Here is a 72,089-nt window from a genome sequence, read left to right as displayed (position 1 = left end):
TCACAGAAGCAACAAATTATCAACGTACCCCTAACCTGAAACACTTCAGCACGGGTCTACTACGAAAGGCTGAATCACGAAAGGCTAAAAACTACAACAGGCTGAAAAAACCGAAAGGCTGAAAATCACTAGGCTGAAAATTCAAAAAGGTTTCTTATTTTCGATTTCATTATCATGAACTATTTGTGTTGATTATCAGACTGTCGCCAACGTCTGTATATTTTCATGCGATGATTACCGCCAAAAATTTTCTGGTCTATGAGATATTTCAATAGCCCAATATCTGCATTTTAATATAAGTTTATATTAAAAACTCGATTGTCCGAGGTGAATGCTGTCCTTACTCCCTACCGCTCGTTCGAATGTAAACTAGGGGATCACTCCTATGTTTAGAATAGACCTAGGAAATCCAACAGATCAGTTGTTTTAGTGCACGTGGCCGCCGCTTCCGACGGCGGGTCGGCGGCCGGCTCGCGCTGCGGGAGCAGTGTCGGCCTTGGGGCCGCCACAGTCCCTTGCTCTCGATTTTGCGGCAGAGCCGCATCAGGTATAACACCTATGAATATGAGAATACGAATACCCATGGGTATGGGCAAGTGGTAGATTGTCTAGGAGTGGTGAGGTTTGGAGACTAGGCCGTTGATTACAAAATTTTCAGCCTTTTGTGCATTCAGCCTTTTGTATATGATACATACTTTTCAGCCTTTCAAGTTTCAGCCTTCCGTTACTAACCCCTTCAGCACAAAACGCATGAAGAATGTGTGACTGACGATAAAAGATTTGAACACAAGAGAAAATCTCGATGTTATAATTTACATCTTTTGACAATCTTTCACTCGATTGAGTTTTCTTCACCGTCAAATCTGATGTCTTCCGTCTGCAGTAAAATTCCTTTATTATACAAAGAACAATCAGTTCTTCAGTTTTAGAACAGATTGGACTACGCATAAATTTTTAAATGCTATCAAATCTACCATTCTGTTGCGATTTTTCTAATTCTTCAAATGCTTTATTTACAGTTTCTCAATAAATTAATCATTGGCTCTCAATTTATTCACCTACTAGATTTTGACATCTTTCGGAACAGAAAAAAGTGAACACAACAACGGTGGATTAGTAATAATTTGCAAAAGCTTGTGTGTACTTTTTCAAAGCAGTATAACATAAAGGCTGTATTTCTAATCAATTCAACGATATGATTACCTCCCGATAGTATAGAGTCCTGTTGTGATGTGGCATTCGATTAAACTAGCGCGAAATCCCGGTTGCAAACGATGAACCTGCGCGTTTTTTTATACTAATTTACGCTCTCTACTTCTAATAGCTACTGGTAATATTTGTTTGCGTTTAGTACACGGCTGGAAGCAGCCAGTGGTGCAATTAAATTGCACATGGCACTCACACACACATACGCAGCCGTCCCCCAATCATCATCATCATCCGGCCAGCGTGGTCGCAATTTCGTATCAGAACGATTACGGCTTGCGGAAGCCCAACAGATAGCGCGAGACATGCTCGTACGTAACGAACGTAACCATCGTCGCCGGCATCACGCGCAACAAGTTCGGACCGAGTCCTTTATAGAAGCCACGCCAGGACTCATATCTGAGAGAAGGAAAGAAAGAAAAAAGAAAGAAAACCAACGATTACTTTTGGTAGTTTGTCTATTTTTTTTTGTTTTTTTTTTGTTATATTTTCGAATCGTTTTTTATTGCTTCGCTTAAAAAAAATATAATTAGTCTTTAACTGCTTCCCGGTTGAATCGCTAACTCTGGAATAAAAGAGGGGTCTTGCTTTGTTGTACTACGAGTAAAAAGAACTGGCTAACCGAACGTGGTGCTATCATAACTTTGCTCTAGATTTAGTTACTTCTTTCCTTTTGTTTTGTTTTTCAGGCGTGAAGGAAAATGAATGAGAAACTATTTTTGGGTATTTTTCGATACTTTTTTCCCTTTTTTGATGAAAATGGCTTATAAGAAAAAAAAAATAGACTAACTAAATGAAGAGTATTCGATTAGGAAAAGAAGAAAGGAGAATACATGATGTGCGATATTCTACTATACGTTCTATCAATCAAAAAAAAAATGTGAATGATACTTTCGTGCCTTATTCGATTACTAATAATAATAGTAATAGTAATAGCGATGATGTTTTAAGTAATTCGATGATCCTGCGCCTGTGTTGACAATGCAACATTTTTTGTTTGGGTTTTAAGTAAAATGATTTCGCTTGCAAAACACTTAGTTACTTAAACGCTAACTAGAGAATTTTTTTTGTTTATAAGAATAGGAAAGACGGAAACATATCGAGAATTGGTATTACACACGATCTTAAGTTTTAATCAGTGGGACAGCCAGAAGAGATTTTGTTTTTTTTCGTTTTGCTTCACCACCAAGCCTCTCTCTCTTTTATCGACAAGGTTGTTTCTGTCCTCATCCGGCTTCAGCTGACCAGCATCTAGTCTAGTGCTTGTTGAACTGCTCGTAGATCAACATGACCAGGCAGATGTTGGGCGTGACGTGGATCAGGTACGGCCAGAGCCCCTTGTAAAACCCGGACAAACGTTCGTACCTCCAAGTCAGCTTGATGCAGTCCCAGGTGCCCTTGTAGCGATGGTTGTGGTCCTGCAGCCGTGCCCGTATCACCTGGTACGGATAGGTCGTGGCGGCCGCGATCAGCTTCGAGACGGCGGCGAACGTCAAATACTCTACGGTAGTCTGCAATGGGAGAGAATTGCGTTTTTACTCGTTTTATACTAAACTTGTTTTAAAATCTACAATGGTCACACATGCTTTAAACGATAGCTTTCATAGTTGACTCTATAGAAGCGCATCCGTTCTTGGGATTTTTTTTTTCAATCTGATGTAGAGTCGCTAAATATTAGACAAATAAGTATAGAACTTGGAGGCATTCCTCTAAGCACGATTAATAATTTTATCAAATTATAGAATCCATACTAACAAGAAACAACTGCATCATTTAGTGCATCACATTACTAAGGTTGTTATTAATAAAGTATAAGAGAAGTTGTGTTGTGATTGATTTAACCCTCTAGTGCCCAAGTTAATTTCTAGACGGGCTTCGGTAAAATCAATATGAATCATTATAAACAGTATTTATTGAAGCTTTCTAGAAGTTTGACTGAAGCCCGCCAAATGGCGGTCTTGGGCACTAGAGGGTTAATCACGCTAATAAATATGGTTAGAAATAGAAACGTAGAGTAAAGGATGAGAGCAAAGAAAAAAATTTTCGGAATTTTTGAATCCGCAGCTGAGTTTACTTTGTGTTCATGAGAAATATATCTCTCTCATCACTCTTCTTTCAACGTTCAAGTTATGAAGAATACAAACAATTCTTGTTTTTATTCTTCATAACTAATCATACTGTAGGATTGCAATTCGAGTCGAGAATCGGCAAACTAAGAGAAGATCCAAGCTTCAAACGGAGTATGTAGAGTCAGATACAATTTAAAAAATATTCATCGCTTTCCATTTTCCTCTCACCAACAATCGTATAGCGAATTTCTTTATTCCACTGTGTGCGAGCAAAACTGCCGAGGAACAATAAAACGTCATCGCCATTTAAGACGCAAGTAAGAAAGAGATGCCAGATAATTGTTTACGAACTTAGCACGTGCGGTGGTGGGTTGAAACTGACAAATTTTACAGTGCGCTTCGGGCAGCACGGCAGGTCAAAACTGGGTCAAAATCGAGCGAATAAAGAAGGGTTTTGACAGCAGTTAGTGCGCTTCCAGGTCAAAACGAGGTGAGCTGGTGGAATAAAGAAATTCGCTATAAGAATTGCATTTAAATTCATTTCAAGTACCGACGGTTGCTAGTCTTAACTGCCCCGTGTAAGATTTTGATTTTTAGTTGATGGTTGCAGGTGTTATAGTTGGACATATTTGACTGTCTTACTCTCAGAAAATTTTTCTTCAAACTCAGAATTGGTTGAGCTCGGTAATCTTAAGTGATCGCGCTTCAAAGTGTCCGTAAACCATTCCACTCGACCATTTAATTGCATATGGTGTTGTGAACGAACGACTCAAAATCGGAAACTTCCATTGTCCGTCACTGTTACCATTGGTATTCAGAAACAGGCATAACATTCTCGAAGGATTGTAGTTGATCTTGTTGGAGATCTCGTCTGCAGCTTTTCTGGACATTTCGTCGGTCACCGTCAAGTTTGCCTAGCCTTTTGAGATGATATTTGCTCGGACAGTTACTTACTTATGCGTCCTAAGCATCCATAGTGATGCATACGGCCGCTTTGAAAGATTTTCATCCTGGGCGGCTGCTCGCTTTAGGCTTGACGCAGAGGAGCGTGCAGCCAGATCGTCGAGCTTACTCTGTATGTCAGAGCACCGTTGTGCTAAGAATGCAACATCGTCTGTCGAATCGAAGTCACCAGAGCAGCCCACGGTTCAGAACGCGGTCAACTGCGCATACCATGATCTCGTCGACAACGATGGGGAACAGTAGTGGTGATAATATACACCCTTGCCTTACACCGGCGACTACTCGAATAGGGTCGGACAGGACTCTGTTACGCTTTCATACCCTCGTACTGCGCTTTGATAAGGTTGACGATTTTTGCGTAGGTCAGTCGGTCAAAAGTTTTTTCGTAGTCAATGAATACCATGTATAGGGACTCTTGGAATATGTCCACACGGGATCGTCCGGAACGGAATCCTGCCTGTTGCCGTCGGAGTCGCGGTAATTTTTTCCTGTATCCGATCTAGGATAATTTTGCACAGGACTTTGAGAACAATGCACGGTAGCATGATACCTCGTCAATTGTCGCATGCAGTCTTGCGGATAGCATGGGGTCAGCTATGTGTATCTCATTCATCTCGGTTGCGTCTTACACAGGTGTCCTAGGATTCATCCTAGCTCCTCCCAGCAGTTGTGAAATTTTTAGAGGATACAGATATCGCCGGTTGCTGCAGCTCTCACCTCTTCATTAACTAGGAAGACCGTCCACGTTCGCTTGTCCCGTCTACAAGAGTGTTGACGTGCTCCGTTCTTGGCTCCTTTCTCCGCTCCTCTATCTTCTGCCAGGCTTAATCAGTGATCCATTATTTCCTCTGGATGCGCAGCTGATGCAGCATCTTCTCGCTAGTCTCGATAAAGGCGTTCTTGATGGTCGGAATATTCCCTGCTCTGATCTCCAGTTCATTAACAACCGATCGCTTCGCAGCTGGATCTTCTAGTCGACGTGTGTTATTATCGCCGTCCGAGCCTCCCCTCCCGGGGTTAAATCCGCACGATGCGAAAGTGATTTCACCATGATGATCAGACACGGTGACGGCGCTACGTTTATTCCGGACATCAAGAAGGGGGTTCTCTCCAGTTTCGGGTAATGCAGATATGGTCGATCTGATGCTGTTTGTGTTGCTCGGACGGTGGACTTTACAAAAAGATTCTGAATCGATAGAGCTAGTGGATGACCCTTGTCAGGAGTCCGAATAAATTGACCTATTTTTTTTTGCCAGCTGTCAGAGGAGCCAGCTGAGTGAGAGGATACATGCCCACATTAATTCAATGTGTCAAAAAGAAGGCTTCAAGTGCCACCTGACTATCGTATTCTATTATAGTGTACATTTCCGCTTGGAATAGTGTTGACCAATGTCCAGTGAACAATTTAATGATAACTGGACCTATGACCCGCTTTCACGGAATTATTCATTTTTGAATAAAAGCTACGTGAGCCTTTACGAGTTCTAAGCCCACTTTGATGATTCGGTCACTATTATTTTGCAGGAAATTGGTTCAAAGTTTGGTTTCATTTCTACCTAATCCTCGTTGCTTAACATTGTTCATTTATTTATTTTATTTATGGAGGATTCCAAATTTTTCCCCTCCTGCCGAGATTTGCCAGCGCCATATTCCATAATGAGCATGGACCCAACAAAAGGTTACGTGGTCGTTGCGAAGGATTTCGAGACGTGTATCCACCGATGGTTGTGCGTGCCACTTTGTAAGGCTGCAAGGACGCTAGCAAAATCGGTGAATATTTTTGTTCGGGGGTTTGATGGAGCCATTTTCACTCCCGAATAGAGCGCTGCTGCTTCCTGTGAAAAACTAAAGCTGATCTACAACTCCTATCCCAATTGTGTTTGTTGTGTAAGACCGATTGGTGTATATTTGTATATAATTGTTATGATGTTAATGTACGTGTTCCCGGAAAATGCTCTGTGCAATGTTTAAATTTTCACCGGCTTTACAAAGTTTTTTGATCCCCCAGTCGATGTTTGGTCCCATCGTCGGCGGGTGATGCGATAGAGCAGGCATTGTGTAGCAAGGTTTTCGCCTGTCTCATCATAAAAGATTTTTTTTTTGGCTAGTGCGAGTGTAGCATTTGAATCGTTAGCTGTTCTTTGGATAAAGTATACAAGTTTTTTAATCGCTGTTGCGGTTTTACTCTTAAAAGGTAGAATTTCGGCTACAACACAGGCTGACGGTGTTGGTGAGCTTGGTAACAGTCCAGCTGCGCTGCGGGTGATATCGTTGTATACTGGGCTTAGATGTCGTACCAATGTTTGTACAGCCATATTCGATTATATGCTTTTGATAGGTTTAATTCTGCTATGTTCACGTGTTCTCCCCTTTCACGTGCTGCATCCAATGTTTCTGCTAGAGATCCAAAGTATATTCTCACCCTTTTACTTATTTACGAAAAGCATGCTGTCGATGGTCGATGGTCAACGGTTGACTATTTGTTCGAGAATTTTCGCGGCACAGCTGTTTAAGCTTATGGGTCGATATTCACTGGGTTGTCTTGTTTTGGGTCCGGGTATTGGGATGATTATGCTGGTGTTTCAATCACGTGAAAGGGCGCTGCTAGTCATGTGATTGTATGATTTGAGAAGCGCAGTTCTATTTCGCAGCGGGAGATGTTTCATCATTGGGTAGCCTATGTTGTCGGGTCCAGACGAGGTTACTTTAGCGCCGTCGAGTGCGTGCAGTAGTTCTTCCATAGTGAATGGTTTATTGTGATCCTTGATGTTATCAGGTGGGTCATTTGGAAATCTGGTTGGTTCAGCTTCTGTTCGTGCTTTTTTAATTTGAAATGCATCACTATACTTTGCTGATAAAGTCTCGAAGTATTTTCCAATCTCGTTGGATACTGTTACGGTGTCGTCTGTCATAGTGTTTTCTGCTTTCAGCGTGTTCTACGTTTTCTAGAGAAAGCGTTGACTTTTCGCCACATTTCATGTGCAGAGTTTAGACTATCTGTGCTGTCGATGAACTCCTCTTGTTTTGGCTTCTGTAGAAGTTTTACGACACTTGTTGCGTTCATCTTTGAATGCAGTTTTAGCACATCCTGCATCAATCTTCACTGGAAGGATTTTTTCTCCGGTTTGTCGCTTGATTTGGGGATGCTTTCATCTACTGCTGTGACGATTGACTGTATCAACTCTCCGGCACTCTATTAAGTATCCCTTTCGAGTTTTTCAAGGCATAAGCTCTCAAAGGATTCCCAATTCACATCTTGATATAACCACATACATAAGACATACGTAACACTCAGGACGATAGTGTTGATATGTCACCCTTTGTGGCAGAACAATAAAAACCACAATAAAAATTCTGAATAAATATTAGTAAATAATTAATTCATCACAAAACATCCCTCCTATTAAAAAAAACACTCAGGACGAAATCTTGTAAAAAAGTTGGTACAAAATGAACTACTCGAATAGTACCACACTCTGAATAAAATCACTGTTTGAGTTGTTTTTGAAGGTAGTGTACCTGCGCAGTCCTGCATTCGTCTCATTCCTATTCGAAAAATGCTGCATTGATTTTGTAAATAACTTTTTGACAGTTCCTTATGGCATTTTCTGTGGGGCTCGATGAAGCCGAGAAAAAGAAAATTCATTTTGTTCATTATTGGTCGAGCAGTTTGACAGGACGAGGTACGGAGTACTATGGGGCAACGTGTACCAGAAAAAAAACGCCAGTGTTACGTATGCCTTATGTATGTGATGATATTGAGAAACATCTTTCTTCTTGCATCCTCTCTGGTTAAAATCCCCCATTATGTAGAGTTTCAGTATGGTTCAATTGGTAGATAAGATCGTATGAATTGCTCTCAAGTTGGTCAATTCCGTGGTGATGTATGGCAATTATGTAAATAGACACGATTGTTGCCTGAAAGCATCCTTCTAATTTAGCAGCTATTCCAAGGAAAAGCGTTTTGAGATCGATGTGTGTGTAGGGGATAACCGTTCGAATACCGAGGCCGACAAATTGGTATATGTTGCGGCCCGATTTTGGCTTTTACTCATATCTTTCAGATAACCAGTTGTTTGGGTTGTGTCTGGTTCGCAGATGTGTTTCTTGAATTGCTAAGGCTATTGGATCGTTTCTTCCTATTAGCAGAGTGTGAGATCATACGCCTCCGGATCTCTCGGCTGGTATCATTGTCCTCCGTAACCAACAGGCAGAAGAGACCATCACCCTGTGGAAGCCCCCTGCGGGATTCAAATGGATCCGACAATTCACCCTAAATCCGCACACAGCACTGCGTCCCATCCACCGTAGCCTTCATCAGTCTAATCAGCTTCCCCGGAAAGCCGTTTTCGTCCATGACCTTCCATAGCTCTTTTCGGTTGATAGTGTCATACGCGGCTTTATAGCCGATGAATAGATGGTGTGTGGTGGTTCTGTATTCACGGCAATTCTGAAGCATCTGCCTTATCGTAAAGATTTGGTCCGTCGTAGACCGTCCTTCCACGAAGCCGGCCTAATAACTTCCCACAAATGTGTTGGCTAGGGGTGAGAGGCGGCGGAAAATAATTTGGGACGGCACTTTGTAGGCGGCATTCAGGACGGTGATGGCACGATAGTTCCCACAGTCCTATTTGTCGCCTTTTTATAGATAGGGCAGATAACCCCAACCTTCCACTCCTCTGGTAGCTGTTCTGTATCCCAAATTCTTGCAATCAACCGGTGCAAACAGGTGACAAGTTTCTCCGGGGCAAATGTTCATTCCTCTTCTGGGCAGTGGTGGGCACCATTCCGCTAATTCGCTAATTCGCTAATTAGCGACGCTAAAATTCAGTTAGCGATTTAGCGATTTCGCTAGTTTTCGAGCTGGTTAGCGAAACTGTTAGCGTCGCTAAAATTTTGGCCTTCGAAACGCTTATCGCTAATTCGCTAAATTTTGTAGAGAAGCGACAATAGAAATATTTAGAAAAACTGAATTGCTGATGGCGTACGTAAATTGATTCGAAAGATTAACATACTTCACTGCGAAAGTTACTTTTGTCAATTTTTTGACGTTGACTAACGTCTATATCGAAGTTAGGCCCCTGAATTTGAAAATCTAGTAATTCAACCAGGGAAAACCAGAGAAAAGTGGTCAGGTTTTGAGCGCTTATTTTGCAGTCATCTATAATCAGGTTTTCGAGGTTTTGGCATCAATCGATCAGAAATTCTTTTACGGTTAAATTTATGTAACAAAAACAAACTATTGTTTGAGATACACTATTGAAAAATTGGTAATTAATATCGATTGTCTAAATCATACCGCGCAGCCAATCACTACCTCTCTTCCCAAGCACAGTCGACACTAACGGATACAATCGTTTTGACTTTGTTGTTATTGTTGTTGTCACTTTCTGTTTCCGATGTTTATGCTGCTGCTAGCGGAAAAAACCTTGCAAATATGCATCTTTTTGTTGGTGTTAATTTTACGACAGCGGCCGGCGCCCCATCATTCTGATTCCAAAACCGCACCAGTGACATGCGGACGCTAGGTGATAGCAGCTGAAAGGAGGAAATACAAAATAGTACCGGTCATCTCGTGCCGGTTTCACCCGTAATGCTGGTGGCTTTAGTAGTAAATGGCTACTGCAAAACACTTAAATGGCTGGAATTCTGGACGGACTAACCAGGAAACTATAATCGGCAACTGGCACCTTTTGGTGCCTCGAAATTTTGGTACAGAAGCGGCTAATTGAATTTTCTGTTTTACCAAATGCTGCTGCTAGCGGAAAAAACCTTGCAAAAATGCATGTTTGTGTTGGTGTTAATATTACGACAGCGGCCGGCGCAGCTTTCAAGAAACATTTGTCTCTACCATTCCATCATCTATGTAGCCCCTCCCTTTTTCTAATTATCTGACGAAGCCTTGGTATAAAACGTATCGTTCGAACATTTCACCCCATCAGTTTCATTATTAAACCGTACCGGGTACATACGGACGCTCGGTGTTAGCAGCTAAAAGGAGGAAAAACAAAATAGTACCGGTCATCTCGTGCCGGTTTGACCCGTGATGCTGGTGGCTACTGCAAAATACTAAAATGGCTGGAATTCTGGACGGAAACCAGTAAACAAGAAATCGGCAACTGGCACCTTTTGGTGCCTAGCAGTTTTATAATAGAAGCGGTTAGTTGAATTTTATGTTTTACAATTGCTGTTGCTAGCGGAAAAAACTTTGCAAAAATGCATGTTTATGTTGATGTTAATTTCACGACAGCGCTAGGTGTTAGCAGCTGAAAGGAGGAAAGACAAAATAGTACCGGTCATCTCGTGCCGGTTTCACCCGTTATGCTGGTGGCTGTTATTAATAAATGGCTACTGCAAAATACTAAAATGGCTGGAATTCTGGACGAGAAAAATCGGAAACTGGTACCTTTTGGAGCCTCGAAATTTTGTTACAGAAGTTTTGTAAAAGAAGCGTTGCAATTCCCTCTACTATTTGCTTCAATGGAATATTTTTTTTTTTTAAGAATACGGTAGTCAACGTCATGCGGTCGTGTCTTGAATACCACCCTCCTACTTTTTTTTACCCTAGAATGGAGATCCAGTTATCGTACAACCCACAGGAGCATTTTAAAGAACAAGCACAAGGTCTAGATAAAATTTTCGGCACACCAAGAACTCTGGTAAATTGCAATGCGCTTGAAATTATGACAACTTTGGTTCTACTTTTTCGATTCAGATAATAATTGAATTTTTATGAAAACATTCCTAAGAGTATCTATTTTCAATGCAAGCTAAATAGCTTTTGTTATTTTTGTTTTTACAAAATCAAATATGAATACCGTTTCGTGAACCTCTTATTGTAAATACTTAGCTTTAAAAAGAAATTGTTTTCGTTTGTTTGACCAAAAAAGATCAAAGTGGTCCAAATCTTACAAAGCACGAGCAATAAATATAGCGATATGACTATTTACATATTAAGAAGTTAGCGATTAGCGATTAGCGAAAGTTCCGCTAATGTGGGTTTAGCGTTTAGCGTTTAGCGATTATCGAGCTAAATTTTCCGGTTAGCGGCTTAGCGATTAGCGTCGCTAAACTTTCGGTTAGCGGTGCCCACCACTGCTTCTGGGGTTTTTTCATGAGTGCCAGAGCAATTGATGCATTCACAGTTAAAGCACAGAAGCGGGTTGGAGTAATATGGTCTTGTTGTCGAGTGAATCACTCCAATTTTAACGTGTTTAGAGTATGTTGTTTTTCCGAAGGTCAGAAATGGGGTTGTCGAGTTTACCATTCGTTCGTTCTTCTTTCTTTCGGTTCCTTGAGGTTTTCCAATATCATTTCTTCGTCTACATCTAACAGCTCGTAGCAGGACATGGCACATTTAGATATATTGAGTATTGGGTGTTTATTGATAGCAATTTCGGCTCCATCAATTAGGTTTGACATTACACTGGGGTCTTTTTTTACGCGATTGATTGAATCGCTTTTTAGGGGTGAGATTAGATGTACTTATACTGAACTTATTTGATACCGCGTACAAATAGTCTTACAAATCACATAAAAATAATCCGTGATATTGTAAAAAAATCGCGTTGACTAAAACGCATAGAAATAAACCGCGTAAAAAAGACCCTAGTGTACCAGTAATTTTCTAGCTTGTTCCGGGTTTCGAGTGCGGAGTACATAACATGACATATTTACTTCGCTGGATTCATTTTCGATTTTTCCATCGATGGTTTTTCAACTGAGTCTCCTATAATGAAAGCGTTAAGTAATCTTCTTTGATCGGTAGCCTCTAGTTGCAATATAGTTAGCTGACCTAATACATTGCTGATGTCCATAAACTCCAGTATCAGTCGACGTGATGTTGTTAGGCTGCTTCCATCGATGGAGGTTATATCTCACAATCCTCACCTGTTGCTTGCTATTGAATGTATATATCACTGACGTAGGTTTATCGTGCCTATTGATGACTACACGAACCTAGTACTTGTTGATAGCGAACGAGAGGGGTTTGTGTAACAAAGAGGCACAGGCAGTATACGGAAATATTTACTTATAAGTGTGATCGCGATAAGATGTACGATCCAACTGTGCTTAAAGGTCCGAATGCACACACGGCGAAATGACGTAATAGCGCCCTCCGTTAGGACGCCTTCTGACTAGAACCTTCCAGCTTCGCCTTCTAGCAAATCAACAAACCTTCCTCCAACAAACATAAATAAACATAAATTGGAAGCCATGATTCTTGTAGTCTTCTACTTTATGTTTATTTATGTGCACACGGCGATGCACAAGCCGGCGCGATCTCGCGTTACGTGCAGACGAGTGGAAGGTGGTAGATGCCAGAAGGTACACAAGAAAGTACTTTTTTCGTTAGGAAGACGTTGTCACGCCGTGTGTGTATTCGGGCATTAAGGACTCTACTCGAACCGATACCCGCAGGTATCCTAGCAAGCAAGCTACGGAACTTTAAGATGAAGGTCGAAATTATCCAAGAGGTGCGGTGGCCTTTAAAGTATCCCGTTAGATCTTTTCTTTTAGATTAACCGAACGCACACTTTTTTGCCATTAGAAACACAACGTCTATACATTGTACACATGAAGAGAGAGAAAAAACCTCACCAGAACATAAATTTTGTCTAGAAAAACACTGCAGCATAAATCAAAAAGACGAGAAAACTTTGACGTTCTCACATGTTCGTTTCCAGTAGCAGCTTACTGCGAACATTTTGAGTTTTAAAGTTTGAATCCATGGTATCGAAACACGAAAAAAAAAAATTCAAGACAAAAAGGTTGACAAAATGAGATACCTACATTGGATGAGAAGATTGATTTTTGAAAATTTTGTATCAACTATTTAGTGAAACGTACAAACGATCATTCATTGCTTTGATGAACCTGCCTCATTCTGGAATATGTACTTAGCTGTTGATGAAAACAATCGCAACTTTTCTTCAGTCCACATGCCATCTATGATAGAGAATGTCCTTTCCGCACGAAGTGTACTCCAGTAGCTTTTCAAGGCTGCTTAGAAACTTGTCTCCTATTTCTAGTTTTATTTGAAAGTTCTCAAGTATTAGGAAAAGGGTGGTAGAAACAAAAAAAAATGACGGGCAAAACAAACAGTACTGTCTTATTCAAAACAGTACATTTCACCAGCCTAAAGATGTCCGTTAAATTGATACTGTTGAACAAGTTTTAGAATGGGGAGAAAGCCACATTTATCTTCTTTCTTTCCAATATGTTTAAATTGATTGCATAAGATAGTTTAAACGCGAATGATCCCAAACAAGGACGCATCGTTAAGTGTACGAGGTAATTAACCCCACGATATGGAAATTCGAGTGGCGCTCGAATTTCATTTCGAAATGCGCTTTGAAAAATTATGCATGCTAACTCACGATTTTGCTATAATTATTTTCTGTCTAGACAATAAATATTGCACAAAACCGAACTAAGAAAAGGGCAAACATCAACTTCGACCCACCCCTAAACTTACCAGTTTGGCATCGATGGGTCGCTTCCGATGCTGGTTGTACTTGTTTTTCATTTCTTCGTACGTCATGAATTGCAGCGCTCCGTGCGACACACCGAGCATTCCCGGCACAAAACCCTATAAATAGAACGGAAAACGGACGGATGCAATTGAAAATAAAATTAAAAATATTCAAACGAAACTTACACTATACAATCCCCGGACACCCTCGGTACGGTAGATCTTCTTCAGTCCATCCACCATGCCGGCGTAGACGGCGGCGTTGTTCACTTTCTGACCCGGCTCGGACAGCTGCAAGCAGAGTCGCGTTTTCACCACCCAGATCGGATTGGTCATTACCAGGGTCAGCACACCGGCCTCGGCCGCTGCCAGCATGTGCAGAGACGGACCCAACGGTTGAGCGCTATTGCCATCCTGGATGTATGTTTTAATGGTGTTGTAGCTAAGCAGGAAAAGAGGAAAGGTGGTTTTACTTTTTATCACAAAATCCGAGGAAGGATATAGGTACTTACAACAAAAAGTAAAATCCCCACGCGCTGCCAGATCCCCAAACATTTGGCGTGACACCTTTGTACAGCCCTTTGAAGCCTTCCTGGCGGAAAATTGTTAAGAATGCACCCGTCAAACCACGGTACTGGGGCACAGCTGCTGTACGACCATCGTTCACTGTGAAAAAATGAAGAGATAATCTGTTTATTTTTTTTTATTTATTTAGTCTACAGCAACAGTCAAGTGTTTTACGCGCTATCGCTGTAAAGTTGACCGTCAATGATAATAACCAATGATAAATTAAGGTCTATAGACACATAGCGATAAGATAAAGATTAAAATGAAAAATTTGGCAATATTTTATCGGTAGCCAGTTTAAATCAGATCGTGTGGATTGAACGCGAAAAAGAGGCTCGAAGAGACGGCCTAATGCAAACTGAAAGTGCTAATTGGGTTGGGTTGAGTAAATATTTACACTAAACGTTATCTAGGTTAGTATTGTTCTCTCAGCAACAAAACCGAAGTTGGGTGGTAAACAAGTATTTCTTTTGCGAATTATCTTTCACAACGGTTGTTTTTACCAAAATCAATGCACCCCACTGCCGTCTTCTTGTCGGCCAAATTCGACAGGTCACCTTCAATGTCATGCGCGCACTTTACACTTTTTTGCGGTATGATCCTGCACTGACAGAATGACCAAGCAGCAGCAGCACGTGGCAGACGATGAAACAGACGCTCTTCTAGCGTGACCGTTGTTTTAATGGCCATGACAGTGCTGCGCTGCCCCCGCGCAGACATTTGTTCATTTTCAACGAATTATAAAATCGCTTTAAATAACCACCCAGATGCGGTCGGAAAATTCCCTGCCTTTCAAAGTGTGTCGTAGCAGTGTCACATTCTTTTGAATTGTACAACAGCTGATCACAATGAAACCAGTACAGTCCGGATTTGTGATGAGGAAACCTCTGCTCAGCGGAGCGGAATCATAACTTGATAGCTTTTTTTGTAGTCGTTTGGCAGTCGGCCAATTTCACCTGGATTGAATTTGCTTGTTGCCAAAGTGGATGCGATTTGCAATTCTATTCTTTGATCTTTGTCCTTTGATAGTTTTACGATCGTGGCCAATGTGGAAGTGGGCCCGTCATTTAACTTTTGAAAACTGACTAATGATTCCGCCACTTGAATGCGAGTGCTTGGGACAAAAAGGTTTACTTTAGTCTGAGTGAATAAAGGGAAAGTTTGTTTCGTCTTGAAAACAGAGATGGGAAAAATGGCATCGCGAAACAATCAATTTCAGAAATGTTACGAAACAGTTCCTAATGCCAGCTTATAAATCGTGCTATCACCATGTCAAACCGTGATTGTTTCTGGTGATTTCAAGCATTGAATGCTACAGCAATATGCCACAGCTTCATTTAGGTCTTCATTGTTTTCCGGAACAATCAGCAGATTGTCTATGGAGAACTTGCATGCAAGTAAGAATGATTGAAAGCATCGTGTTGAATCAAAGAACACATCTATCAGATCAGACAAGGGAGAAATCTTTAATCGTAAGATTCATATTGAAACTACCCCCTGCATATTTAATCTTAAGTTTCTTTATTTACCGAAGCGAGCCTCCAGAATATTGAAATTTCTGCTAATCAGGGCCGGCATTACCTAGCGCGATGCCCGGTCATTCAGTTGCGAAGCTTGATTACATTTACGTTATATACTTGAGTCGGCGAGAGACTTTGCCCGACCGCACTAATAAACCAACCCAAATGCCGGCCTTTGCCGCTGATTATATTATTTCAGTTTTAAATCCGGCCCAAGTGCATTATTTGTACACGTCCCCAAGCGAAGTCGGACCTGTTTGCCTTGCCACATGACCTGATCTGCGCGATTAAAAAGCCACGCAGAAATCAGCGATTTTCATAGCATTACCTCATGACACAGATTACGGTTATATTTTGAATAAAATTCCCGCTATTATCTTAATCCATAATTTTGCAAACAAACAACCAACTGCAAACCTAGCTACTAACTGCGCACGCAATTTGTATTTCCCGCGATCCCATGAAAACAAACTTCCAACGTCAAACGACACGGCGTTGATATTTTGTATGCAGAATGGAACATTCTTGCCTCCAGAGGCCTGGAGTGAACAAACTAAACAGACGATAACGGGGGCAAGTTTACGAACAACAATCCGAAACACAATGTATTCCCAACCTGATTGCGGCTTATCATCTGCGTCGTACAGGTTGACCTATCATCTAACCTGGCGATTTACACTTACCTGCGAATCGTATCTTGATCAGATCCAGTGGATGCAGTAACAACGTCGACGTCACACCACCAGAAACTCCAGCCACCAGGTGTTCGTATTTAACGTGCTTCATCCAGTTGAATTTGCCACCGGATGGCGGACTTTTGTGACCCTTCAGAGCCGTTGCCATATCTTGTTCCGGTTGGGGTGTTACTCTGTTTTTACCGTTATTATCTGCTGGTTCCGTTTTGCTTCAATTCGAGATCCCAACCCTGCTAGAGGGTTGCGGATTTGCTAGGATTCCGGAAAGTTTTTCAGTTCTCACGCTACAGCTTATTTGTAGCTAAAGGTTTTTCCTGCTGGAAGTGCAACTTTCAACTGACTGCCCAGCACTGGAGTTAAAACCTTCGTCCGTGTGTACTTACTATTACTACTATTATTAGAATATTTTTTTAAACATAAAACGGTGCGCGTTGTGTGCGGTTCCGATTCAAACTCGGTTCGAGGAATATTCAGAGAAAGGATACTTTAGGCTTGGATATATACATTATATACAGAGGACGAACGCAAGAGAACGCGACTTCAACTCCACGGTCCACGGACGAACAGCGGTTCATAGGTTGACGACGAGCACTTCTTGTTCGGAAACTGCTGGACACTTTTCAGCAGCCATTCAGCGACTGATAAGAGCATAGAAGCATGACGTAAACGCAGTCTTTTTGCAGTTAAGCTCGAAAGCAGATATTTTCTCTTCTGCAGTCAATAGCGATTCACACATCTTGCGGAGCACACTTGAGCACGGGTTACAATTTTGCACAGTATCAGTAGGAAAACTCGGACACGGAAGTCAGCTCGACTTTGTTCTCGAAACTTTAGGGAGAAATTTTGTCGCTGTCAAACTGTGCTGCACTGGCGTTTAATTTTTTCTAGCACTTTCAAGGTTGGTTATCGATTTTTGCGAATGCTCACTTTCCTTTATGCTCGGGGTTACAGCCTAGCAACATGGACGATTTCTGAGGTGATGATAGGTAATGTGATGATGATGTGGTTGTACGATGTGAAACTATTTTCCACTGCGGTGCAGCCGTCCTACGGGTTATGCAGAAAGCACTAAACTGGAATACGATGATACAGCAAACGGATTTTAACTGTCACGAACACCAGCGAACCGCACCAAACCAGAGCTAGACTTGAAAGCAGGGTTGCCAATGTTCCAGTTTAAACTGGATTCCTCCAGTTTTTTTTTTTCAAATGATTCAGTCAAACAGTTTATTCCCAAAATCTTCCAGTTTTTCAGATATTTGCCAGTTTTATCCAGTTTTTTATTCACTGAAGCTCCGATTGATTTTCGAAAATATTTTTAAAACGTAAATATTGTAGATTGATAAATTATTTTGACAATTCTTAACAGCATTCTCAGTATGCTATTTTCTCGCACGAAACACGGTCAAATTAAAGACTGCATGACATGGTTGAGATAAAACCAAACAATTAGATTTTACCAGACCATGAAAAAAAAATCTGTTTATTTTCTGTTGCGTAGTAGTTGAAAAATTATTAGAAGAATCAGATACCAAAAGATAGCAAAGTCAGAAATAATTGAAAGTTAAACTTCACTGATGTAACGGAAGAAAATGTTGCTCTATTTTGTTAATTTTGAGATAGATTGATTGCGTAATTTTAAATTGCGCTGCTGTTAGAGGAAATTTTTCAGTCCATAATTTTAACAAAATGTTAGCCAGAAACAAAACAGTACTGATTAAAATGAGTAATTTTTTGCAAAGAGTTATCTCTTTAGTTGCTTCATAAAAAATGTCATTGGATTCAGTCCCCATAACAGAAAGCACACTCACAATCATTTTTTTGCTTTTTTTTTTCAATTTATTTGGAATCCAGTTTTTTTACAGTTTTTTCTTCAGCCGTTTTCCAGTTAAATCGAAAATTTTATTGGCAACTCTGCTTGAAAGTGAAGCAACTCGGCTAAGCAAAACGGACGAAACGGACGGAACACGATGGAGAGCGAGGATGGAAAATCTTATGAAACTTTATAGCTCACAAGCTCACTACGAATGACAGCTGATCGCATTCTCTGACAACCCTGACAATGCACTGTGTGAGAGAGAAAGAGAGAAAAGAAAACGAACAGCAAAATTTGTTTATAGCAATGGGGGGACCTATTTGCTATAAAAGAAACCAAATGATAGAAGGGTTGCCGGAAAAACTTTGCTATATGTGTAAGAAGATGCAGCATGATATTATGAACACTTGGTTTATATCAATGTAACTCATTTTTATTCTTTTATTTTACATGGTGGCTGGTATCAATTTTGTCAGTACAGTAAGGTTTTTTTTTACGCGGGGGATACATACCTAATTCGAAAACCCGCGTAAAAAACCGCGCTAATTCAAAAATCAGCGTAAAAAATACCGCGTTAATTAAAAAATCCGCGTAAAAAACCACGTTAATTTAAAAATCCGCGTTAAGTAGTCCAGCAAGAAGGGCCGAGAAACCCGAGATGCTCTAGAACCAGTATTTAAAATTGTCCTCTTTGACTGTTATTCCGGATCTATCGGAAGGCGGAGGGCATTTTTACTAGATAAATACTTAAACGTTTCTGGTTTCAAACGTACGTTGAATTGAAAATTCGCGAAAATTGTTTTGAATTAGCGCGGTATCGCGTAAAAAACCACGTTAATTCAAAAATCCGCGTAAAAAACCGCGTTAATTCAAAAATCCGCGTAAAAAAACCTCGTAAAAAAACTGCGTAAAAAAACCTGACTGTATACATGATTATAGATTAATCTGAAGCTAACTCTCGCATATAATTATGGTAGCTCATATAAATGTAATGGTATATTAGCTGTCTTGCCCCGTGAGACCAAATATTCGTCGTGGGTTACGTAGTATTATTAAATTCATGTAGGCAGTGCGTCTTGAACTGTCCTACAGATCAGACGTTTTTTCGGTTGCTTGTGGACTGGTCTTTGACTGCCTATAGCTTCAAAGTTTGTGTTTTGTCAGTGTGTCTTTTAAAGACTACCTGAAAGTTATTTCCCATCAGTCTTTCTCAAGACTACCTACTTTTGAATTTAACATTTGTTTTAACTTTTTTCGTATCACCTGAAATGGCTGGACGGAAAAAGAAACCTCGCATCGCTGCGGGGAGGAAAAGAGAGGCATCTCTTTCTGACACATCGAGTGTCTGTAGTGACAATCCTTTTGATATTTTGCCTGAGCAAGAAGCTGGTGAAATGGAAGTTACCAATAATGAAACTATACAAAATATAAAATCTTTAAAAAAGGAGAAAGTTCCACCTATTGTGGTAACTATTTCTTCTGAATTTAATATATTCAAAAAGGAACTTTCAACGTTTGTTTCTGACGTTAAAGTTACCTATCAAATTGGCCGTAGAGGTGAATGCCGCTTATTAGCCGACTCAGTAAAGGGTCGTGATCGTCTTGTTCAGTATTTAACTGACAAGATGTACAATTTTTTTACATATGACACCAAGAACGCCAAGCCGTTCAAGGTTGTCTTGAAAGGTCTCACCAACGATCAAACCGTTGATGAGATAAAACTTACTTTAACAGAATTACTTGGCATAGCCCCTACCCAAGTAATTCTAATAAAACAAAAATCACGAGGCGATAACAGTCAGAGAACTGGAATTTCCCTTGTTAATTATTTAATTCATTTTAACCGCAATGAGGTTAACAACTTAAAATTTTTTGAAAAAGCACATGCTTTGTATAATGTGCGTGTAAAGTGGGAAATTTATAGGAAGTATGGCGGAGGTGAAAAGCATATCACCCAATGCCGTACTTGCCAACGTTATGGCCATGGTTCCAAATTCTGTAACATGGACCAAAAATGTCTTAATTGTGGAGACTCTTCTCACAAAAAGGACACATGTCCTGTGAAAGAGAGTAAAAATTTTCGCTGTGCGAATTGTAACGGCAACCATATGTCAAATTTTTATCAATGCCCAGTCCGTTTAGCAATTGTTAAGGCAAGGCAAGGTAAACAAAATTCAATTTCTCAATTAAAACTAACTTCAAAACAAAATTCTCCAAGCGTACCAGTGACGCATAGTTTACCTACTCCTTTGCATACCCGTTTAACATATGCACAGGTTACAGGTAGTTCGAATATTATACCGCCTAGTGTTGGTAGTTCGAAAATGACCGTTAATATGGGTAAGCAAAACACGCTAGAAAATAATTGTACACCTATTACTCCAGCTAATATTGCTGCCGAAAATATTACGGCAGGTAAACTATCTTTTTTGCAACAGGCAATGTTCGATCTTATGAACGCCATGTTGCAGGCAAAATCAATGTTTGAAGCCATTCAAATAGGCACAAATTTTACTATTAAAATTGTTTCTAATTTAAAATTAAGCAATGATTTCAAATAAAACAATTAAAATATTAAATTGGAATGCTCGCTCATTGAAGGCCAATGAGAATGAGCTTTTTAATTTTTTAACAGTAAATAATGTGCATATTGCAATTATTACTGAAACATTTTTGAAACCTAACATAAAATTAAAATATGATCCCAATTACGTGGTTCATAGATATGATAGGATTCAGGGTTCCGGCGGTGGAGTTGCAATTGTTATTCATCGCCGAATCAAACATCGTGCTCTTCCCCATCTTGAGACGAAAGTTATTGAAACTTTGGGAATTGAAGTTCAAACTGAGCTTGGGATTTTATTCATTGCCGCAGCATATTTACCTTTTCAATGCACACGCGAGCTCAAAAATTATTTTAAAAGTGATTTACAAAAACTCACCAGAAATCGTTCGAAATTTTTTATAATCGGCGATTTTAACGCTAAACATCGTTCATGGAATAATTCTCGAAGTAATTCCAATGGCAAAATTCTATTCAATGATTGTTCTTCAGGATACTATTCTATTTTGTCTCCAAATAGTCCTACATGCTTTTCTTCTGTAAGAAACCCTTCAACAATTGATTTGGTGCTAACAGATCAAAGTCGCGTATGTAGTGATTTGATCACACATGCTGACTTTGATTCTGACCATCTTCCAATAACTTTTTCTTTATCACATGAATCAGTTTTAAACCCTATGAGCTCTGTTTTTAATTATAACAAGGCTAATTGGGAAAGATACAAAACTCATATGGAGAGAAATTTCAATAATGAGCTTGATTTGCAAAACGCAGTGAATATTGATTCCGCTTTGGAAGCATTAAAATGTGCAATTGTTGATGCCAGGAATTATTCTGTTCCAAAGGCTCAAGTGAAATTTGATTCATCAATAATTGACGAAAATCTTCAACTTCTAATTCGTTTGAAAAATGTCCGCAGACGTCAATATCAACGTTCTCGTGACCCTGTTTTTAAAACTATTTATAAAGATTTACAGAAAGAGATTAAACATAGATTTACTCTTCTGAGAAATCAAAATTTTGAGACTAAAGTTGAAAAATTGAAACCATATTCAAAACCATTTTGGAAGCTGTCGAAGATTCTTAAGAAACCTTCAAAGCCTATTCCAGTTTTAAAAGATGGTGAACGTTTTCTTGTATCCAATGAACAAAAGGCTCAAAGACTTGCTCAGCAGTTTGAGAGTGTTCATAACTCAAATTTGAATTTTGTGAGTCCAATTGAAAATGAAGTCACACGTCAATTTGATTTAATTTCTTCCCAAAATTTTTACCTGCAGAAATAATTGAAACTAACTTGAATGAGATTAAATCAATTATTAAAAATTTCAAAAATATGAAAGCACCTGGTGACGATGGAATCTTTAATATACTAATCAAACATCTCCCTGAGAGCACAATGGAATTTTTAGTGAAAATTTTCAATTGCTGCTTCAAAATTGCATATTTTCCCAAATTATGGAAAAATGCAAAAATTACTCCCATTTTAAAACCGGATAAGAACCCAGCTGAAGTTTCAAGTTATCGACCAATCAGTTTGCTTTCTTCAATAAGTAAACTGTTTGAGAGAATTATTCTTAACAGAATGATGTCACACATCAACGAAAATTCAATTTTTGCAAATGAACAGTTTGGATTTCGCCATGGGCATTCCACAACTCATCAATTGCTCAGAGTTACTAATATGATACGAGCTAACAAATCTGAAGGTTATCCCACTGGAGCTGCTCTTTTAGACATAGAAAAAGCATTCGACAGCGTTTGGCATAAAGGTTTGATTGCGAAATTGCAAACTTTTAATTTTCCAATTTTCCTAATCAAAATTTTAAAAAATTATCTTACTGATCGAACTCTGCAGGTTGTCTATCAGAATTCAAAATCTGATAGATTTCCTGTCAGAGCAGGTGTACCTCAAGGTTCAGTCTTGGGTCCAGTCCTGTACAACATATTCACTTCAGATCTTCCTGATTTGCCTCCACGATGCACAAAGTCATTGTTCTGCGATGCCACAAGCATTTCCGTAAAAGGAAAAAGTCTTCGTGTCATATGCAGTCGATTGCAGAAAAGTTTAGATATTTTTTCTTCCTACTTGCAAAAGTGGAAAATCTCTCCCAATGCTTCTAAAACTCAAATGATAATTTTTCCGCGTAAGCCTAGGGCTTCTTTCCTCAAGCCAAACAATAATCACGTTGTCAAGATGAATGGGGTTATTTTAAGTTGGTCCGACAAGGTTAAGTACTTGGCACTAATTTATGATAAAAAACTTATTTTCAAAGAGCACATTGAGAGTATACAAGCCAAGTGCATCAAATATACGAGATGTTTATATCCTCTCATTAACAGGAATTCTAAACTTTGTTTAAAGAACAAACTTTTGATTTACAAACAAATTTTTAGACCAGCAATGCTTTATGCTGTACCGATCTGGTCAAGTTGCTGTTCAACAAGGAAGAAAACGCTCCAAAGGATTCAGAATAAAATTCTGAAAATGATTTTGAAGCGTCCTCCTTGGTTTGGTACACTCGAATTACATAGACTTACTGGTGTTGAACCATTAGAAGCTTTGTCAAATAAAATTATTAACAATTTTCGACAAAAATCGTTGCAATCCTCAATTGCTACGATAAGCTCTCTTTATAGCCAATAAGTTAGCAATTAAGTTAGTTGTAAGTTTACTTCCCCTTTTCTGACAAGTAGGTTTGAATTCCTACGAATGATAAGTCCTAATTGCGAAAGCAAACAAATCCTAACAATTAAAATTACAAATTTCTAACAGTGTTGAGAAGTCACCATTTGTGATTGGACACACATACTCATTATTTACTAATATTTATCATAAATACTTAAGCTACTAACAAATCCCCCCTTAAAAAAAAAAAAAATTATGTAGGCCGCAGGTAGGTTATACTAGCAATACTCAGAGGGAGAGATATGCGAAGAGAGGGTTGTGAGCCAAACGAACATGTCAAAATTCGAGCCAAACGAACAAGAAAGGTAACACATTAAAAGGTATTGCAATAAGGTTCAATAAAGAATATATTTATTTTTACACGTTTTTCATGTTCTATTGCTAAAACATGAATTGAGAATGCTCCAAAGTTGCTTCATCACAGTGATTTTTAACTGGTGGTTCACAAACCCTTTGTATGGTCTACAGAATAATGATGAAAGTATATAAAATTAGACATAAACATAAAATTTAACACCTTAAAGGTTTTTGTGATGCACTTTATTATTCCCCAGGACTTCCACCGTCACCATCAGCTATACGAGCCGAATTAAAAAGTTAGTCAACATTGCGCTTTGAGAAGAGATCTGGCACCTCTGATAAGTGAAACCTAGTTGCCAAATCAGCGGTTTTTTTCATCGCTTATCTCTCCCTCTGAGGATCTCTAGGTTATACTAACTTTACTTTTAAATACTGGCACTGAAATTAGCTATAGGTATATTTTAATCTGAAGATTTAACAGTAATTATATAACGAGCTGCAACAAAAAAAATCCACAGTTAGTGCTTACCAACACAGTTATTATTATTTTACATAATACCACCGACAAACAGACGGTTCCAACTTGTGCGACACCTACTGGACATATTCCGATAAACTTTCAGCCTTTCTGCTGTTTTGGAAGCACGGCGCACGACAACTGTCATCTGAGTTCGAAGGGAACAATCACATCAGCACCACTACCGCTGCGGCGGGAATATTCCGCATAACTGAAACTCATTTGAATTCACCATTATTTTGTCCCACGAAAGTAAATTTCGTGGTACGTCTGTTTGTCTGTGATAATAATTACTCAATGACATACCTAAGGCAGAATTAAACCAGAGGCACAAATGTTTTCCTACGTTAGAATTTTCCTTCAATTAACACTTTCGAAGGCCGCTGGAAGTTTTGACACAGGGATTAGTACTATACAAACTGCAAAAATTTAATTTCGCTTGGAACACTAAACAAATTCAAGCTAATGAACTCGAAAGTTGTGTATTGCTTCCGTTTCGTTCAAATTATGTCTTTTTGCTTGCGAAAAGTTAACGTTTTTCCATTTGTTTAATTTGGACAGATAAAAATAATCACCAAAAATTCATGTTGAGTCGGATATTTTTGAAACATTTAAGGAACAACAACACAACACAGATATGTTTTTGCATTTCTAAGCTAAAAGCCCACGTCTTTGACTTGACGACACTTGCGCCATCTTTTTCACACACTTTCATCCACTTTTTCCTCAAATTATAGTCGTTTCTGACGATCTTTCCTGTTTCCGGGGCTTGCTTTTGTTAATCGCCCAGAATTTTCCTATTTGGGGAAGTTCTGGCAAGTTCGGTGGATTTGCCTCCTTTGGCATAAAAACAACATTGTTGACTTCGAACCACTCTATCACCGACTCGTGGGGCCAGAGAAAGGGCAACAAGCGCATCTGGAGACGTTTTTATTTTTATATTTGGCCGTAGATTGCATTTCTTTCCATGTACTAGGTACGCAACTAGCCAAGAAACATTTTTTGGCTAAGCTCTTTTATAACTAATCTTATTCAGCTGACGACTGAACATAGGTCGAATAATTTTTTTTTAGGGTGTTCAATCAGCTTCTAACCAGTCGGTTTTGGAGAACTAAATCAGCTACTTGGTACATTCGACTTCCTAAATAGCCGATCAAGGGTTTAATAAGAAATAACTCAGCCATTTGAACAACTTTTATACATACTGATCGATTCTGTAGAAGCGATTAATGATTCTTTGTACAGCTTGTAGAAAAACTCTTTTACAGCCAACAGTAGCTTATAGCCTAAATAAGTGCCTATATGACGATTTCGTAGTTAAAATTGTACATTCTGTCTCTCTGAAAAAGTGCTTTTTTAGTTTTATTACAGCTACGATAAATATAATTCAAAATTTATATTCGTCTTAAGGTGGTAGTGTGTAGAAGCCACCACGTGGTCGGCTACGAATTTTCAGTGCCACTATACTCGGGAATAGTTAATGCTTTATCTACAAAAACACTTTCTTATGTTTTCTAACAAACATGATGATATGTTTTCACAAGTGACGTATCAGCTATTACTGCATTTGAAAATTCGAAGTCGACCACGTGGTGGCTCGAAGTCGGCCATTTATGGGTTCAACACGCTTCCACCTTAATTAAACAATTTGTTTATTGTTTAGGCGATTTGAACACATTTTTGCACTTGTGTGTGTGTATTTTTTATCAATTATTTTTATATTATTGTTAGTGAAAATCATCTTTTTAGTATCCAATTACTTTACTGCGAATCTCGAACTCATGCTCATGAGGTTGCTGGTAGAACGCGTTGACGATTCGTCTATCTTGACATTCATGCATACGTATCGATTTAACCCGTACATCTATTTCCAGTTTATTTCATTAACAGTTTTACATTGGCTGTATATATACTGAATTGAAGCTGAACAAGCGCTTCAGCATTTGTATCATATAGGTACCTGGTTCATAATATAACCACGAACAAATCCGAATTTGTATACCATACTTTTCCGGCTTACTCCTTATGTAAATAAAGAAAGAGCAACGCCCTTTGACGACATTTTGAGCCTTTCGGCTCGAGTTGTTCCATCGCCAAACCAGATAAAAGAGAGCAATTCCTTGAACCGATTTTTGGTCATAGCATTAATAAAATGCGTGTTACTCGTTTGGAGTCTCAACTAGAAGAGAACATTTATTCTTGAGGTAACTACAATCTGTTCGATCAGCACTCATTTATCTGAGGCTGTATCTTATGCTCTTGATCGATCGGCTCTATTAGGCCGTGTCACTACAGTTCTTATCCCTTATATTTTTTTTTTAAATTCTGATAATATAAGGGTTTTTAAATATCTATATAAATATCTCAATTTAAATAGGGTTCGAATGCTAATTACACTAGCTAAATCAATTCTAATATAAGTTATTTTTAATGTTTTTTTTTTTTTTTGTATATACACTTATTCGATAGCCTGTGGTCGTAGGATTAATTTATCATTTGAAATTGATTTGTTTTTCTATTCTTGCTCGTTTTAATCTTTCTGAACGCCTGACAATTGGGCTAATGATTTTTCTTTTACAACCTCCAGCTGTGTATCCATCTAGCAATGAATCTCTTGGTAACCGCTCTTCTGACACCGAGGCTCCTCGGAATTCGCTTTTGTTTTTCTCGTCATCAGCAACCACCCGCTTTTCTTGAGCAGCTCCAGATGCACGGGAAATTACGTTTGGCCTATGAGTTATCGTCATGGTTCTCAGCTGATTGCGATGAGCGCTTAGTACCGCGCTTCCAATGATGATCTGGAAAATGTTTTTGGATATTCTTTTAATATATTTTGCATCTATCCATCTCTCAATCGTACTCGGTCTATGGTTTTTATATTAAAGCTTATCACCTGCCACCAAATTATCAAAAGGATCTAAAATTTTACATTTACTCGCGATGAAGTTCTTATTATCAAGGGAAGGTTCAGTTTGATGCGCTGTATAATTGCTTTTTGGATTTAATAAATCTAAAAGCGTTTTAGGTTTGTATTTAAATACCTTTTCAACCGGCAAACTACCGTCGATTGTAAGACATGAATTTCTGTAGTTGATTAAAAAGTAATGAATTTGAGACTCTATGTCCAAGCTTTTTATATCAGGATCCAATAGAAATTTTTTTAAAACATCTTTTATCAGTCGTACCATTCTTTCTGCTTGGCCATTGCTTGCTGGATTATAAGGTGGACTTTTTAATACAATGATACCTTGTCGCTCCATAAACTTTGTAAAGGAAAGGGAATTAAATGGGGGACCTCCATCGGTTACTATTACGTCTGGTAGGCCAAATGTGGCAAAGAAACCTATGAACTGTTTTATAACCTTCTCTGAATCAGTTCCAGTCTTCATTATTTTAACTTCGAGCCATTTACTATGGCTATCTATTATAAGTAAAAATATACGTTGCTGAAAATAAAAAAAATCAGCGTGTATCCGACTAAAAGAACGTGTAGTTGGTATCCACGCTGATGTTTGCTTAGGTTTATGCTGAACAGTCATTTTATTACATATGCCACAGTTTCTAACGTGATCTTCTATCTCAGCGCTTATCCCTATCCAAAATACGCAACGTCGTGCTAACTGTTTCATTTTTATAATACCTGAGTGGTTCAAATGCAACAACTTAAGAATTCCCCTGCGCATTGAAACTGGTATTACCACTCTACCCTGGAAAATTAAGCAGCCCTGACATATTTCCAAATCTTGATGGTTGGCGTACATATCTGTGAAACATTTATCCAGTTTTTCCGGCCATCCGTTCGTCATGTACGCGATAATTTCTTGTAAAAACATATCATTTGTAGTTTCTCGAGCAACTAATGAAAAATCAAGTGGAAATTCTTGAGAAAATTTAATGCTTTTTAGTACATGACTATCATATTCTTCTGGAACCTGATTTCTTGTTGGAAATCTGGAGCAGAAGTCTGCATTGCCCATCATTTTTGATGGACGATACAAAATTTCGAAATCATAGATTGCCAGATCTAGAATATATCTTTGTAGACGTGTAACAAAAATTGCATGTCTACCTGATTTACCAAAAATACCCACCAAAGGTTTGTGGTCCGTATAGACAGTAAATTTGTGTCCATATAAATATTTGTGGAATTTTTTTATCGTGCACACAAGAGCCAGCGCTTCCACATGCAATATTGGGTATTTCTTCTGGGCGTCATTCAACGAGAATGATGTAAAACTGACCGGTTTTTCATAGCCATCAATGATGTGTGCTAGAACACCTCCTAACCCATATGTGCAAGCATCTGATACCACTACAATCGGTTTTTGTGGGTTATAAAAACCCTAGAAGATTCCCATTCAAAAGCGCCTGTTTACTAGCTTGGAAAGCCAAATCACATTTTTCATACCAAATATATCGTACATTTTTGCGCAAAAGATTATACAAAACACTGAGCCGAGCTGACAAATGTGGAATAAATTTCCCATAGAAATTAATTAAGCCCAAAAAAGCCTTCAGTTCGGATGTATTTTTTGGAGCTAATGCATCTTGAATTGTAATGATTTTATCTTTACAAGGTAATAAACCTTTCTCAGTGATGATGTGTCCCAAAAATGGCAGTGAGGTTACAAAAAATCGACACTTCTCCCAATTAACCTTGATGCAAATATATTAAATACCAATATAGTTCACTTACGTGAAATTATGAAGACAAATTGAAAATGACAGAAGCGTTAGTCACCTTTTCGACCGCTAGGTGCGCCACTTCTGATTTTGTTCTACACGACATGCGAAATAGAGCAACTTTTGACAATAATATTACCCTAATGGGTACACTGAAAAAAAAAATCATTTTATTGTGAAGTGGACGCGGCCGAATATTTTATAATAATAAAGTTCGCCTATGTATAAGGCAATCCATGGGTGGTGTTCCACGGTTTGTACGTTTGTCGACCTCCGACAATATTTTGAGTTGTAAAATGGCGACTTCCGGTGACTGGGAAACTGCCGAAAATGACCAAATACCACCTAATATGTTTTTTTTTTAACTAGAATGACGCTCAGAGGCCAGAAATTGTCTCTGAATACCATTTTGAAATCCAAGATGGCGACTTCCGGTTTCTGAGAAACAGCGAGATATGACCAAATACCATCCAATATGGGTATTTCCGAAATCGTGATGATGCACTGAAACCACAAATCGACCTCAGACAACATTTTGAGTAGTAAAATGGCGACTTTTGGTGACTGGAAAACTGCCGAAAATGACCCAAAAACAACCAAATATGGGTGTTTCTTTAACCAGAATGATGCTCAGAGGCCAGAAATTGTCTCCAAATGTCATTTTGAAATCCAATATGGCGACTTCCGGTTCCTAAACAACAGTGGCAAAAGACCAAATAACACTCATTATGGGTGTTTCCGGGATTGTTATGATGCACTGAAGCTACAAATCGACCTCAGATAACATAATGAATTGTAAAATTACGACTTCCGGTAAATGGGAAACTGCTGAAAATAACCAAATAACACCCAATATGGGTATTTCTTCAACCGGCCGATTTCCATCCAATATGAGATGTTTCGATACCAGAATGATACACAGGAGCTAGAATCGACAACAGACAACATTTTGAATTCTAAGATGGTGACTTCCGGTTTCTGTAGAACAGCCGAAAATGACTAAATAACACCTATTATTGGTGTTTCTTAAACCAGAATGACGCTCAGAGGCCAGAAATTGTCTCCAAAAAAAATAGCCTAAAGGGACCAAATACCACCCAATATGAGTGTTTCTTCAACCAGAATGATGCATGGAGCTAAAAATTGACCTCAGACACCATTTTGAATTGTAAGATGGCAACTTCTGGGAAAGAGCCGAATACTACTGCATATGAATATTTCCGTAATCGAAATAATGTATAGAAGCCAAGCATTGACCCTGGACACCATAATGAATTCGAAGACGACCACTTTCAGTTTCTGGAAAACAACGAAAATAACTGAATACCACCTAACATGAGTGTTTTCGGAATAGAGGTGATGTACTAAAGGCAAAAGTCGAGGATGTTGTCATTCCGATAAAACCAATAATTTCAAACGATCTAAACAAATCGCAACTAATCAATGAATTTGGAATGTTGAAAATTATTGAATTAAACACAAAAATAGGCGGGATGAAGTTTGTCGGGTCAGCTAGTAAATACATAAATATGCTGGTTAAAGCAAAGCTGCAAGTGATGAATACGAAGATTAGAACTCGAGAGCAAAAAATTCGGAGGGATAAAAAAAAAAACAAAAAATACTTTCAAAACGGAGAAAACTAAACATTAAATAATAGTTTTTGCATAACAGTTGTTATCACTAATTATGTTTGTTTTGTTGAATATCTTTTATATATAATATAATAAAGCTTTTAAACCAATTACAACATGATATGTATCCATACTTAAATTGTTAAATTGATAGAACATTCAAGTGTTATCTAAGCTAAAAGTTGCACAACAACCATATACGACTATTGACAACCATTGTGCGGTTTCTCCTTTTATCTTTTTCACGAGGTAATTGAAATATTCATTTAATTGTACACTTCGTGGCCTGATTATTGAGCTTGAGCTTGACGGCCGCACATTTTGTAGTTGCTTCCCGTGATGGATCTGAGCTAGTGAAGTTACACAGGGAACCACGTATATAGCAACTTGGGATTAGTTAACCATTTACACGTCGTGGCCTGATTATTTGAATATTTCTTCTTCGTGCCTCGATAAGCTACATCTATTATATCATCAATATTTAACTCCCGGAATGGCGTTAGTTTTACATACAAACAATATACGCACGAAATCTGCAACATATTTTTTTCTGTGAAAGTATGAAATTGAGTCAACTAAATCTAAAATTGAGTAAATTCAGTTTCGTGTGTGAGAATGTCACACGCTCACAGAAATTCAACAACAATGCACAGTGATACAGTAAGGCAATGTAGGCGGACACGAGTTTTTGGATGTGATTTTGTGGTTTTAGAGTAAATTTTTTTTCTAAGAGCTTGTTTCTTATATTAAGTCTATTTTTTATGTGCAAATGAAAATTAGGGTGCTCCTGAACTCGACTAAATGAAAAAACTTACTTTTTATTTGCATAAATAAATGTATACATTCATCGGCACAGTTGTAGATCAACTAATTTTAAGCAACTTTCGGTATTTCTTCACAATATTTATACAATATTTGTTCTATCAAATGATACCAAAAAATATTATTTATGTTTGCCCTAAACGGAGACATCAATATATCAAAAGGGCCTAAAATAGAAATAGTGAAAACTCTTCATCTGTACAATATATCGACAATGTTTTTTCGTCAAAATTGGCGTATTTTTGATTAAAGTTACCGAAGAAAACTTTGTTTTTAAATTTGAATTGAAAAAATAGAGCGAAAAGACTGTTTTTGGAAACCAAATTTCATGTCTACAAAAAAGTTTTTTTACAAAGTTACTTAGAATTAGTTGGTCTACAAGTTTGCCAAAGAATGTTTTATTTCGTTGATTTTAGGACCACCCTAATTTTCATTCGCACATGAATAGAGGACTATGTATAAAAAACAACTTTTTACAAAAACTATGGCTTTAAACCGCAAACCAAAATCGCAACGAAAGCCTATGTCCGCCTAAATTGCCTTAGTGTACCACTGTGCAATGAGTTTAGTTACCTTTTTCACCACAAGAGGGGGTGTTCCCTGTCTGTCTTCACGGGAATATATGGGAAATTCGAGAGTGAACTATATTGTTATTTTAAGATATTTGCTTGATGTTAACATCTGATAACCGCTTTAAAACTTTTAAAAGTTTTGATTTGCATTCTCTCTTATCTTTGCCAGATATTAGCACGTCGTCTAAGTAGCAGATTGGGCCAATTTACTAAAAACGATGAAAAAAAAATTTTTTTAAATATATAAATAAATTAAATAAAACATAATTTAAATTTAAAATTGAATTTAAGAAATAAATTGGTCTCACAATAAAACGAAAATTATTAAAATCAATCTTAAATAAGGTTGATAAAATGTCGATGGAAAAATCTCTCGGTAATCAAACCGAACGAGATATATTTTCCAAAAATGCAATCTGCTAAGTTCCTACAAGTGAATCTCCACCACGCTAAAGGCGCATCGGCAGTCCTTAGTAGGAGATTCAAAAAGGATGAGCTAGACATGGTTCTTATTCAAGAACCATGGTGCAATAAAGGTAATATATTAGGGATTTAAATGAATTCTGGCAAACTGTATTACGACGATTCACAGAGTTCGCCAAGAGCTGCAGTTCTAGTGAATAAAGCAGTAAAATGCTATCCTGTTACAGAATTTGTAAAACGAGCTATTGTAGCGGTCATGGTTCAGGTGCCAACCACCAGGGGGAATACTGAGGTAATTGTTGCTTCGGCTTATTTTCCAGGTGAAATAAATGAGGCGCCTCCTCCTGAGATTGCTTCGTTTGTCAAATTTTGCAGAGACAATAATAGGGCATTCATCATAGGCTGTGATGCCAACGCTCACCATACAGTTTGGGGGAGCAAGGGCGTTAATGGTCGTGGTGAGTGCCTATTGGAGTTTCTCTCGTCGAATAATATAGATATTTGCAATAAAGGTAACAAACCAACATTTACAAACGCTAGCAGAGGTGAAGTTTTGGATCTGACGCTATGCAGTCCAGCAATTTCTGTGAAAATTGCTAACTGGCATGTATCGGATGAAACCTCACTATCTGATCACAAGCACATTTTGTTTGAATGGATTGGTGGGAAACCATCATCTGTTACTTACAGAGATCCTAAAAAAACAGACTGGGATCAATATGCACAATATTTGCGAAAAGATTCACCTTTACATTGTAGCAGAATTGAAACAGTTTCAGAACTGGAATCTATGACAATTCAGCTAAATGAAATGGTGATAAATGCATACAATAAAAGTTGTCCCGCCAAACAATCGTCCTCAAGTAGGGACGTGCCATGGTGGAACAAGAAGCTTGAAAGTCTTCGAAAAAATAGTCGGAAACTTTTTAATAAAGCAAAACGTACTTCAGACTGGGCTCAATATAGAAGAGCCTTAACTGAATATAGCAATGAAATCCGGAAATCTAAAAGGAGGTCTTGGGTTCAAATGTGTGAATCTATAGAAAAAACTCCAGTTGTTTCTAGATTACAAAAGACTCTTGCCAAAGATCATACCGTTGAGTTTGGCAATCTAAAGCGTCACGACGGAATCTATACTAGTGGTCCTCGTGATACCTTAAATCTAATGATGCAAACGCATTTTCCCGGTTCTATTGAAAATACGGATTCAGCCATCTCTGATTTAGTTGAAATTTGTTCTACGCAGACTAGCTCTTGGTCTGCTAGAACGGAAAATACTGTATCAGATGTGGCGGATGAAATTTTTACGAGAACCAGGGTGGAAAGTGCTATGAGATCCTTTGAGCCTTTTAAGTCTGCAAGTGTAGATGGAATATTTTCAGCATTGCTTCAAAAAGGTGAAGCAATACTAATTCCTTCTCTCATTGAGAAGGTTCATATTCCATCAAAATGGAGGGTAGTAAGAGTAATCTTTATACCTAAAACTGGGAAGCGTGATAAGACGCATCCTAAATCATTCAGACCCATTAGTCTTTCTTCGGTTTTGTTGAAGACAATGGAAAAAGTGCTGAATGATTTCATTCATACATCTTACATGCAAACAAAACCACTTTCAAAGTTCCAGTTTGCCTATCAAACTGGAAAATCCACTATAACAGCGCTTCATACGCTGGCCATGAAAATTGAAAAGTCACTTTCAGCTAAAGAAATTGCTCTGTGCTCTTTCTTGGATATTGAAGGTGCTTTTGATAATGCGTCCTATTCTTCAATGTCTAGTGCAATGAAGAACAAAGGATTTCATACGAGCATTGTTAACTGGACTTATACCATGCTTGCAAAAAGAGAAATCACTTCTGAGTTGGGAGGTTCGTCTATTACGGTAAGGGCAACGAAAGGATGTCCGCAAGGAGGTGTTCTTTCGCCACTTATGTGGTCTTTGGTGGTGGACGATCTTCTCAAAAGCTTAGAAGCAAAAGGTTTCGAAGTTGTGGGCTTTGCAGATGACATAGTCATCTTGGTAAGAGGAAAGTTCGACAACATAGTTTCGGAAAGAATGCAGGAGGCTCTGGAGTATACCCAGTCTTGGTGTATAAAGGAGGGTCTCAGCATTAATCCGACAAAAGCTGTAATCGTACCTTTCACTAGAAAGAGGAAATTCAATCTAAAAACTCTCAAGCTTGGAGGAGTAGAAATTCCATTCAGTGAACAGGTTAAATACTTAGGAGTTATCCTTGATGCCAAGCTAAACTGGAATGCGCACCTTGACTATGCAATCAACAGGGCGGTCAGTGCATTATGGTTGTGCTCCAAAACCGTTGGGAGAAAGTGGGGCTTGAGACCGAAAATGGTGATGTGGATATTCACATCTATTATACGTCCAAAACTGACCTACGCTGCGTTAGTGGGTTGGCCAAAAACCAAAGAGTCCACCGCTAGAACAAAGCTAGATAAAGTTCAACGACTTGTGTGCATTGCTATAACAGGAGCAATGAAAAGCACCCCGTCAAAAGCTCTTGATGCAATTCTTCATCTGCTGCCGTTGTACGAATACGTGCAACTAGAAGCAGAAAAGAGTGCCTTGAAGCTAAAAAGAACAAAAACTATATTGTCAGGTGATCTTGTGGGTCACCTGACAATACTGGACATTTTCAAAAGAGGGCCAGTGATGAGTATGAATGGAGACTGGATGGCACCTCAGGATATCCATGATATTCCCTACAAGGTATGCGAAACGTTGCGTGCAGACTGGGAAGTCGGAGTTCCTGATGTCCGTCCCGGTTCAACGATATTTTTCACAGATGGCTCAAAAATAGGTACCAAAACTGGTGCAGGAATCTTTGGCCCTGGAATTAATATTTCAGTAGCAATGGGACACTGGCCAACAGTGTTTCAAGCAGAGATTTTTGCAATCCTTGAATGTGCGAATGTATGTCTGACTAGGAAATACATACATGCAAATATTTGTATTTTCTCTGACAGTCAAGCAGCACTGAAAGCACTTGATGCTTATAAATGTACATCCAAGATTGTCTGGGAATGTATTCTCACATTGCGACAGCTATGTCAAACAAACTCAGTAAATTTGTATTGGGTTCCAGGACATTGTGGCATTGGTGGGAATGAAAAGGCCGACGAACTTGCAAAACAAGGATCTAACTCACAGTTTATCGGCCCAGAACCTTTCTGCGGTATATCAAACTGTGCAGTGAAAATGGAGCTTAAACGCTGGGAGGAACAAAAGGTGATAACCAATTGGTTTGATGTCGAAAAGTGTTCCCAATCTAAAAGATTTATCACACCAAACGAGAATCATTCGAAAAAGCTCCTAGAGCTCAACAAAAGAGCTCTTTGTACATACGTCGGTCTAGTAACGGGGCACTGTCCGAGTAGATATCATTTAAAGAACATAGGCCGGGTTCAGGATGATATCTGTCGCTTTTGTAATATGGAGAGCGAGACATCGGAACATCTGCTGTGCAGTTGTGGTGCATTATTTAAACGCAGATCAAGATTTCTTGGCAGTGGCTGTTTACAGCCCAAAGAGATTTGGTCTTTGAATCCTGGGAAGGTGATTGGCTTCATAAACCATATTTCACCTGACTGGGAGCGTGTCGGTGCAGGTACCTGATCACTCAACAATAGTGGTCATTTTTTTTTTTTTAAAGGGGGGATTTGTTAGTAGCTTAAGTATTTATGATAAATATTAGTAAATAATGAGTATGTGTGTCCAATCACAAATGGTGACTTCTCAACACTGTTAGAAATTTGTAATTTTAATTGTTAGGATTTGTTTGCTTTAGCAATTAGGACTTATCATTCGTAGGGATTTAAACCTACTTGTCAGAAAAGGGGAAGTAAACTTACAACTAACTTAATTGCTAACTTATTGGCTATAAAGAGAGCTTATCGTAGCAATTGAGGATTGCAACGATTTTTGTCGAAAATTGTTAATAATTTTATTTGACATAGCTTCTAATGGTTCAACACCAGTAAGTCTATGTAATTCGAGTGTACCAAACCAAGGAGGACGCTTCAAAATCATTTTCAGAATTTTATTCTGAATCCTTTGGAGCGTTTTCTTCCTTGTTGAACAGCAACTTGACCAGATCGGTACAGCATAAAGCATTGCTGGTCTAAAAATTTGTTTGTAAATCAGAAGTTTGTTTATTAAACAAAGTTTAGAATTCCTGTTAATAAGAGGATATAAACATCTCGTATATTTGATGCACTTGGCTTGTATACTCTCAATGTGCTCTTTGAAAATAAGTTTTTTATCATAAATTAGTCCCAAGTACTTAACCTTGTCGGACCAACTTAAAATAACCCCATTCATCTTGACAACGTGATTATTGTTTGGCTTGAGGAAAGAAGCCCTAGGCTTATGCGGAAAAATTATCATTTGAGTTTTAGAAGCATTGGGAGAGATTTTCCACTTTTGCAAGTAGGAAGAAAAAATATCTAAACTTTTCTGCAATCGACTGCATATGACACGAAGACTTTTTCCTTTTACGGAAATGCTTGTGTCATCGCAGAACAATGACTTTGTGCATCCTGGAGGCAAATCAGGAAGATCTGAAGTGAATATGTTGTACAGGACTGGACCCAAGACTGAACCTTGAGGTACACCTGCTCTGACAGGAAATCTATCAGATTTTGAATTCTGATAGACAACCTGCAGAGTTCGATCAGTAAGATAATTTTTTAAAATTTTGATTAGGAAAATTGGAAAATTAAAAGTTTGCAATTTCGCAATCAAACCTTTATGCCAAACACTGTCGAATGCTTTTTCTATGTCTAAAAGAGCAGCTCCAGTGGAATAACCTTCAGATTTGTTAGCTCGTATTATATTAGTAACTCTGAGCAATTGATGAGTTGTGGAATGCCCATGGCGAAATCCAAACTGTTCATTTGCAAAAATTGAATTTTCGTTGATGTGTGACATCATTCTGTTAAGAATAATTCTCTCAAACAGTTTACTTATTGAAGAAAGCAAACTGATTGGTCGATAACTTGAAACTTCAGCTGGGTTCTTATCCGGTTTTAAAATGGGAGTAATTTTTGCATTTTTCCATAATTTGGGAAAATATGCAATTTTGAAGCAGCAATTGAAAATTTTCACTAAAAATTCCATTGTGCTCTCAGGGAGATGTTTGATTAGTATATTAAAGATTCCATCGTCACCAGGTGCTTTCATATTTTTGAAATTTTTAATAATTGATTAAATCTCATTCAAGTTAGTTTCAATTATTTCTGCAGGTAAAAAATTCTGGGAAGAAATTAAATCAAATTGACGTGTGACTTCATTTTCAATTGGACTCACAAAATTTCAAATTTGAGTTATGAACACTCTCAAACTGCTGAGCAAGTCTTTGAGCCTTTTGTTCATTGGATACAAGAAAACGTTCACCATCTTTTAAAACTGGAATAGGCTTTGAAGGTTTCTTAAGAATCTTCGACAGCTTCCAAAATGGTTTTGAATATGGTTTCAATTTTTCAACTTTAGTCTCAAAATTTTGATTTCTCAGAAGAGTAAATCTATGTTTAATCTCTTTCTGTAAATCTTTATAAATAGTTTTAAAAACAGGGTCACGAGAACGTTGATATTGACGTCTGCGGACATTTTTCAAACGAATTAGAAGTTGAAGATTTTCGTCAATTATTGGTGAATCAAATTTCACTTGAGCCTTTGGAACAGAATAATTCCTGGCATCAACAATTGCACATTTTAATGCGTCCAAAGCGGAATCAATATTCACTTCGTTTTGCAAATCAAGCTCATTATTGAAATTTCTCTCAATATGAGTTTTGTATCTTTCCCAATTAGCCTTGTTATAATTAAAAACAGAGCTCATAGGGTTTAAAACTGATTCTTGTGATAAAGAAAAAGTTATTGGAAGATGATCAGAATCAAAGTCAGCATGTGTGATCAAATCACTACATACATGACTTTGATCTGTAAGCACCAAATCAATTGTTGAAGGGTTTCTTACAGAAGAAAAGCATGTAGGACTATTCGGAGACAAAATAGAATAGTATCCTGAAGAACAATCGTTGAATAAAATTTTGCCATTGGAATTACTTTGAGAATTATTCCATGAACGATGTTTAGCGTTAAAATCGCCGATTATGAAAAATTTCGAACGATTTCTGGTGAGTTTTTGTAAATCACCTTTAAAATAATTTTTGTGCTCGCGTGCATTGAAATGGTAAATATGCTGCGGCAATAAATAAAATCCCAAGTTCAGTTTGAATTTCAATTCCCAAAGTTTCAATAACTTTCGTCTCAAGATGGGGAAGAGCACGATGTTTGATTCGGCGATGAATAACAATTGCAACTCCACCGCCGGAACCCTGAATCCTATCATATCTATGAACCACGTAATTGGGATCATATTTTAATTTTATGTTAGGTTTCAAAAATGTTTCAGTAATAATTGCAATATGCACATTATTTACTGTTAAAAAGTTAAAAAGCTCATTCTCATTGGCCTTCAATGAGCGAGCATTCCAATTTAATATTTTAATTGTTTTATTTAAAATCATTGCTAAATTTTAAATTAGAAACAATTTTAATAGTAAAATTTGTGCCTATTTGAATGGCTTCAAACATTGATTTTGCCTGCAACATGGCGTTCATAAGATCGAACATTGCCTGTTGCAAAAAAGAAAGTTTACCTGCCGTAATAGGCCCCAGGCAATTGACATTAGAAAAAATATTTTCGGCAGCAATATTAGCTGGAGTGATAGGTGTACAATTATTTTCTAGCGTGTTTTGCTTACCCATATTAACGGTCATTTTCGAACTACCAACACTAGGCGGTAGAATGTTCGAACTACCTGTAACCTGTGCATAAGTTAAACGGGTATGCAAAGGAGTAGGTAAACTATGCGTCACTGGTACGCTTGGAGAATTTTGTTTTGAAGTTGGTTTTAATTGAGAAATTGAATTTTGTTTACCTTGCCTTGCCTTAACAATTGCTAAACGGACTGGGCATTGATAAAAATTTGACATATGGTTGCCGTTACAATTCGCACAGCGAAAATTTTTACTCTCTTTCACAGGACATGTGTCCTTTTTGTGAGAAGAGTCTCCACAATTAAGACATTTTTGGTCCATGTTACAGAATTTGGAACCATGGCCATAACGTTGGCAAGTACGGCATTGGGTGATATGCTTTTCACCACCGCCATACTTCCTATAAATTTCCCACTTTACACGCACATTATACAAAGCATGTGCTTTTTCAAAAAATTTTAAGTTGTTAACCTCATTGCGGTTAAAATGAATTAAATAACAATAGTGGTCATTGTATTTTGCAAGGGGACACGCATAGCAATTGACTGGGATATATATTACAAAAGTTCACATCAATGGACAACGTAATTCTAATTCCCTAACAGAAAAAAAAGTAGCAGACCACGTTATCTAATCCACATAGTACTTGGTCCATAATTTGTTGAAAAATTGCTGCTGAGGACGATGCCCCTTGCGGTAACATGTTGTAGGTAAAAAGACCCTTTATAGTATTTATCACCATGAAGCGTCTAGATCTCTCCGATAGTGATACTTGGGTATAAGCTCCTTGCAAGTCCAGAGAACAAAATACCCTACAGCCTGCTAACGAGGCAAATAAATCCTCAGCCACTGGTAATGGATAAGAATTGGGTATAATTAATTTTTTTATCGACACCTTGCAGTCTATGACCAAGCGTATATCTGCGTTTTTCTTCGGTACCACTATTACAGGTGAGGCCCATTCGCTAGTTTTCAGAGGTGTTATAACGTTTTCTTTTTCTAATTTCTGTAAATGCTCAATCACTTTACTGCGCAACTGATAAGGGACATTATAAGCTTTTTTAAACACCGGTGTGTAGTCTTTCAAGACAAGATCACCTTCATAACCGCTAATTGGTGTTGAAAAATCTTTTGTGAAAACATTTGGAAATTTTTCTTTAATATCAATAAGCTCACCTTCTGGTTTTTCTAATATGTTCTTTATATTTCAAAACTCATGGAAATTTTTCCGTCATTCTTGGAAAAATATATCCATCCAATCTCTGCCTAGTAATGGAACGAAACAGTTATCACTATCAAGAATTACTAGATTCACTTTTTCAATTTTACCACCCAACATCACATCAACTTGTATTTCTCCGAATACCTTTAGTTTTGATCCGTTTATGACCGCTAGTTGCTTACTACTTTTTATCAAATCTATATAATGCAATATATCTGAATACATTCCTCTACCAATAACCGTCACCGCAGAACCACTGTCCACTTCCATTGTTATTAATTTACCACCTACCATCGCCTTGATAAAACAAGGTTCGTCAATTTCTTCAATTGCATTCGTCAATCTTCTAATCATCATGCAATTGTATTCACCTGATTCGTCACTTGAAGCCTCAATATCGATTTTTAATTTGTCAAAATACGCGTCGATTCTCTTTGATGACACGGAGCCTTGGTCTTCGATAAATTTCACATCGTTTCTTTTTCTATTTAATCTGAAGCAATTCCGCTTAATATGACCTTTAATGCCACAGTAATTACAAATCAATTCCGGGTGTCTGTAATCCGTTTGCCATCTACCCCTACTTCGACTCCTGCTGCGTTCATTACGACCTACTGCGCTACAGCTCCTATCGAATCTACCATTACGCGATCTATTGTCACTATTGTTGCGAACGTCGCTTCTGCCGTAATTATTAAAATCATCACGTCTGCCCAATCTATCTTTGACTGCTGCCACTTGAAAATGGTTTTTATTATTAATTATTCTTGCCCTGGTATCAGCTAGCTCTCTATTGACGATAATTTTTTCAGTTTTCTCAAGAGTCAATTCATCTTCGTCGAGTAAGCGTTGCTGTATGTTTTTTATCGTAAACTCCCATTACAAGCTTGTCCCGAATCGCTCTATTCTTAAAATCACCGAAACCGCAAAATTCAGCTTGAAGTTTTACATCGAGAATGAAGTTTTCTGCAGACTCTGATGGACTTTGTACTCGCTCGAAAAACTTAAATGTTTGCATCATCTCATTATCGACCTTGTCATATCTCGATTTTAATTTTCCTATTATCTCCGCAAATGTCAAAGTAGACAAATTTCTACCAGGATATAGAAGTTTTATTACCTCATAAACATGTTGTACGCTTAAAGTTATAAATAACGCTTTTTGATCATCCGCGGGAATTTTGTTATATTGGAAGGAATATTCCGTTCTTTCTACGTAATTAGTAAATGATGTTCCCCTCTCAGAAGCGTCAATAGTTCCGACGATAGAACTCATCTTGCTTATAGTGAACGTAGAAACACTAACGCAGCCGAATATGCAATTAGTCACCCACAAATTAATGAGAAACAAAATCACTCACCAATAAATAATTCTCCGTATCTCGCGTAAGTGTAGGTTTACTTCGCCTCGCCGTGTACAGTCCCAAGTATTGATCAAAGTGTGAGATGTCACCCACTCTCCAGAAATCCGTCACCCAGTTTCCGTGAAGCTCTAGTATACTGCAACCAACACTAGCAGCGCAAACCTTTTCGTCTATCCAGCAACCAACACCAGCCGCACGATCTCAAATGCCCATCCAGCGAATAACAGCAAGCGTACGATCGTAATTGTGACTTTCTGCTTTTTGACTTGCTGTGCTTTTCACCACTTTTGAAATATTTTCGCGTCCCTTCTTTTCTTTTGCCACACTTTTGTAAAACAATTGTCAATTGTCTTACAAAAAAATTATTGGTAATCCTGATTTTCACTACACGATGTACAATTTATTTTCACTAGCACGCGTTGAAACACCGTATCAAACGCGAATCATCCAATTAGCTGTTTAATTCGTCTGATTTAACACTTTTGCTTTAAAAAAAATCCCGTCGTCGCCACTAATAAAATGCGTGTTATCCGTTTGGAGTCTCAACTAGAAGAGAACATTTATTCTTGAGGCAACTACAATCTGTTCGATCAGCACTCATTTATCGGAGGCTGTATCTTATGCTCTTGATCGATCGGCTCTATTAGGCCGTGTCACTACAAGCATAACCACAGACAAACAGACGTACCTCTTCGAACAAAAATGCTGAAAAATCTTCGCCCTTATTCGAAACGTTACACGCATGCGCCACCATGTGACCTTATTGCCCACTAACTTATTTTCGTAAAACGGTTTTTGTCTAAGCTAATGGGTGTGCACGCTTGCTTAAATCAACACAAGCGGCATTACTGATGGACTTTGCCTTTGATAATGAATGTGCACGCTTGCTTATAGCGACACTTGCGGCATTATTGCCCACTAAGCAAAATTTCAACATTATCGTTATTTTTCTGGTCGATGAAACCGTCATCGAGTGGCACGTCTGTTTGTCTGTGGCATAACTATGGAACGGTACCTTCCAAGCTTCAAATGTTGTATACATCTTATCGATATTTATATTACTATGATGATTCCGACCAGCAGCAGGAAGATTCATTATCGGCGTCATCTGTGCTGGTATCCGTATCAGAGATAGTTCCGTCTGAAAGCGTACCATTATCCACGCCCTTTTCAAAATCTTCCACATCATAGCTCATTGTATATCCTCACAAGAAAACTTCCTATTTCTTCAAAAACAATATCGCAAACAGAATTCGAAAAAAATGCTCTGACTACAGTTTGTCACCACGTCTACTCTGTAATCCTCACTATTAGATTACTACCGTGCTGGATCGAAATCCGTACACTTAAGCACATGATAATCTTCAACGGTCAATATAAAATCAAGAAATTACATATTGCTTTAAACTGACATGTTAACTTATAGGTCTACTTATATTTTATCACTATTTTCAAGCGAAATGATTTAAACTACTCTGAAACTCGAAAAAATCATGTTTGAATAGAGCATGTTTTGAATCGAAATCCGTACGCAGTTTTTCGTCTGAATCGAAATCCGTACACTTTTGAATCGAAATCCGCACGCACGCGATATAGACTGGATTAAAGACCGTACAGCAGTGAATCAAAATCCGTATAGATATAGAAGTACGTAAATGAATTTTATTTTTCAATTTATCTTTAAATTTACGAATAAATATATTATATTTATTTATTATTTGTTTATTTGAGCATGTAGAGTAAGAATTACTTCTTATAAAATTCTACACTAAGCAAAAAAAATTGTGGCGGTCAATTGGTTCCTAAAGTTTAACACGATTTTCTAATTTTTATATCAGCTGAAATAGTGCAGCTTTCTGTGCAAAACATGTTTTTAAAAAATGTTTATCGTTGTCCTTCAAATTTTGAATGAAGAATAAAAAACTGCTCGAGATGCCCTAAATTTCGAGCAATTTTTTATTTTTCGTCTAAAAATCGAAGGAAAACGATGAACTTTTTTTGAAGTTTTGCTCAGAAAATGCGGCTTTCTTTTAATGATATTTAAGAACTGAAATAGCTTTAGGTCCCAATTGAATGATTCGACATAAAAAACATAAATCTTTTCTCAACTACCAGCTGCGAGACGCCTTTTTCCAGGCCCAGATTTAAGGAGGGGGCAAATACCCCGGGCCCCCCGATTGCTATACCCCACTTCATGATCCAAATCTTCCTCTCCAGCAGTGAAGGTTGGTGGAACTCCTTTTGATTGAGATTCGTAGCCATAAGTTACGGCTCTTTTATCGTAGTCACTAGAACGCCGGAACCTCTCGAAGCTTCCCGGTACGACTTTCCCTCGCGCACTTCTGTTACAGCTCTTTCGGGATTGTTTGCTGTATATTTATGCTTGTTTTCTTCCATAAAATGCTGAAAACAAGGATGAAAGTTCAACAAAATATGCATGATACACACGCTGTACGGATTTAGATTCAAGCGATTAACAAGGATCAAAATCCGTACGGCACAGTTTTTGATGAATAAATACAATTTGCACTATTCACCAGACAATACACAGCTCGAAAATGACAAAGACTTACCTTTTCAATCGATTTCAAAAAGATTCACGGAGTAAAACACTTATATCCCACTTGAAAAACGTTTTTATCTGAAGAACGTTTCCTTAGTGAAATCTCTAACGATGCGACGAAATGACAACTGAAACCGATACACGATTGAACTTTTATTTTTAATATTTTTATTTCATGGCCTACTGGCGCATAGTTCAATTTAACAGAAAGCCAATAGTTCAACGGACATGTACATGTAACTTTTATATGAGTTTTCATTTTTTGTAATGCTTAAAACTGAAGAAAAACATCAAGGTGTACGGATTTCGATACTGTACGGGTTTCGATCCAGCACGGTAACAAATATCCTACGATAAATCGGGAGTCTCGTATTGGCCCTGACACAAGTTAAAGAGATTTTTAAGGCTGTTCGCACCTACGCGAATTCTCATATACAATTGTCAATTTATGTGTGAAAGCAAAAGCAAAAATATTTTCCTCCTTCACTTTCGCAAGTAAAAACCAAACCAATAGACCTTCCTATCAGCGCTAGTATTAATGGTCGATTTCACTAATACAACTTTTATTTTTGGTTGCAAATAATCAACACAGCTTCAACACCTTAAAAATTTTTCCTGCCTCGAACTTTTATTCAAGTTGTAAGCATGTTTGTCTTTTCTCCTCAGAAAACCTCTAGAGTGCATGAGAAAATCTTGCGTTGCGAAAACAACTGCTCTCACACTAAAGAGCAAATCAACGCACATGCTAGAAGAGAACGACAGACGATTTTTATCTGGTGAGCTTCCTGAAAGCACCGCGGTGAAATCTGAAATCTCTCTCTTGCGAGACTTTCTCACACGTAAGGACATCACGCACAATAATTACACAGCAGAGCGGTGCGTTTTACAGTTTATTTCTTGAGCATGGCAGAAGAGGACAAGAGATTGGGAGAAAAAAAATAGAATAGTGCGCAGTGAATTTTTTCTCCGCTCTTTCCACATACTGAGGAGAATAACAAGCATGTTTGTGTGTTAGTAACGTACTGTTTATGAAAGCGTCGGATCCGGGCCGTGTCCGTGTCCTCTCCGGGACTTTTCATGCATTCACACTGCGCCGTGTTTGAACCGTGCCTGCGCCGCGTTCTGGCTGAGAAATGTTGATGTGTGTATGTGAAAGAACATCTCCCTCTTTTTTTCATAACATACACGCATCTACCCGAGTGCCTTCCGTGCACTCTCCGGCCAACACAAAGTATCGACGGCAACAGTAGTTTTTCTCACGCACGGCGGCAGCACGACGGCAACTCAGCGCTGCCCCGGTCTGGGCACGGCGCGTCAGTGTGAATGCGTTCATAAGAACGCATGCAATCAATCTCAAACAAGCCCGGACGACACACGGCACAGACACGGCCCGGTCCCGACACGGAAGCAATGGAAATAGCCCTTAAAACTGCATTAAGAGAGCGGGGTGCGAGTTCTGCGATAGTGACGCTGACATGCCTTCATTTCCTGCTTTAGTACTTGCAAAGAACGCTTCCCCCATGGCGGTTTTTTTGGTTTTCGCTGGACAGGAACATTTGAATTCAACTATTGCAGCAGCACCTTTACAAAGCTCGGTACAGCATCGTCGACATCAACCCTACCAAACACACTGTTCCAGTTGTTCCAGTTCCAGTTTATTAATCAAATAATTTATATGTTAGCAAAATTTGGTTTATTTGAGAGGTCGTCCAAAAACTACGGATGCGTTCCAAATTTGTATGGGCCCGCGCAAAAAAAGGACTTTTTTGAGTTGCAAATATAACAAAGAAAATCGTCCTAAAACGTTCAAATCTAGTTTGAATATGATAGTAGCCAATCTAGAGACCAAAATGCAATATTTTAAATTTTGAGTATTTACACCAATAATTGTGATTTTTTTTTTAAAACTGATATATGATCACTCGTGGCCTAAAACGAAAAACGTGATTAAAATGAGGTCGATATTTTGTACCGTTTTTGAGTAATAGGGGAAAGCAACCCGCGTAAAAAACGACCTTACTGTATTTCATCTAAAGCAAATCTTAAGCAAAATAAGGGATCGTAGAACTATAAATGAATGATGCAAATATCATGAATAGTTCTGAGTTGAACTCTGTGGTTAGGTATGTTTTTTTTTTGAGTTGAAATGTGATGTCACACTCAAGCTAACCCCCCCCCTCCCCCATATGTCACAAAATGTCACAATAATTGAAATCCTCTCCCCCCCTAAACGCGTGACATCATTAATGGATGGTCCCTAAACAGAAGGTCAAATTCCGAATCGGATTGTAGTACCAAGGCTATGCTTTTTTTTGCACACCCATTAGTAAAGACAAACACTTTTTTACGAAAATAAGATAGCAGGGAATAAGCTCACATGGTGAGCTTATCCAGAATTTCAGAATTTTTCTTCGAAGACGCACGTCTGTTTGTCTGTGCCAGAACCTTTAATTTCGCTGGATCGAATCTGTTTACAGTGCCTCCACAGTTAAGGGTCACTTTTACGCAAATACGTCGATTCTCACGAAACTGAACAATTTTCATTAGCTCACTTGTAACCTCATTTATACGATTAAAATGATTTAAAGTTGAAAATGTCACTAAAAACTATAATTCTGCTCGGTGCAATAAGTGAAGTGACCCATAATTGTAGTAATGTTACATTTTGCGGTGCGTCAGTAATGTTTTTTGTGGGTCAGTCCATATTATGGATATTTTTATTACTTTTACATGATAATGCATCAAGACTGAATGAATTAACTTATTATCAAGCTTTTACAACAATGAGATAACTTGTGTTATGTATTTTGACGATTTTATAGACGAAATGATTTTGAATGCCAAAAGTGGCCATAATTGTGTCTTTTTCTATGTAAATGATATTTTTCATTTCACGCGCGTGAAATAATGTACAACTTGATTCTCAAGCTTCTTAAAGCCAGAAAAAAGAAAACCGTAATTAGACTCAGAATGTTAAGTAAAGCGCTTCTAGAGATCAGAACGATCAAAATTGTTTAAAATTGAATTAGGATTTTACTTACTTCGATTGTTTTAACATACATTCTTAATAAAATAATCAATTATTTGTATAATACATACTATTGCCTGCTAATTTTACATAACATTTGAACCCAACAGTCAACTATTCGACTTAAATTCCCAAACGCTGGCATGCGAAAACCCGTTATTTTCGATGCAAACATCCGGCGGCAGTCGGTAACGTGCTAATTGCGTCATATTCCACAACCGCTTCTCTGTCAATCCGTGACGTCCCGGATCGCCAATATAAATCTGCATAGAAATACAGGTGAAGAGAAAAAAAAAAGCAAATCAAATTAGGCTAAACAAACAAGCCGAGAGAAGCTTTTTCCACCAACATTTTTCCGCTTTGCTGCTAACTGGGCCAACCAGGGGCTCAGCACGGACGCGATCTCGGCATCGTAGAAAAGATCGCCTATCAACACGACGTCAAAGTCGTCACATGGCTGTCCGATCAGATTTCGACTGCTTATCTCCAGGTCCACGGAGTTGAGTTCCGCGTTGAGAAGCGCGGCCTGCAGTGCGGCTGACGAAACGACAAAATATACGAGTTATCACGCGAGCAGCACACTTGCCATGGGTGCACTGGGGCAAGAGTACGTACTTATGCTCTACTAGTTCGAAAGTTGGGTTGAACTTGCTCCAGTGCACATAGCTAATAGGTGATCAATGAAACAATACTTGGTATGTATATGGAAAAAATCTCGAACTTACTAGGGTCAATGTCGTTAGCAGTGGCAGCGTTGGCTCCAATTAGCCTTGCGGCGATTGCTGAAGCACCACAACCGCAGCCAACATCTAGAACGCGTTTGCCCGCGAAAAGTTGTTTGTTATCTAAAATGAACCTGTTCCAGTTTTGTAATTAGAGCAGTAAATTTCCTACGCTGATACATTGATACGATACCTGGTCAGTGCTTGACCTCCGGGCCAAAAAAATCCCCAAAATGGTTCGGTTCGAAAGCAGAAATCCTCCCCAATGGGTTGGTGATAAATGCTGCATTCCTGGGTGATTAGATGCAGTGCAATTTCGGGTGCCATGTGATGTCGCGAAATTCTGGTGTTGCGCAATATTAGTTTACGTTCCGCTCCAAGATTAAGGGGGGTGTCCGCTGCCGGATGCAGGCGCTTGGCCGCCAGACTGTCAACAAAAAGAAGTACGTAATTGAAGTAGGGCCTGGTGAGAGTTCGGTTGTTAAGTAAACATTCGACGGTGGGACGTGCCTGTGTAAGTGCTTTCGGGTTATCTACTGCGAATCTACCTGCACGGAATCAGATAACGGACGACAGCGACGAGGGAAGTTTCCTACGAATGCAGCAGCAAATTAAAAAAAAAAAACACCATTGCAAAACACGGCTATTCATGTGAGCACTGGTTGAGCGGAAGAACCCCCTTCTACGAATGTGACATTGATAGGGTCCACTTCTGGGAAATCGGTCGATAGCGCTGATAACGGCTAATCTTTTGCACCTGCCCGAATTGTGATACGCTGGCTGATAATGTTGAATATACGCTCGGAGCGATAAGATGATCGGGAATAATTGGGGGATGATATTCAGCGGACCAGATGACCCAAAGAAATCCTATAATTGATGGTTTGAAAATCCCCAAAGCTTGTAATGAAAAAAGTGCCAATGTAAGAGTCCGTTGAACAAATACTTTTTCTTAACCAATTCTTCCTGATATTCAAAACATGCACTAGTTATTTTTAAGATTAACTTCCTCACTTTCAATTATTCAACAATTGTAACTCGAGTTTTCCTCATAATACCTACTAATAATCACAAAGTGTGTTCTCTTGTAAATTTTTCTCAAGTTTACGATGAAATTGTCAAATTTGAAATCAGAATATACTCATTTGCCGGAAAACACAATGTAAGAGTTTTCCAATAAAAAAATATCATATTTAACTATTTACTGCTGCTCAAATTTGATATTTTTTGTAATACTTTTTTTTTTTCAACAGCCAGGCGTGATCCAGCTGGCAAGTTAAATTTTTTTCTATCACTTTGAGCGAAATCTTAAAAGGTCAATGACATTAAGCGTACTCACTTCAGATGGAACTAAAACAAATTAGACCTGAGGCACGATTTCTGTTGAGGTTATTCACATTGACAGTTTTTATAGTGGTTCAATTTAATAGGTCATAAATAGGCCAGTCACCCCTGACTCCTCATAAAAACATTCCCAGCCTAAACGAGATAAGATTTTCATTTTCTATAAAATAAACCACCACAGGAACACTTTAAGTACTGTCAATGTTGCAAACAAAAAAAACTATAGAATAAACAGACATTATTTTTTGAAACGTATGCCGTCGCCACTCGCAACTCTTTGGATTCCACTTGAAGTCCAGTGATTAGAGTTAATTACCACTTTTTCAAGGTAAGCTGAAAGCTGCGACTTGGCTTAGACACTGAACTGTCTTCGAAACCAGTTTCAATTGGTTTGAGATCGTATTTTCAGTTTAGTTTCCAACAATCCAGATTTTCTGCGATCACGCCACGAATAACGGATTTTAAACCAACATTGCACGTGTCGGAGTACCGCTCAAGTGTAGCAATACGACACACTTTCCCTTAGTTCACAGAATTGCGCCGTTGACTAATATTCTTGTTTTCGCTGAATTAGAACCCGTACCTATCGTATCTCTATCGCAACTTAATAAACGCGGCTCACCTTCGCGCCCCAGAACCGTACGATCGATTTGTAATTTTCCCACCGCGCACTAGAGAAAGTAACGTTCTCGCGTACTCGTACTTGATCCAAACAAACAACAAACAAACAAATTAGTTAACAGCAAACGGACACTTTAACCCATAACGGTAATACACCCAGCTGCAACTTGAGAGGTATTTGCTTACGTTCGGCCAAAGCAATTGCCTTCTAGCGTGTTCGATAGCTCTGTCACACCACACCATTCCAGATTGACCAACAACCACGACCTAGTATCCCTCCAAAAGATCCCCCTTGCCAATTGCGATCTGACATAATAACTTGAGCAAGTTAGGCGAAATTCGAGGACAATAAAACGGTTAATCTAGAACACGACCCCATCAGCTAGCTAGTGGTCGTATCAGTTTTGTCGTTGTTTGACGTTGTAAAACTTTTCACGGTCAATCAACGCACAGTCACGAGGCCGTAGGCACAGGAAGCTCCGGTTTCAGAAAGTTCGTTATTTATTTACGCAATTGAAAAGCAGAACTTTGAACGTCGTGCAATTACGCCGGTTGGTTTTTATTTCGGGGTGTATTGCTTCGAGTGATGAACATGCTTTACAGTGAGAGTTCGTTGTATTTGAGATTACCGCGACTCTGGTTCTACTTTTTAGTTTAGAATTAAAATCGAGTTTTTTTATGAGAACATTCTTGGTGGTATGCAGTCAACACACAAGCAGAATCATTTTTGTTTTTGCAGTTCTGGGAATTTTGAACCTCTTGTTGTAAATAGCACCAAAAAGTAGTTTCATTTGTTTGGATGAGTAATAAAATTTACCAACAAGATCAGAATTCCGCTAACATGAGTACAGCGCTTAGCGAGTTGAATTTTCCAGTTAACGAATTAGAGATTAGCGTCATTGATTTTTGAAATAAAGTGAACTAAACACTTCTAAATCATACATCAATTTCTTTTGCTGTCAAAGAGTAAATTGTTTTTACATTTCTTTTAATTTATGGTTGTTGCTGGATAATCACTCTTGCTTATTTTCATGAAAAGAAGAAGTTTTCTAAAGTTAATTTTAAATACCTCGAAGCAGGATGCATTTAGAAAGTTATTTACCGTAAGCTTTTTGATTGGGAATATTTACCAGGCTTATTTACCATTATTGAAATATAATTGTTTTTGAAAATGTTGAAATTGAAAAATGCTTTAAAACTGAGCCACAAGTTTTGTTATACCTTCAAGCTTCCACAAAAAAAAATGAAAACTTACCCCCCTTAGACAGTTTGCCAGCACAACCCATTGATGCTGCTGAGCTGCAATATTTTGAATGGAATGTATACTAAACTACATACGCCCGTCTTTAGAAACTTACGCCTGAGTCTGAGAGAGTGTTACCACCCGCAAAAAACACTGTCAAGCTTCTATGCTAGGGCGCTTTGTCAAGAACACTAGATAGACCTTATTTACCTATTCACCTAAAGATTGCCAGTCGACGATTGTCAGGCTGGACTGCTGTCTGTGGGCTGGAACGTTGACGTAAGTGCCAGAAACACGAAATCGCTCCAGAAGCGATTTATTCTAAATCGTTCGCAAATTAACAGAAACGCTTTACTTTCCATTCTAATCTGATAGAATCTGAGTAAATATGTTGAAAAATATATCCCATTGCTTTAACACGTTTATTTTAGTAAACGCATTGAGTTTTAACATCAACGTCACTTTTCATGCAAAATAGCAAACCATTTCAGCGTTTGGCACGAAAAGTGACGTTGGTGCGCCTTAACAGAGTAGTTGCAGTAAGTACAAAATCAAAATACGTGAATCCTCATGACCACTTCGCAATGCTATACAAAATGCGGGCGAGAAGTTGGCGCAAAAAAGTGGGAGGTTGTATCCAAGACACGACCGCATAACTGACGTAGAACTACACACACTATTAACAAATGCATCGTCAGTGCGTCTTGAGCTGCCCGACAGATCAGACGTATTTTCGGTTGCTTGTGGACTGGTCTTTGACTGCCTATAGCTTCAAAGTTTGTGTTTTGTCAGTGTGTCTTCTAAAGATTACCTGGAAGTTAACTTACATTAGTCTTTCTCAAGACTACCTATTTCTTTCTTTCTCAATACTTACAATTTGATATTATATTTGAACTTTTTTCGTATCACCTGAAATGGCAGGACGAAAAAAGAAACCACGCATCGCTACGGAGAGGAAAAGAGAGGCATCACTTTCTGAAACTAGCTTATGCAGTGAAAATGTATATGATATTCTGCCTGAGCAAGAAGCCGGCGAAATTGAAATGTTCGAAAGTAAAACTATTCAAAGTGAAATTTCTGTAAAAAAGGAAAAGTTCCACCTATTGTGGTAACTACTGCTTCTGAATTCAATATTTTTAAAAGAGAACTTTCTACGTTTCTCTCCGACGTCAAAGTTACTTATCAAATTGGCCGAAGAGGCGAATGCCGTTTACTGGCCCAAACATTGAAAGATTGTAATCGTCTTATTCAGTATTTAACTGAAAAGATGTATAAATTTTTTACATATGATACGAAGAGCGCCAAGCCGTTCAAGATCGTATTAAAAGGTTTCACCAACGATCAAACCGTTGATGAGATCAAAATTACTTTGACAGAATTACTTGGTATAGCCCCTACCCAAGTAATTCTGATGAAACAAAAATCACGAGGCGAAAACAGTCAGCAAACTGGAATTTCCCTTGTAAATTATTCAATTCATTTTAACCGCAGTTTAACTTAAAATTTTTTGAAAAAGCACATGCTTTATATAACGTTCGTGTAAAATGGGAATTATATCGAAAGTTTGGCGGAGGTGAAAAGCATATCACCCAATGCCGTGTTTGCCAACGTTATGGCCATGGTTCAAAGTTTTGTAACATGGACCAAAAATGTCTCATTTGTGGAGACTCTTCTCACAAAAAGGACACATGTCCTGTGAAAGAGAGTAAAAATTTTCGCTGTGCGAATTGTAGCGGCAACCATATGTCGAATTTTTATCAATGCCCAGCCCGTTTAGTAATTGTTAAGGCAAGGCAAGGTAAACAAAATTCAAAACAAACTTCAATAAAAATTCTCCAAGCGTACCAGTGACGCATAGTTTACCTACTCATTTGCATACCCGTTTAACTTATGCACAGGTCACAGGTAGTTCGAACATTATACCGCCTAGCGTTGGTAGTTCGAAAATGACCGTTAATATGGGTAAGCAAAACACGCTAGAAAAGAATTGTACACCTATTACTCCAGCTAATATTGCTGCCGAAAATATTTTTTCTAATGTCAACTGCCTGGGGCCTATTACGGCAGGTAAACTTTCTTTTGACGTTGACTAACGTCTATATCGAAGTTAGGCCCCTGAATTTGAAAATCTAGTAATTCAACCAGGGAAAACCAGAGAAAAGTGGTCAGGTTTTGAGCGCTTATTTTGCAGTCATCTATAATCAGGTTTTCGAGGTTTTGGCATCAATCGATCAGAAATTCTTTTACGGTTAAATTTATGTAACAAAAACAAACTTTTGTTTGAGATACACTATTGAAAAATTGGTAATTAATATCGATTGTCTAAATCATACCGCGCAGCCAATCACTACCTCTCTTCCCAAGCACAGTCGACACTAACGGATACAATCGATCTGACTTTGTTGTTATTGTTGTTGTCACTTTCTGTTTCCGATGTTTATGCTGCTGCTAGCGGAAAAAACCTTGCAAATATGCATCTTTTTGTTGGTGTTAATTTTACGACAGCGGCCGGCGCCCCATCATTCTGGTTCTAAAACCGCACCAGTGACATGCGGACGCTAGGTGATAGCAGCTGAAAGGAGGAAAGACAAAATAGTACCGGTCATCTCGTGCCGGTTTCACCCGTTATGCTGAGGGCTGTTAGTAATAAATGGCTACTGCAAAATACTAAAATGGCTGGAATTCTGGACGGACTAACCAGTAAACGAGAATAATCAGCAACTGGTACCTTTTGGTGCCTCGAAATTTTGTTACAGAAGTTTTGTAAAAGAAGCGTTGCAATTCCCTCTACTATTTGCTTCAATGGAATATTTTTTTAAGAATACGGTAGTCAATGTCATGCGGTCGTGTCTTGAATACCACCCTCCTACTTTTTTGCAACAGGCAATGTTTGATCTTATGAACGCCATGTTGCAGGCAAAATCAATGTTTGAAGCCATTCAAATAGGCACAAATTTTACTATTAAAATTGTTTCTAATTTAAAATTTAGCAATGATTTTAAATAAAACAATTAAAATATTAAATTGGAATGCTCGCTCATTGAAGGCCAATGAGAATGAGCTTTTTAATTTTTTGACAGTATATAATGTGCATATTGCAATTATTACTGAAACATTTTTGAAACCTAACATAAAATTAAAATATGATTCCAATTACGTGGTTCATAGATATGACAGGATTCAGGGTTCCGGCGGTGGAGTTGCAATTGTTATTCATCGCCGAATCAAACATCGTGCTTTTCCCCATCTTGAGACGAAAGTTATAGAAACTTTGGGAATTGAAGTTCAAACTGAACTTGGAATTTTATTTATTGCCGCAGCATATTTACCATTTCAATGCACACGCGAGCACAAAAATTATTTTGAAGGTGATTTACAAAAACTCACCAGAAATCGTTCGAAATTTTTTATAATCGGCGATTTTAACGCTAAACATCGTTCATGGAATAATTCTCAAAGTAATTCCAATGGCAAAATTTTATTCAATGATTGTTCTTCAGGATACTATTCTATTTTGTCTCCGAATAGTCCTACATGCTTTTCTTCTGTAAGAAACCCTTCAACAATTGATTTGGTGCTAACAGATCAAAGTCATGTATGTAGTGATTTGATCACACATGCTGACTTTGATTCTGACCATCTACCAATAACTTTTTCTTTATCACATGAATCAGTTTTAAACCCTATGAGCTCTGTTTTTAATTATAACAAGGCTAATTGGGAAAGATACAAAACTCATATGGAGAGAAATTTCAATAATGAGCTTGATTTGCAAAACGAAGTGAATATTGATTCAGCTTTGGAAGCATTAAAATGTGCAATTGTTGATGCCAGGAATTATTCTATTCCAAAGGCTCAAGTGAAATTTGATTCATCAATAATTGACGAAAATCTTCAACTTCTAATTCGTTTGAAAAATGTCCGCAGACGTCAATATCAACGTTCTCGTGACCCTGTTTTTAAAACTATTTATAAAGATTTACAGAAAGAGATTAAACATAGATTTATTCGTCTGAGAAATCAAAATTTTGAGACTAAAGTTGAAAAATTGAAACCATATTCAAAACCTTTTTGAAAGCTGTCGAAGATTCTTAAGAAACCTTCAAAGCCTATTCCAGTTTTGAAAGATGGTGAACGTTTTCTTGTATCCAACGAACAAAAGGCTCAAAGACTTGCTCAGCAGTTTGAGAGTGTTCATAACTCAAATTTGAATTTTGTGAGTCCTATTGAAAATGAATTTTTTACCTGCAGAAATAATTGAAACTAACTTGAATGAGATTAAATCAATTATTACAAAATTCAAAAATATGAAAGCACCTGGTGACGATGGAATCTTTAATATACTAATCAAACATCTCTCTGAGAGCACAATGGAATTTTTAGTGAAAATTTTCAATTGCTGCTTCAAAATTGCATATTTTCCCAAATTATGGAAAAATGCCAAAATTACTCCAATTTTAAAACCGGATAAGAACCCAGCTCAAGTTTCAAGTTATCGACCAATCAGTTTGCTTTCTTCAATAAGTAAACTGTTTGAGAGAGTTATTCTTAACAGAATGATGTCACACATCAACGAAAATTCAATTTTTGCAGATGAACAGTTTGGATTTCGCCATGGGCATTCCACTACTCGTCAATTGCTCAGAGTTACTAATATGATACGAGCTAACAAATCTGGAGCCACTGGAGCTGCCTTTTAGACATAGAAAAAGCATTCGACAGTGTTTGGCATAAAGGTTTGATTGCGAAATTGCAAACTTTTAATTTTCCAATTTCCAATCCAATTTATACAGTCGATTGCAGAAAAGTTTAGATATTCTTTCTTCCTACTTGCAAAAGTGGAAAATCTCTCCCACTGCTTCTAAAACTCAAATGATAATTTTTCCGCATAAGCCTAGGGCTTCTTTCCTCAAGCCAAACAATAATCACGTTGTCAAGATGAATGGGGTTATTTTAAGTTGGTCTGACAAGGTTAAGTACTTGGGACTAATTTATGATAAAAAACTTATTTTCAAAGAGCACATTGAGAGTATACAAGCCAAGTGCATCAAATATACGAGATGTTTATATCCTCTCATTAACAGGAATTCTAAACTTTGTTTAAAGAACAAACTTTTGATTTACAAACAAATTTTTAGACCAACAATGCTTTATGCTGTACCGATCTGGTCAAGTTGCTGTTCAACAAGGAAGAAAACGCTCCAAAGGATTCAGAATAAAATTCTATAAATGATTTTGAAGCATCCTCCTTGGTTTGGTACACTCGAATTACATAGACTTACTGGTGTTGAACCATTAGAAACTATGTCAAATAAAATTATTAACAATTTTCGACAAAAATTGTTGCAATCCTCAATTGCTACGATAAGCTCTCTTTATAGCCAATAAGTTAGCAATTAAGTTAGTTGGAAGTTTACTTCCCCTTTTCTGACAAGTAGGTTTAAATCCCTACGACTGATAAGTCCTAATTGCGAACGCAAACAAATCCTAACAATTAAAATTACAAATTTCTAACAGTGTTGAGAAGTCACCATTTGTGATTGGACACACATACTCATTTTTACTAATATTTATCATAAATACTTAAGCTACTAACAAATTCCCTTCTTTAAAAAAAAAAAAAATACAAATGCATTGTTTTAAGTGTTTCATTAATCTACTAATGCTTGCTTTGTGCTGCCTCAACAGTGGGGGAATAAAGACACTGAAAACACGAAATGTAAAAGCTGTTTCACATTCAGCAAATTGGATGGCCAATACAGATTTAAATTGCTAAAAGCCAGCTCAGATTGTTCGCTTGAGCAATCCCCGCTGCTATCCGCTGCAATCCGCTGTTACTGCTGAGTGCTGATATCTGCTGCTTCTGCTGTCAACGTTGTGGACGGTCTAGCCAGTTCACCTTCCGACTAATGAATGTAGCTGGTTTTACCAGAAACACTCTTTTATAGCCGAAGGTTGCTACGAAATAGGCCACGCCTTTATGTTCAGTTTTACCATTCTCTAATGTTCTTTAGACGAATTATTCCACAGTTCACATTTGATTTTTGTATCCAGCGAATAAACACCGATGGTGCTCTCACACACGCAACGATTTTAACCCGTATCGTGTTGCGGTTTCTAACATCAAGATTTCCTTTGCTCGCTGTTGCGTGTTGCATCATGTTGCAACTGAGCAGCTGGGAGCACCGATGGAAAAAAATCGCTTCTAGCGACTAATGAATACGTATAAACCAAGCCTATGATGCGTTGACATCGTCGTCAGTGTGCGAGTTATTCTTATTCTTCGCACATTTGCAAACAGACCTCCATGGTAGGTGAATAACGAAGATCACAAAAGAGCACCATATAAAAAAATCGTTACTGGTGCACTCTCTCCGCCTTCCTTCTTACGATGTACTTTTCATCGTGGGAGCACGCAATATATGTTATTCTCTATGTGCACAGCTGAGAATATAAAGTTAGTCGCGTTATGAACAAGTAATGAATAAGAGAAATTGGATCGTAAATATTTACTCAATGATGGGGATTTTTTTTTTTTTTCAAGAAAGAGAGTTCGTGTTTTCCTACTCTCACTCAACTCAACGGGGTTTTTTTTTTCTTGGTGGTAGCTGGTAGGTGCAAGCGCAAGTGCAAATTGCTAGTTGGTAAGAAGCTTTTGACGGTATAAGGCGTCAAGATGGACAAAGGGCTAAGAAAAAATAATGTATCCGAAAAAGTTCGGCAAATGTTTGTGGCGGAGAATGGCAATTTCCGGTGCACGGCGGTGGAAAATTGTAGCTATCGGCCAAAAGTCATTAACGTTACGAACTGCCATCGTAACTTTTTCTCTCTCAGTTTGCCATGATCAGACAACAAATATCTAGCTAACCTTTTAAAGTGTTTTCATAACAAAAAATGAGATTTCGGAAATATTAACTTAAACAACTTTTTTAACAATTTTAAATTTTGTGTATTGATAATGTAAAGCAATGCCTTGGTGCTACATTCCGTCTTGAAATTTGAACTTCTGTTTATTATACACAGACTTCGCAGCCAACTGTTGAGTGTACAGGACAATTGCGGGGCTAGAGCTACGATCCTTCTGACACTATTAGTTTTCCCCGAGCTGGAGAGAGAGAGACTTTTTTATTTCAAATAAAGTTGTTTATTGATCATTGACAAAATTGATTTTTTTGACGTAGAATACGTCTTACGGCAACATATATAGGGATTCAACTTCAATACAGGGTTCCAATTTCGAAAACCGAAAACATGGAGAGCGTCACGAAAATTGTCCAATTTCAAACGTTCTAAACTCAGTCAGTTTTCAACCGATTTCCGTCATTTTTGCAGCAATCGATTGGAAAATCATTTAAGCAACCGTCCAAATGCAGAAAATTGTAATCTGACTGTTCGAACTATAGTACTATTGAAAATTGTTGAACCTTGTCGAAACGTAAATGTCGACCTTTGATTGGTTGCTTGCTGCCTTTCCCTAAAAAGGACGACAGAATGGAGTACCTAGTTAGCCAGGAATGCACTCGTTGGGCTATATAAGAGACTGCTTCTCCTCAAGCAATCTCAGTTTACTAGCAGCAGGCAGCAGCGGCGGACAGTGGCCGCGATGGCAGGGGGCAAAGGCGGCGTGGAGCAGCAGCGGGCAACAGCGGCGGCGGTAGTGGTTAGCTGCAGAACCTAACTTTTTCAGTTCGGCTCCCTTTTGATCTGAGTTGGACCCCACCAGTGGTAATTCAATTCAGATATCGTTGGGTGAATACAGCCAGAAATTAAATGAGACTCGGTTTGAGAAGCCACCATCTTCCAGGGTGTATATATATATAGGGTGTGTGCACATATGTAACGTGTGTGAATATTTATAGCGTGTGTCGCTAGCGTGCGTGGCTAGCTATATAGCGTGTGTGCATATCTACAGCGTGCGTGGCTAGCTATATAGCGTGCGTGACTAGCAGTATAGCGATAAAAATTATCATATATAGTTTCAAATAAATCATCTCATGTTGATTTTACACAGTAAATCATTCAGAACTGAATCAAAAATTTGCCATGTCAAAAAACAATATTCAGTTGTCAATAAATGGCATTGACAAACATTTTTAACCTCTTTTGACTTCAGCTAAGCCTCAAAGTTTACTGAGTGTATTTTAACATTTATTTGAAGAATGTTTGCGCCAGTGAACCTGAATCACATAATTTTTCGCTCAAGTCCTACTATTTGCAGCGATCAGTTTTGAAATTATCTACGCTACTGCAAACTGCAGAAAATTGTTCGTATTAAACCTAGGTTACCGGGAATGCACTATTGGCCCTCATCGTAGCCACTGCCTAAATTAAGCTTTCTCAGTGCAACTTGATACAAAAGACAGCCACAAAACAATACAATTTCATTCTTGTTTTGGATATGGCGTCAAGTGAAACTGCTTAGCTGCACATAGCTTCTGCTGTTGTTTTTTGTCGTTACCGGTGCCGTCTGTAGAGGTAAACGTCATCTGGAACAGAGAGACCATTAAATTGATTAACCCCATTGAGTGTATTCCCAAACCTATTGCAAGAAATACATTGACTTAAGACAGGCTGTCGTATTCTAGGTTAACTCTGCGGTCGTGTCTAGTAAACAACCTCTTCAACTTTTTCACGATGGGTAATTCCTTACATATAATTAGTTGGTGTTAAGTCAGATCAACATTTTAATATAAACAAATTCTAGATTTACTACTCTTTGAATTTCGGAGTTTTCAAGCTTTTGTGCAATTTTGATGTTACGGGCCCGTTTGATTTATCACTAACAGCATGTTTCTCCTACTTGACCCATTATGGCCAAACAACATCTGTCGTTACAAACCCAACCAACTTTTCAGAAACAAACCCCCTGTGGTCAATGAAAGCAAATAAATATGTTACCAAAATCGAACCATCGAACCGCACTGTGTCAACAGGGTGTGTTACAACTGATTCAATTGTGACGTACGGAGAACTTACAAAACAAATTTCTTCTAAATATGTATTAAGAATTTTTTCCTTACTGTTACAAGTGTATACAAATTTTAATAACAGTTCGAATATTTCCAAAACAAATAAAAACAAAGGTTCAAACTGTAACTGTTTTCAGTACAGAGCATATAGCTCTGAAACTAACCTTATAATCGTTGTGGCAATGCTTTTCGGTCGGAGGGCTGTGAAATGAGCACGAAGCCTTTTAAGACCACTAGTGTTTCTTGAACTGGTATTCCGCGAACATTCGACTAATTGAAATCAGACCAATCAGGAAAAAAGCTTCGATGAGCTTTTTATCATACCAATTGTTTCTCCTCTATGTTTTTCGAACTGTTGTGAAAGATAGAAAAAGTTTTAATGATTTGCAAAATATTGCAGATTTTATCAGGTATTAATCAGGCATTAGACGTAAAAAACACTTGCCATATTTTGTTTGGATTTAAGTTGCATAACATTTTTACTAGGGTAAATATGTTTGTTAAATTAGCCGTTACAAATTTGATCTGTAAATACTTTATGTCATTTGTACTCAGAAATATAGAAAATTGAAAAGGAAGGGAAAAAAAGATCTGAGTTGTTATGCTTATATTCCAAGTTCCTTGTTGAATTTAATATGAATAAATAAGTCCAGTGATAATAAAAATGTCGTTGCCAGCATATGTTTAATAAGAATGATAATTCTACAAACCTCTACAAATTTTTGCTAAAGATTTTGCTAAAGAAGCCTTATTTTACCTCTCGGTGTTATTTCTGTACTTCTGTACAAATATATTCGGTTCAACACAATTGGCATACAGCACTAAAACCTGAAAATCGCAGCACTGAAACGTGAAAATGCAGTATCAAAATCTGCAATAATGCATCCAAAACCAGTTCAAAAGCAAGGCAAGCATTATTCAAAGATTTTCAAAACTCCATCCCCTCTCACTCTTCCATAACGTTACTACCCAAATTAGTATGAGGAAAATATTCCATTCACTAATCATAACGGAACTAGTGAGTAATGTCATTGACGAAATCGCAACGCAATACAACAAACGTATAATTTCTCGGTAACAAACATAGCACATTTTGGTATCTGTTTGGCTGCTATAGAAAACCTGCTGAAAAAAATACCTCCGAACTACTTACTCTCCCTCCCATCATCACCGCACCGCATCATCGCTGCTGCGTCACTGCGATGCGACATGCAATCCAACCAACATTTATGGGATTCTCAATTATTCTTTTGCTTGTTGCTATCGTTTTTTTCCTACGATGCGCCACGTACGAAGAGAGAATTACAACAGAGCAACGCGCATCACTCTATTCTCAGAGTTGTATGTAGTCAACTGTTGTATTTGTCATTGACCAAGGCACCAACATTTTATTACGTATTGAGAGGATACAATTTTAGTCATGAACTGTGCACTTCATGATGTGCACAACTCAAGATGAAAAAACAATCAGCTCAAAATCATTTCATTTCCTTCACTGGCTGGGAGACGGCGAAATTCTGTTCATGCTGATTGATTGGATCGGTTTCAATTTATTCCTGTAAAGTCGAATGAATCACCTTTGTTAAGGTGTTCTAACAGAACAGGGCAGTTTGTTGTTCAAAATCGGTTATGCTGTTCGTAGCCTTTGTGCTGCCCCAACAGTGGGGGATTAGGTGAATAAATAAAGTATTTTTTTTTATCGCGACAGAATTTGATTGCTAGGATCCAGCACAGAATGCTTGTTTTATTGCCAAAAAATTATTAACCTTCAACTATTTGTTTATTTGCCTTAAGAAAGGCATTTTGCTGTTCAAAATCTGTAAAAGCGGCCGCGACAGATTGTGTTTTCTAGGATTCAGCACAGAATGTGTTGTTGCCAAGATAAAGCAAAACTTTATTGCGGGAAGAAGGTCTAAGTCCTTAACTGGCATATCGAGACGTTTGGTGTTACCTCACCGCTGCTAAATACGTGATGTGATTTGTTTACTGGCGCAACCTGCTGCTACTACTTCCGCAATTCACTACGATGCGGCTAACTAGTTATACTACACGCTATGTTTAAAGAAGGTTTTTATACAAAGTCAGTATACCTAAAATGTTTCTCCGTAGGATCAAACTTTCAGCCCTCTAGTTTCAAAATATGAACACCCGAAAATATTTCGTCGGTGAAAATTTGTTTTTTCCTCGATTTTTCATTTTATATTTAACAAAATTACACATTCTGATTTTTTAAAAATCTAGGAACAAGGTATCCAAAATCTGAATACATCTTTTTTTTTCGCTTAAAATGACTGAAATTTTCATGTAGAAACATCCTTTCTACATTAATCCAGCTTAAAATGAGATCAAAATCACTTCATTTAGTTATGTTTATTTTTCATATTTTTCGGCTCAATATTGAAAATCAAGTCTTCCGATGCGTACCGTGCTGGATCGAAATCCGTACACCTAAGCACATGATAATCTTCGACGGTCAATATAAAATCAAGAAATCACATATTGCTTTAAACTGACATGTTTAGTTTAGACTATTTTCCAGCAAAATGATTAAAACCACTCCGAAACTCGAAAAAATCATGTTTAAATAGAACTTGTTTTGAATCGAAATCCGTACACAGTTTTTTGTCTGAATCAAAACCCGTACACTTTTGAATCGAAATCCGCACGATATAGATATAGACTGGATCAAAGTCCATACAACAATAAATCAAACTCCGTATAGATGAAGAAGTGCAAAAATGAACATCTTTTATTTATAATTTATCTTTAAATTACCGAATAAGTATATTTTGAGGATCAACTGGCTCCTAAAGTTTCGCACGGTTTTCTAATTTTTGATATCAGCTAAAATAGTGCAATTTTCGTAGCGTTTCGTAGTAACCGGAACGCCGGAACCTCTCGAAGCTTCCCGGTACGACTTTCCCTTGCGCACCTCAGTCACAGCTCGTTTAAAATTGTTTGCCATATATTTATACTTGTTTTCTTCCATAAAATGCTGAAAACAAGAAGAAAGTTCAACAATATATGCATGGTACACACGCTGTACGGATTTCGATTCAAGCAAATCACAAGAATCAAAATCCGTACGGCACAGTTTTTGTTGAATACATACAATTTACACTATTTACCAAACAATATACAGCTCGAAAATGACAAAGACTTACCTTTTCCATCAATTTCAAAACGATTCACAGAGTAAAACACTTATATCCCACTTGAAAATCGTTTTTATCTGAAGAACGTTTCTTTAGTAAATTCTCTAACGATACAACGAAATGACAACTGAAACCGATACACGATTGATTTTTCATTTTTAATATTTTCATTTCATGGCCTACTGGCGCATAGTTTAATTTAACAGAAGGCCAACAACTCAACGGATATGTACATGTAACTATCATATGAATTTTCACTTTTATAATGCTTCAAACTGAAGAAAAACATCAATGTGTACGGATTTCGATACTGTACGGGTTTCGACCCAGCACGGTATAAATGTTATTAAGTGTGCGTAGCAATTGCCATGGTGATAAAACAATTTGAAAAAAAAATTCAACTTCATATTAGGCTTTTCACTCAGTTGAATAGCAATACTCAAAATGCATGGTCACGAAGAAAATCTCGAAAACGTGTGCATTTTGTGCTTCAAAACGGCCAAACAACTTGAACGCGTTGATCAAAATCTGAAGCAGGTCATACAAAGACTTTTCAACAAATTATACTAAAATTATACCATCTATTTTAAAGAGCAGAGCTTTGTGGCAGTTGCTACAATATGGGGTACAGGTTTTCTAAAGGTAACTTCATGATAATTAACTGTCTTGAATTTTGTTTATTCATAAATTCTCGTTAGGTTTGTCCTTCAAACATATGACGGACACCAATAATTCCAATTTAAAAGTTCTTTATCCTAAACTAGCCTCAATAAACCTATAAAAGTCTCTAAGAAGTGTAAAGAAAGCATACAAAAATTGATACTGGAAGACATCTCAAAAATCCAAGAGTAAAAAAATCATGAATGCAACTTTAAATGACTTAAAACACAGGTAACTTAAACAGACAGAAAAACAGAAATAAAAAGAATAATTAAAAATGAAAATATTCCGAATTCTTGATGATGAATAACCTCCCTGAATACTAGAAAGAGCAACAATTGAAATAACGGTTTAGGACACTTTATTTGAACAGAAAAAAATGAATATGATCAAAAATTCTCCGAAAAAGGCCATGAAATACTAGGTATGTACAGAAGAAACAAAACAAAATTTCAAATTTCAATTCGTCTAAAATTATAAAGCAAAAATAGTTGAAGTGGTTGTTTATAAGCACGATCGCAAAGTTAGGGTAGAATAACGGCATCCTGTCGTATGGCAATGTATTTCTTGCAATTGATTAGAGAAAATGATGTTGATGAATGATATGTTCTTATGTTGACTATGTTGTAAGAAACAGGAAAAGAAATTATGTGAAATATTGTCATTTGACTGTGAAGTAGTTAAGAATTTTCTGTCTCTCGCACGTGATGCTATATTTTGTTGTTTATTTGATAGCTATTATGGACAATTTAGTAGCAGATAAAGTTCTGAAAATGGTAGAAAATGCTACCGAGGTAACAACAGAACGAAAGTAATCCCAAACGTCATACAGATGTCAATATGCAATGAAGAGAAATTAGTTTGTAAGCGCCCCAAAATCTTTTGCCCATGCATTTGCATTTACCCTCCGCGGAGGGTAAAGCTTTTCTGCTATTCGCCAAAACAAAAAGAGGAAAAAAAACATAGTCTACGAATTTATACGAAATAATCCTGAAATCTCTGGTGCCGGCCAATGTAGCCACCGAAAATACTCCCGCAGTCGCACAAAGGTAGTCTTTTACAAGAGAAAGTAGTGCCGCTGCCCCTACTGCTGGACCGTCCTAGTGGCCATCCACTAGTAAACTGATTGATTCGAGCAGCATGTTCTGATATAGCCTAAATAGTGCATTCTCAGCTAGCTAGGTAAAATATTTTATCCAATGGTCTAGGGAAAGCAAGCACTAAACGGTTCGAATCGGCGTTTCAACAAGGCTTGATAATTTTCAATGCAACAATAGTTCGAATAATCAAATCAATATTTTCTAAATTTGGGCAGGTGCATAGATGATTTTCCAATCGATTGCCATAAAAAAGGAAAAAAAATGATTTCATCCTTAAAGATCGCTTCTGAATGAAAAGGGCAAAACAGAAATTGTTTTCAAATTTAGCTAAAAGTGGTTAGCCGTTGTACACGATTTACGTAACGCTCAAAACCCGGATTTCAGACACCTCACCCCCCCCCCCCCCTACGTAACAATAAGTAACGAACAATATGACTCAAAATTACCCCCAAAAAAATTCGATTTCGAAGGAAAAAACAGTTACGTAATTGTTTCAACTACCCCCCTATGTCACAATAAGTAACGCAAACTCATTAACACCCCCCCCCCCCTCTTCGTGCGTTACATAATTTGTGTACGACACCTTACTCATACATGAATGCGACTAAAGACAAAACTGATTCAAAATGGAGCTTGAAGCTTAGTTGAAAGTGCATCAAAGAGTTAAAACAAAGTATAAAAAGAGGTTTTGAATTAGCTTGAAAAAACTCATTTGCTAAAGGAGCACATTGAGAATATTCAAACAAAGTGCAATAAATATATAAAATATTTGTATCCTCTTATCAACAGAAATTCTAGACTTTATCTCAAGAATAAAAGGTTAACTTACAAACAAATATTTAGACCAGCAATGTTATATGCAGTCCCCATCTGGACAAGTTGTTGTACAACCAGAAAGAAGATGCTTCAAAGGATTCAGAACAAACTTCTGAAAATGATATTGAAGCGTCCTCGCTGGTTTAGCACGATTGAACTACACAGGCTCACTAATGTGAAAACATTAGAAAATATGTCAAACCAGTTTATCAATAAGTTCCGACAAAAATTGTTGCAATCCTCAATTACAACGATTAGCTCACTTTATAGTCAGTAAGATAGGTGTAAGATTAGAATAAGGTTTAATTTTGAATACCTTTTTTTTCTCGACAAGTAGGTTTACAATTTTCCTACAATTATATTCACTTAACTGCGGAAGCAAGGCTTAAAATTCATGTAATAGTGTTGATATGTCACCGTTTGTGCCAGAACACACAATAAAAATTCTGAAAAAATATGAGTAAATAATTAATTCATCACAAAGTTTTTTTTCAATGGGGGGGGGGGGGAGGAATTAAAAAAAAACTCATTTGCTAACGTGAGAAAACTAAAAAAAATATCTTATTTTACCTGGAATTCTTGGAAGGTAACATGTCTGAAAACCCTTTTTTGAAAAAACAATTACAACTGAAAATTTCGAATTCTTCTGCTGTCAAAATAAAGACCTATTATTGTTGAGGTTCGCAGAAAATTCTACACAGTCGAAACCGGAACATTTTCGCTTTCCAAATGGTTCACCGCTTACTTTTTACTAAAATTTATGTGAAGTTCAGTTAGAATGTTGTTCAATGCGCGTAGGAAGCGATTTCTGTTTTGACACCATTTCGATATTTTTTCAGTTGTTATATATGCTTTGATTGCCAGTTGTTATTAGTTTGCTTATGACTTTTGTTGTTGTTTCGTTCTTCTCGGTTCTACTTTTGCGTATTTTTAGTATTTTAGTTATATTTTCTATTTTTCAAACCATATTAAGAAATGGAAAAAAACTAGTATTATCAACCAATGAAAGTCTTGCTGAACGACGTTATTTTGAGATGAATTATAAACACATTAATTTTTAACGGAAAGGGTGCAAGATGAAAAGTAGGATTGCTGCGATAACTGCAACAATTTTGATTAATAGTCAGCGTTCTTACTGATTACTGTTGGCGTTAACGTTTTTGACTCAATAAAAGCTTCACTACAAAAACTCTGAACCAAAGAAAACGTAAAATGTTAACCAAAGAATGAAAATGAAATCCACATTATTCACAACTTAACTGTCACGTGATTCATTTTCATTCACCGTGAGACGTAGATTGCAATCTCGAATTAATCAGGCGCAAAATCCTAAGTCTGAGTGAAAGAGTTTCTTGATTATAGTGTATAATTTACTACGACTTGATATTACGGCACTTCACCACGGCTGATAACACGGTGATCATGATCACATGGTTTAGCCAGCAACTAGAGAAACCTTGTTGACGAACTTCGTCGACTGCCGCCTATTGCCAGCCAATAGGGAATCCTCAGACCAATAACGATTTCGAGAAAGTAAAATTTGCTGTTTTTTCCGTTTTAACACCATTAGACTTGCGATTTATGTAATAATTCGCCCGCTGAAGGTCACAGAGTTTTCATCGTAAACATGTTGTTTACCGAAATGACACTTTCAGGATGATCAACAAAGAACCCAATTATTTTCGGTAAAGTTGAAACAAACAAATAGTTTTTATACCATACAAAACTGGGAAATACCTACGTAATAAACGTGTAGTGCGTTACTACGAACCAGTTCAATGTTTTGAACTGTAAATCCGCAAAAATACAAAACAAAAAAAATAACAAGAATAACAACTTTCAACCGGAGCCGTGTGAACACACGCGCCACTAACCGAGATGGCAAAAACAGAGCAACCGATCAGCCGCAGTCATGGCGATTCTTGTTTTGAGCGGTTTTTTTACACCTCGGTTACTACCCCGGGCCAACCTTATCAACCGAAATACAGAACAGCATGCTTTGGCTTTTTCCCATTCTGTTATTGTTGTTGCTATTATTGCGCTACTGTCGTCAACTTACGGAGGTTTCATCGCGCCGATGTTGTTGTTGTTTTTGTTGTCTTTGGTCGTTGGCTGTTTGTTTGAACCGGCGGCGGCATCGTGATAGCAAACTGCGCCATGCGATGTCTGTTGTCGTCGTCGTTGCCGTCGTTGGGACAGCAGCAAACGCCTCCAATTTATGACATCCTCAAACGCCTCCCGGGTGGGGTGACATCGCGGATGCACCAACCTCTTCCACATGGCTTCCGAAGATGCCAACGAAACCTGACGGAACAAAAATAAGTAGGTAAAGTAATGATGGTCAGTATGCATGTTGGTACGATCACTCTGACAAGTCAGTTTTGGCGAATGTAAAATAACGATGACTTGGCGATTCATGTTGGTTCATGCGAGAAGATCGCGACAGCATGCTGTCGATCAAAGTTCATCAACAAAACAGACAACGCAAACCACTCGTAAAACTTCGAGAAGAAAAAAACAACTCAACCAAACGATCTTGCGTCACGTGCGGCTTGCATCCGCCTGCTAGGTTAGTACAAAATTCAAAAATTCCCCAAAACTGGGCTAAACAAGCATCCGTTTTCTTGACGCTATAGAGTAGGTACGCGTAAACTTGTGAGCGCATCGGAGGCGTAAAAACGCAGTTTACCTGCACTGCAGAGAAACCGATCAATTTCGAAATTCCTCTCCCCCGTACTAAGGCTAGAACCCCGAGCTAGACGATCACCTTTTCGCACTTTTTTCCAACGAACACGGATTTTCTGTGTGACCTCGAGCGCGCGAGCTCGAGCTGATTTGTTGGATTTTCCCAACCTGCTTCTCCTCGTGGGCTAGGCGGAGCGATCGCGGGGCGACGACGTGGTGCGCAATGGGAGGGGAACCGGTTTTCATTCAAAATTCGCCAATTCCACGTATAATCACGATCTGGTAGATGCGAACATGTATTCCCCGTACGGCTGTAAAATACTGCCGCGCAAACCAAAACAAACCGAACCGAACGCGACGGCAACGAAGGAAGCAGTGTTCCCGACGCTTGGCGGTACATGTGAATTGTTAAGTTACATATAGCTTACGGTAATCCGGTGAGACGCGAAAATTCTTGTAAAAATGAAACCAAATGAATGGTAATTGTGTTCAGACTAATCTGGCATGCCGTTGACTATGTGATAAGTCAGAAAAGTTTCTGTGTTTTGTCACATTTTGTAAAATTCAAGTTTCAGTACTACCAATAATATGATTACGGTAGGCAACAAAATCACGTGTAGTTTGCATTGTAGGCAAATTTGGAAAACATTATTTTGTTGTATTCCAGGCATGACGACTTAAGGAATCTGAAGAAACACAATAACAATAACACTATCAGATCAGTAAGCAACATGCGTAAACAAAGCTTGCGCCGCCTAGCGGCTGCCATCGCTGCGGCGGCGGCGGCCTACTGCGCACGAAGCGATTGTCTATAAAAGGCCGCCCGCTCGCGAGCCGAGCAATCATTCGCGCAATTCAACTCAACTTAGCAGTTCGTCGCGTCACTCGCAAAACGCAGCAAAAGTGGAACTTCAAACCGGTCCAAACCGTGAACAAACAAAAACAAACAGCCTTGCGCTTATCTAATACAACACATTCAGTGATCACAATTTTAGCACGATGGTAGTGGCAACTGAAGAGCAACAGTACAGCAGTGCCTTCAAGACGTCGACAACGGGGGCATCGATGGCGACCTCGTTCGATTACGGCGTCGAGTGTGCGCCGATTGGCGTAACCGCGAAGCACGCGCTCCTGTTGGCGAACATCGAAAAGCGCCTGATTATGGGCTTATCGGATGCGATCAACAGTCTGGCCAAAACACCTGAGGAGTATCTGTTCTGTTTTATGGCGCCGCCGCAACCCGGCGACAGTGCAACCCATATGCACGAGGTGCTACTGCAGGCCTTCTGCTTCGAGCATGACATTTACATAATCAAGGTGGGTGTACTTTCTAGTTAAACAAAAACATTGTACTCTTGCTAACGGAGCATTGCGAAAAGGAAATTTCAAAATTTAATTTCAATGTATTGAAATCTCCTTTCGTCGAACTTTCCAGTTTAGCTTCTCGGAAACGGTTTCATCAGCCTTTTTCCGAAGCTGATTTGCATAATCCTTGATGCTGTGTAAAAGCACGTTTATTTATAAATGTCTTTGCCTCCCTTGATTACAGGTCGACAGTGCGGAAAAACTGAGCCGCCTGCTTGGCTCCAGCAGTCTGCAATCGTGCGCCTTGATCCAGAAAAACTGGTCCCCGGACCATCAAACCGAGCTTCTGTCCAAGGCCGAGGACCAGTTGGTGGATTACTGTGAAGAGCACTGGGATTCACCTATCAAACCAACCGTCCGTCTTCCGGACAAATAAATCAGTTGAACAGCATTTTCGCTAGGCAAGAGAGCGAAATGTTGAACGTAAAATTCTCAACCCCCTCTAAGCTACAATACAGACAGAGGAAGGGGATTTTTCTCGTGCTGACAACATGTACGGTTAGCTCCGCATTACGACCGACCGGTTTGCGCAACACAAGCGAAACCAGCGGTGCAGCAAGGTGGGAATTTCCCGGCTGATCGTGCGCAAAGTGCATACAGCAGTGGCTCACTGGAAGTTCGAGACCTAGGTTTCCCACAGACGGTGACTGTTGAAAAACAAACGTAAACAGTGTAAATAAAGTGCATCATAGGAGGCTGACAAAGTGAGAGTGCATAATTTCCATAGATAATCACGACGATAGTTGGAATAAGAAGGATTAGTGTATAATTGCTGGCCAGACTGGCCGAAAAAGTCAACATGTTACTGTGTGCTAATTAGATTTGCAGTGATGTGATTCATTAGCAAAACATAGCTTATACCAATGTTTGTTGATAGTTGCAAAGGCAAATAAAAGGCAATTTTAAAATATTGAAGTCGATTTGGTTATTAATTTTAACACTCCGCTAAATATCACAGCCATCGATGTCCTGTGAAATAGAAACGAACAAAGGAAGTGGTAACCTTAAATGTGTCGAAAATATCTCCCCTACTCTTGTCATACGAAAGAATAGAAAATTCACGTTCTGATTGTCCTTACAATCAATTAAATCGCTTTATTTAGGTCATTCAGAAACAGGAATAGCATTTTTATTCGTTGTTTTGCTTTCGTCTTGATTAGACGCAAATTGTTTATCTCCGTTTGATTCGCAAAATAACAATACACGAGTTATCGTACGGGTGTTCTTTTTGTCGATCAGTTCTTGTGCTGCGCGATAACAATAGACTGCAGTTTATCGGCAGAAACATCTTCTGCACACTGGTAGGGGCAGGCTACCCCGCCAGTGATCTGATACGCAGCTGATATATCAGCAAGAATAATTCTCCCGCACCGCTGTTACCCCGCTAGCAGCACGGACCATCATACGATCGAGCGAGTGGAAGTCTACAAAACTACAAGTGGCATCTACAAGGTCGAGTGTAAGATACGGCCACTGTGTCACAACCAGTGCTCTGATCAATCCTTTTTTCTACCGAACACAAAAATATCAGTCATTCAATTTCATCTTATCCGTTTTGTGCGAGACTTCGTACACCGTTCGTCTCTCCGAGCTGCCGCGTTCAATTTCGTTTTCCGATTGCAAAATAAAACGAACGGGCATTACGATCATCTCTTTTCCTCTCTAGTGTAGAATCCTCGCAATCCTGTTCGCACTACTTTATGACGATTTTTTTCGCATTTTCCTTTTGTTCAATATCCATTGATTTTTAGTGGCAATGAACGACCGGAAAAAAATTCATTTGACCGGCAGTCGCTGTATGCTTCTGATGCGTATATGCTGTTACAGCGTTTTGGTGGCTGACGGCGCTTGTTTTTGTTGTTGTTGTTGTTCATGTTTAGCGATTATGGAAAAGTAAGGTGTTGAAGCTGTTTGATTAATTCTTCATA

At 38.2% G+C, this 72,089-nt stretch overlaps 3 protein-coding genes across 3 annotated transcripts; 1 reads left to right on the top strand and 2 right to left on the bottom strand.

Moving 5' to 3' along the window:
* Nucleotides 1–1,104: 1,104 nt before the first annotated feature.
* LOC129725606 (mitochondrial folate transporter/carrier) lies at nt 1,105–17,644 on the bottom strand. Its single transcript, XM_055681618.1, has 6 exons — nt 16,484–17,644; nt 14,226–14,379; nt 13,900–14,155; nt 13,717–13,830; nt 2,572–2,717; nt 1,105–1,605 (listed from the first exon to the last, which is right to left on the bottom strand). Exons 1-6 carry the CDS (start codon nt 16,641–16,643, stop codon nt 1,476–1,478), a joined length of 960 nt encoding a protein of 319 aa, XP_055537593.1. The 5' UTR covers nt 16,644–17,644; the 3' UTR covers nt 1,105–1,475.
* Nucleotides 17,645–25,017: 7,373 nt separating this feature from the next.
* LOC129725829 (electron transfer flavoprotein beta subunit lysine methyltransferase-like) lies at nt 25,018–68,529 on the bottom strand. The gene is made up of 8 exons (XM_055682108.1): nt 68,472–68,529; nt 68,171–68,337; nt 48,752–48,795; nt 48,397–48,630; nt 48,207–48,337; nt 47,831–48,018; nt 47,553–47,744; nt 25,018–27,175 (listed from the first exon to the last, which is right to left on the bottom strand). Exons 1-7 carry the CDS (start codon nt 68,527–68,529, stop codon nt 47,592–47,594), a joined length of 975 nt encoding a protein of 324 aa, XP_055538083.1. The 3' UTR covers nt 25,018–27,175; nt 47,553–47,591.
* Nucleotides 68,530–69,592: 1,063 nt separating this feature from the next.
* LOC129725604 (uncharacterized) lies at nt 69,593–71,076 on the top strand. Its single transcript, XM_055681615.1, has 2 exons — nt 69,593–70,113; nt 70,346–71,076. Exons 1-2 carry the CDS (start codon nt 69,796–69,798, stop codon nt 70,535–70,537), a joined length of 510 nt encoding a protein of 169 aa, XP_055537590.1. The 5' UTR covers nt 69,593–69,795; the 3' UTR covers nt 70,538–71,076.
* The last annotated feature ends 1,013 nt before the right edge of the window (nt 71,077–72,089 follow it).

The sequence above is a fragment of the Wyeomyia smithii genome, chromosome 2, assembly GCF_029784165.1.
Source record: "Wyeomyia smithii strain HCP4-BCI-WySm-NY-G18 chromosome 2, ASM2978416v1, whole genome shotgun sequence".
Taxonomy (NCBI): Eukaryota; Metazoa; Arthropoda; class Insecta; order Diptera; family Culicidae; genus Wyeomyia; species Wyeomyia smithii.
Note: the sequence above shows the minus strand (reverse complement) of the source record. Positions and strands in the feature narration are given on the sequence as shown.

Coding starts and splice junctions, on each gene's coding strand:
- LOC129725606 (XM_055681618.1), bottom strand. CDS start 16,643: ATGGCAACGGCTCTGAAGGGTCACAAAAGTCCGCCATCCGGTGGCAAA. Junction 14,380..16,483: donor GATCAAGATACGATTCGCAG/GTAAGTGTAAAT, acceptor ATTTTTTCACAG/TGAACGATGGTCGTACAGCA. Junction 13,831..13,899: donor GTGTCCGGGGATTGTATAGT/GTAAGTTTCGTT, acceptor TTCTATTTATAG/GGTTTTGTGCCGGGAATGCT.
- LOC129725829 (XM_055682108.1), bottom strand. CDS start 68,529: ATGAATCGCCAAGTCATCGTTATTTTACATTCGCCAAAACTGACTTGT. Junction 48,338..48,396: donor GGAGGTCAAGCACTGACCAG/GTATCGTATCAA, acceptor AAACTGGAACAG/GTTCATTTTAGATAACAAAC. Junction 48,019..48,206: donor TGCTAACGACATTGACCCTA/GTAAGTTCGAGA, acceptor TCGTTTCGTCAG/CCGCACTGCAGGCCGCGCTT.
- LOC129725604 (XM_055681615.1), top strand. CDS start 69,796: ATGGTAGTGGCAACTGAAGAGCAACAGTACAGCAGTGCCTTCAAGACG. Junction 70,114..70,345: donor ATGACATTTACATAATCAAG/GTGGGTGTACTT, acceptor CCTTGATTACAG/GTCGACAGTGCGGAAAAACT.